The sequence below is a fragment of the Rutidosis leptorrhynchoides genome, chromosome 6, assembly GCF_046630445.1.
Source record: "Rutidosis leptorrhynchoides isolate AG116_Rl617_1_P2 chromosome 6, CSIRO_AGI_Rlap_v1, whole genome shotgun sequence".
NCBI classification, from domain to species: domain Eukaryota; kingdom Viridiplantae; phylum Streptophyta; class Magnoliopsida; order Asterales; family Asteraceae; genus Rutidosis; species Rutidosis leptorrhynchoides.
The window spans coordinates 242,012,760-242,084,848 of NC_092338.1; the positions used below are offsets into that span (position 1 = coordinate 242,012,760).

Genomic DNA, 72,089 nt, shown 5'->3' on the forward strand with positions numbered 1-72,089 from the left:
TAATGCACAGCGGAAGACTTAATTAATACCTGAGAATAAACATGCTTTAAAGTGTCAGCCAAAAGGTTGGTGAGTTCATTAGTTTATCATAATCAACCATTTCCGTAATAGTAATAGACCACAAGATTTCATATACATAAACGTTTTAATAAAAATATTCTAAGTGGTTGAGCACTTGGTAACCATACTTAACATTTAATCAACGTCGCATATTCCCTTTATTATGAAATCTCACTACACTGTACCAAGTGTAGTCACTGAAACGAAGTACCGTGCAACTGTTGAATACTGGTCGTCCAGTCCGGTTGGGGTTGTCAGACCCGATAGATCTATCAACAGGATTTGCGTTTACAATACCGTATGTAAATGGTAGTTACCAAGCTATTAGGGAAAAATATGCAAAGTGGTACAACTCAACGTAGAATATGTTTTTAGTACTTGTGTCCATTTCGTAAAACAGTTATAAAATAGTGCATGTATTCTCAGCCCAAAAATATATATAAAAAGGGAGTAATGAAACTCACAATACTGTATTTCGTAGCAATTATGTATATGACAGCACTGAACAAGTGCAGGGTTTGTCTCGGATTCACGAACCTATATTAAGTATATATATTTATATTTTGGTCAATATCTGTCTAACAATTTTGGTCAAGTCGTAGTGTATCACAATCCTAATGCTCGAGACCGACATGTAAAAGTCAACAAAAGTCAACTTGATCCAAAATGACTTTCAAAATCTATACATGTTTATTATATAACTTATATATAGTCGTTTTATATATTTAAATATATTTATCAGATCTTATTATACTAAATAATACAAGTCATTTATTAATAAATAAAAATTTATATTTAAATTCATATATGATAAAAATATACTTTTATATATCTCAAGTAATAAAATTTATAAAATTCACTTAATATCATAAAAATATAGTGGTATGTATTATTAATGTAATTATATTACGTGCGGTAAAAATATCTTTGTACGCATATTTATTTGATAAAATAATATTGATAATAATAATAATAATGATAAAAATAATAAAATGATAGTTTCAATAAAAATATTAATTTTTAGTAATAATGTAACGACCCGGAAATTTCCGACCAAATTTAAACCCTAATCTCTATATGTTTCCGACACGTTAAGCAAAATCTGTAATGTTGAGTCTAGAAAGTTTGAAATCTATATTTAGATAATCAGTTATCCTTCTACCAGTCTCGACGATTCACGAATAATTGTGTGTAAAAAAAATGTGGATAATATATATATATATATATATATATATATATATATATATATATATATATATATATATATATATATATATATATATATATATATATATATATATATATATATATGTAGATATAAATATAAGCATATATATATATATATCAATTTGAATTAATATAATTATTTAAATTAAATAGAGTAACATACAAAATAAATAAGATGCTATATAAAAATATATATAAACACGATTTTTGTACACAATTGATATCATATGTATGTTGTAATATATACATAAACATGTTAAATAATCAAATATGTTATAGTATAACATAAATAATAATATGTAATATTATTATAGTAAATTTTATTACAAGTTGAAATATAGATGTTATGGTAATATATTATTATTAATACTAATGCTAATATTAATAATTAATTTCAGTATTAGTTAAATTATATAGATATGAAATTTAACGCATTTAAATTATTAACTAGACTAATATTATTAATATCACTTTCATTACTATTATTAGAATAGGTATTTAATATTAATATTAATATCAGTATTATTATTATTGTTATTATTATTATGTATATTATATAATTATGAAATTTGTTATGTAAAATTTGTTATTATTATTATTTATCATTAATAATATTAATATCATTATAATTAGTGTTATTAGTGGTATAAATTGTATTATCATCATTAATGTATTATTAGTAGTATTTTATTAAACAATAACATTATTATTAATAATATAATTATTATCAATTAGTATTATTATTAATATAATTATTAATTAACAAAATATTATATAAAAATAGAAAATCTGATGCGATTCTGTTACAAGATCAAATCGAACTGTTTTTAAATTTTGTTTTGTCTCAAAAGTCATTTAACATCGATATCAAGTGTGCAATCATACATCTGTTATTGTTTTTTTGTATATAGATAGAATATTTTTGGGTATTAGCTGTCAACACACTTTTTCTTAATATAAATCGATTCCGATTGCTAAGCAAAACCTCATCTGACATTACACTATCATAACTTAACACAATTACTTGTTTCCTTTAAAAATCTGTGAAATTAAATCGGGAATTAAAGGAACCGAAGAAACCGTCACTGTTCTGGCACTTTTTGGCTAAAAATCGATTTTTGTATTGAATTTTAAAATCTATTAATGCAGATTCGTTAGCAATTATCCATGAAAACTATCTGCACAATTTTAGGTTCCAACTCAATGTATTGATTGAAAATTTTCGAGTCAAAGATTTGTATTTAAAAATCAATCGATTGATTTTCAATTGAATTTGGATTTCCTATCTCGTTTTAAGTATAACAGATCATCCAGGAAGTTTCTATTAATGATTTAAAGCACATTTCATCTTATGATCATTACCTAAAACGCGACTGAATTAAAAATCAAGTTTTGAGTTTCCCGGGTGTTCTTAATGGGTCTGTTCAATTTTTTTTTATTTCATTTTTCTTCTTCTGTTTTGATTAATCCATTCCATCACATATGGTTTCTGTTTCAAGTGGGAATTTAAAAACGAACCTATAGTTGTTGTTGGATATAAACTGTCCCTAGTCGAATTAATTTTGAAGAAGATGAATAAGAAAATGGAACTGTGATAATATGGATTATAAGTATTTGGGGAGGACTAAAATCAGATAAGCAAGCAACAGAGCCATGGTTAAGGGTGTTAGCGTGAGGACGAGAGGTTGCGGGTTCGAGCCTGGGCAAGGACAATATATTTTTTTTTAAATGCTTGTTAACACTAAGGTAGCTTTTCTAATATCTTTATTATCATTATTAGTTATTAATATTACTAATATTATTATTATGATTAAAATAGGTATTATTATTAAATGTATCTAAAATTGTCATTTTTATTACAAGTATTATTTTAATATTAGTATCATTATTATTATTATTATTATTATTATTATTATTATTATTATTATTATTATTATTATTATTGTTATTATTATTATTAGTGTAAAAAGGTAACACAAATTATTATATTTTTTATTAAATTTAATATTAGTATTATTATCATAAAAGCTATCCTTATTATTATAGGTTATCATTTATATCAATATAATTTAAAAGTATCATTTTTATAAATTTTCTTTTTGTTATTATTACTATTATAATTACAAAATAAAATAACTCTATAATTATTATTATCAATATTATTTTATTAACTAACTACTAGTTATTTAAAACTATATCTACTATATATAATTATATATATAGATATTAATCATTTAAATATATATACAACATAAAAATATATAACATATAATTTAAAATATAAAAACTAATACATTATAATAAAGAAATTTATGTGAATTCATTATGTATATTAATATAAATATATCAATGTTATAGGTTCGTGAATCTGAGGCCAACCTTATAATTGACCAATGGTGTTATATGTATTTTTACTACAAAATACATTAGGTGAGTATATAGTCCCTTTTTGAACTTTAAATATTTTTGGGATGAGAATACATGCACTGTTTTTTTTTTAGATGATTTACGTTACGGACACAAGTAACTGAAAAATATATTCTACGTTGAGTTGTACCACTGGCATATTTCCCTGTAGCTTGGTAACTATTATTTACAGCGGTATTGTAAACGCGAATCCTGTTGATAGATCTATCGGGCCTGACAACCCCAACCGGACTGGACGACCAGTATTCAACGGTTGCACAGTACTTCGTTTCGTGACTACACTTGGTACAGTGTAGTAAGATTTCATAATAAAGGGAATATGCGACGTGATTAAATGTTAAGTATGGTTACCAAGTGCTCAACCACTTAGAATATTTTTATTAAATTGTTTACATATGAAATCTTGTGGTCCATGGTTATAACGCTGCTAGCATCAAACCTATATATCTCACCAACTTTATGTTGACATTTTAAAGCATGTTTATTCTCAGGTACGAATTAAGTCTTCCGCTGTGCATTAGCTCATACTAAAGGCATTACTTGGAGTCGATCATCGCAATGGGACCAACTATTGAAGACTTTGTCCGGGAGGATAAGGACGGGTCCTCACAGGTGGTATCAGAGCGTTGGTCTTAGCGAACCAGGTCTTGCATTAGTGTGTCTGACTAGTAGTTGTTAGAATACATTAATGAGTCTGGACTTTGACCGTGTCTACATGTCAAAAGTTTTGCTTATCATTTCTAGTCGTAAATTATTTGCTTATTATCCTTAGGGAATTGCCTGCTTATCATTCATAAGTCTAGACACGTCTTACTGCATTTAGTGCATCGATAGTGTATAGACAAAATTCATATCTTAGCATATCTGTTACTTTGGACTTTAGTTGACATCTTTTCAAAGATTCTCCGTAAATTACGGGATTTTGAGTATTATAAATACATATGTAAGTTATGTATTGAAGAATATCAAACCCAACTCCTATAATTTATCCCAAACCAAAAATTCATTCCCCGACTATACAAGATGAACTCCACGTCCAGTTCAAATTCCTCCGACTCCGACAGCTACGCTGATATGGAATTTCATTTGGGCTCCGAAGACAGCATCACCGGAATGGATCAACCAATCTCCCATCATCTATTCTGGATGAATTGGGGGTGGGTTCGTAATATACTAAGTCACTGGAGACATGAAGAGGGTGATCCCTTCCATCTACCAAATTGCCCTCTTGGCGATGAACCTGAAGCACTTACCGGCGAACCTGTTCGAGAAACCATTTTCACTCTCATTTCTAGAGTATCTCGTCACGATTATATACTATCCCATATTTCAGATCTTGTTCATTCGCTCACTCCAACCACCAATCATCCCGGTGTACTAGCAGAAGTTAACGAACTTCGCGCTCGAGTGACGGCTTTGGAGAATACGGTGCGAAGGTTACAAACACCAGCAGCAGCACCAGCAGCATAATCCGTACCACCATCATCAACACCGACAGTACCCATATCACCCTCAACCACAACCGCGTCGTAAACTTCAACATCACAATTTGTACCTCGGATATCAACATCACTCACCTCAATATCACTATCTGTACTTCGAGTATGATCTTCGTTTTACATATCATTTTATATCGATTATCTTCGCTTTACTTATCGTTCTATCTCATTTATTTTCGTTCGACATGGCAATTATGTAGTCTCTAATGTTCTAGAGGTCATATAATCAAGTGCCAACAATAAATCAAATGAGTATAATATCTTATTGACTCATTAAATCTATGATTACATCCGAAGAAAATATATATGCAAGTATATTTTCATAAAGATTGTAATTAAAAATTCTTTTGTACAAACTGTTAATGATGAAAATATTTTAACGGGTAGGTAGTACCCGAGGAATATTTAGATCTCACATTAATAAGTTACAGTGTATATTCTTCGAATCTGATTCAACGGTCATTTGCTATCCTACTTACAATCACCGATATACGTATCTGTTCACCCCAGATTTATCATTTCCATTTCAATTTCAAATTTGGATTTTTATCTATCAGAATCCAACAAGTGGCATAAAGAAGAAGAAACATTGGACAAATTAAAAATTGTTAGAAACACACGAATTAACTAATTGAAATCTGTTAAGAATCTACGCTAACTGTTCCAGCTAACTGTTCCTAGCTAACTGATTACATTTTATTTATCGCAATTTAATTATCGCAATTTTATTTATCGTCATTTAATTTCTGTTATTTACTTTACGCATTTAATTTATCGTCATTTAATTTCTGTTATTTATTTTACGCCCTTTAAATATCGGGACACGTATACAAGGTTTTGACATATCATATCGACGCATCTGTATATATTATTTGGAATAACCATAGACACTCTATATGCAGTAATGCGGGAGTTAGCTATACAGGGTTGAGGTTGATTCTCAAATAATATATATACTTTGAGTTGTGATCGACACTGAGACCGGTACACGGGTCACGATACGTATTAATTAATTCGAATATTATATATTAATTTATATATGAATATATTGGATCATTGTACAATCGGACTATTGGACTGCTAACTTTGGACAATTAAAATGAATTAAAATATTGATTATAACATATGAAACTAAACTAATCTTCAAGTTTGCCACTTGATTTCATCCTAAACCTCATTTGTATCTCGACGTTTACAATCCGCGTACAAACCTATCAGGATTCTTGAAAATACCTCAATCGAGAAGTTGAACCGACCGCACTTCATCTACAGAAGAAAAGATCTATACACATGAAAAACTCTTGAACCCAAAGTCATAGTTTAACACGTACCGCGACGAATTCTTTAGCATTTATTAGCAAAAACAACCTTACGATTCCTTTTCAAAGTAGCCAATTTTGTCACAGCTTCAACAGAACAACTTCGACCTTTCATTCGAATAAGTCTTATTATAACTTTGATATATACGATTGGTTTTCCTCATCGTTATCGGGAACCTTTCATACTCCGCCATTTTATCATCAGCATTTAATCATCTAAAAACACAATTCGCCCAAAAACACCTCGGATTGATAATCGACGATTCAGATATGACTGCATTAAATGCAGAGGAAACAGTAAAATTTTAGATGGCTTAAATGGCCAAAAGTTTGATGATAAAGAAGGGAATGTTAGGAACGCTCGATAGAAAATTTAGTGCTGAAAAATGGATTGGGCTAACCGTGAAGGAAACAAAGAACAAATACAAGGAATGAACCTGCCTTCAAATAATGCAAATAATTCAATGTCTGTTGAAACCGTCAGTATGAACCCTACTCCTTATTCTGAACCTTTCCAGATGATATTCTTCATCATCATCTTAATATCTTCTGTTATACAAATTCTCCATATTCGTGGAGATATTTTCACAACTACCCTTATCTGAGATCATGAATCTCTCCGTAATATCTGCGTTATAACATAAAAGAAACTGTGGTAGTTTCTAAATTCTGAAATCTTCAAGTTTAAAATATGAATGTTTTGAAGCAGTGTTGGGAACTGATGCGTGAATTAGTATAATATAATGAAACTTGATCAACTTCATTATATTACAGTAAGTCATGTTAAGTTTCTAATGGAATATGATGATTCACAGTACCGTCATCATGTGCCATGTTACACGGCTCTTACATTCTATCCAATCTCCAAACATATTAGGAACATATCATCTTGATAGTTCTATCTTTTCCAAGATATTCTGGTAATTTGACAAATCAAAATCGTGCCATTACCAATTCTCTCTTAGGACATTAACTACATTCATTTCGAATTTCATACCTACAAATTCCGGACCATTACAAAAGATGCTTAGTTGAAAAGGAGGAAAAGAAAAAGAATGAAGCTCCGAAATAGAAATTGGGGTATAAATCGTAGTAAATGGAAGAGAGTATTAACTGTGGATGATAATGATTATAGAAAACAAAAGCAAGGACATTGAAATATAAGTGAAGATATAAAACCCAATAGCAACCCTGAAACTACAAACCGTGCATATCAATACATATTGCCACGTAAAGGCACGGAAGAATTAATAACACTATAATCCCAAGAAAATAGTAAAAGTAAATAGATTCTTCTAGTGGTAAATGAAAAAGAAGAATGACAGATGTGAAAATTAAGAGTATATCAAGGATCAGAATGGGATGGAGCATTTTAAAGAATACTCTAAGGTATAAATTGAGGAAGAAAGGATAGAAGATGGGAGGTATGGAAGTAAGAAAGGGAAGGAAGTGGATTTATATTGAAATATCCGACAAAGAAATCGAAACAGATTGCTGCATTAAATCAAAGAAGATCCTGATCGCCAAAGAACCAAATCTTATTACGTAAGATTTTCTTTAAATCCCTTAAAACCCGGAATTCAATAGTGACTACGTCATCGGTTGAAACGAATATATTTATTCACTCATTCCCCTTTTTCGTGATAGCTTCACTCGTACGCTTCACATGATCGAATCGTTTTATCTATATCTCACAAAAATGATAAAACTCTATTATTACCTCATATTCGTCATAAAAACATTCCTATTGTTATTTATGACAACCTCTACCAAATTTCGGGGACGAAATTTCTTTAACGGGTGGGTACTGTAACGACCCGGAAATTTCCGACCAAATTTAAACCCTAATCTCTATATGTTTCCGACACGTTAAGCAAAATCTGTAATGTTGAGTCTAGAAAGTTTGAAATCTATATTTAGATAATCAGTTATCCTTCTACCAGTCTCGACGATTCACGAATAATTGTGTGTAAAAAAAATGTGGATAAATATATATATATATATATATATATATATATATATATATATATATGTAGATATAAATATAAGCATATATATATATATATCAATTTGAATTAATATAATTATTTAAATTAAATAGAGTAACATACAAAATAAATAAGATGCTATATAAAAATATATATAAACACGATTTTTGTACACAATTGATATCATATGTATGTTGTAATATATACATAAACATGTTAAATAATCAAATATGTTATAGTATAACATAAATAATAATATGTAATATTATTATAGTAAATTTTATTACAAGTTGAAATATAGATGTTATGGTAATATATTATTATTAATACTAATGCTAATATTAATAATTAATTTCAGTATTAGTTAAATTATATAGATATGAAATTTAACGCATTTAAATTATTAACTAGACTAATATTATTAATATCACTTTCATTACTATTATTAGAATAGGTATTTAATATTAATATCAGTATTATTATTATTGTTATTATTATTATGTATATTATATAATTATGAAATTTGTTATGTAAAATTTGTTATTATTATTATTTATCATTAATAATATTAATATCATTATAATTAGTGTTATTAGTGGTATAAATTGTATTATCATCATTAATGTATTATTAGTAGTATTTTATTAAACAATAACATTATTATTAATAATATAATTATTATCAATTAGTATTATTATTAATATAATTATTAATTAACAAAATATTATATAAAAATAGAAAATCTGATGCGATTCTGTTACAAGATCAAATCGAACTGTTTTTAAATTTTGTTTTGTCTCAAAAGTCATTTAACATCGATATCAAGTGTGCAATCATACATCTGTTATTGTTTTTTTGTATATAGATAGAATATTTTTGGGTATTAGCTGTCAACACACTTTTTCTTAATATAAATCGATTCCGATTGCTAAGCAAAACCTCATCTGACATTACACTATCATAACTTAACACAATTACTTGTTTCCTTTAAAAATCTGTGAAATTAAATCGGGAATTAAAGGAACCGAAGAAACCGTCACTGTTCTGGCACTTTTTGGCTAAAAATCGATTTTTGTATTGAATTTTAAAATCTATTAATGCAGATTCGTTAGCAATTATCCATGAAAACTATCTGCACAATTTTAGGTTCCAACTCAATGTATTGATTGAAAATTTTCGAGTCAAAGATTTGTATTTAAAAATCAATCGATTGATTTTCAATTGAATTTGGATTTCCTATCTCGTTTTAAGTATAACAGATCATCCAGGAAGTTTCTATTAATGATTTAAAGCACATTTCATCTTATGATCATTACCTAAAACGCGACTGAATTAAAAATCAAGTTTTGAGTTTCCCGGGTGTTCTTAATGGGTCTGTTCAATTTTTTTTTATTTCATTTTTCTTCTTCTGTTTTGATTAATCCATTCCATCACATATGGTTTCTGTTTCAAGTGGGAATTTAAAAACGAACCTATAGTTGTTGTTGGATATAAACTGTCCCTAGTCGAATTAATTTTGAAGAAGATGAATAAGAAAATGGAACTGTGATAATATGGATTATAAGTATTTGGGGAGGACTAAAATCAGATAAGCAAGCAACAGAGCCATGGTTAAGGGTGTTAGCGTGAGGACGAGAGGTTGCGGGTTCGAGCCTGGTCAAGGACAATATATTTTTTTTTAAATGCTTGTTAACACTAAGGTAGCTTTTCTAATATCTTTATTATCATTATTAGTTATTAATATTACTAATATTATTATTATGATTAAAATAGGTATTATTATTAAATGTATCTAAAATTGTCATTTTTATTACAAGTATTATTTTAATATTAGTATCATTATTATTATTATTATTATTATTATTATTATTATTATTATTATTATTATTATTATTATTATTATTGTTATTATTATTATTAGTGTAAAAAGGTAACACAAATTATTATATTTTTTATTAAATTTAATATTAGTATTATTATCATAAAAGCTATCCTTATTATTATAGGTTATCATTTATATCAATATAATTTAAAAGTATCATTTTTATAAATTTTCTTTTTGTTATTATTACTATTATAATTACAAAATAAAATAACTCTATAATTATTATTATCAATATTATTTTATTAACTAACTACTAGTTATTTAAAACTATATCTACTATATATAATTATATATATAGATATTAATCATTTAAATATATATACAACATAAAAATATATAACATATAATTTAAAATATAAAAACTAATACATTATAATAAAGAAATTTATGTGAATTCATTATGTATATTAATATAAATATATCAATGTTATAGGTTCGTGAATCTGAGGCCAACCTTATAATTGACCAATGGTGTTATATGTATTTTTACTACAAAATACATTAGGTGAGTATATAGTCCCTTTTTGAACTTTAAATATTTTTGGGATGAGAATACATGCACTGTTTTTTTTTAGATGATTTACGTTACGGACACAAGTAACTGAAAAATATATTCTACGTTGAGTTGTACCACTGGCATATTTCCCTGTAGCTTGGTAACTATTATTTACAGCGGTATTGTAAACGCGAATCCTGTTGATAGATCTATCGGGCCTGACAACCCCAACCGGACTGGACGACCAGTATTCAACGGTTGCACAGTACTTCGTTTCGTGACTACACTTGGTACAGTGTAGTAAGATTTCATAATAAAGGGAATATGCGACGTGATTAAATGTTAAGTATGGTTACCAAGTGCTCAACCACTTAGAATATTTTTATTAAATTGTTTACATATGAAATCTTGTGGTCCATGGTTATAACGCTGCTAGCATCAAACCTATATATCTCACCAACTTTATGTTGATATTTTAAAGCATGTTTATTCTCAGGTACGAATTAAGTCTTCCGCTGTGCATTAGCTCATACTAAAGGCATTACTTGGAGTCGATCATCGCAATGGGACCAACTATTGAAGACTTTGTCCGGGAGGATAAGGACGGGTCCTCACAAATAAAGATAATTTTAGTAATAACATCAACTGATAACAATTATAATAATCGATTTAATAATAATATTAAAATTAATAATAATTCAGTTGACCATATCTTTTAATCCGTTCATCGAACCCACACGATTTCTAAATGAAAAGTTATTAATTTTTCTTTAGCTTTTCAATGACATGCATATCATATACCTTATCTCAGTAGCATATGTATCAAATTCGTGATTTATCATAAACTATTTAACGACGAAACTAAGCATACAAACATGCATAATCATATATACTCGAGCACTAGTCAGGGATACACTATTAATATATAAAAGATAAGATTTGAATGCTCACATATCAATATTGTGATTCAATATTGCAGGAAAGTACGTAGACGCAACGAAAAAGATAAACGTTAGGTTGACCTCACGAGCAATACCCTCGAACAATACCCATAACCTCCATAGCTATAACCCATAATTTTCTTAGCTCTATCCCGTTTGAAAACTTATTTTGAAATCGTCTGAATATAACTCCGTCGTAGTATTTTATGTATACTAATAATATCTTGAAATAATACTAAGTAAATATATATATATGTAATTCGATTGAGAGAGTTTAGAGAAATATATTTTCAAGTTTCTATGAAATAATGAAACCTATTGAATTTTATTTATAATAGATTTTTAAATTATTAAAGTGAATTATTAAAGTATGAATTATTAAAGTGAATTATTAAAGTATGAATTATTAAAGAGAATTATTAAAGTATGAATTATTAAAGTGAATTATTAAAGTATGAATTATTAAAGTGAATTATTAAAGTTAAAGTAAAGTAAAAGTAAAGTAAATGTAAAGTTAAAGTATAGTAAAAGTATAAAACTATGTACGTATAATACGCGTATAAATATATTTAATATTAATTTAAATCGTTATATCATAAAACATTTTAGAAAAGTAGAATTATATATATTCATAATAGATTTCAAGTTTTTAAATTACAGTCTGTTGGTGAAGCATGTGATAAAGTCCAAAAGTTTAATAAACGTATGAAATCATCTTAATGAAAAATGTCGAGTTACTTAACTTGTCGATATCCAACATCTAAGTTATTTACACTCCACGTTCTTACTTACTTTACCATTTTCCAAATATTGTCAAAAATAATAGATTTCTTAAATCACAGTGGACCTCATAACATTGGCCCGTAATCATATCATAATGTATCTAATAATTCAATCATTTGATATTATCTCTTAGTTCTGTTGATAAATATATCGAAACAAATACGTTCGTGTAAAGTATCATATATCTAATACTTTGTTAATTTTTTTCAGTTAATATTATATATTATATATACATATCTATATACACATAATTGTTCGTGAATCGTCGAACACGGTCAAAGGGTAATTGATTACATGAATGTAGTTCCAAACTTTTTGAGATTCAACATTACAAATTCTGCTTATCGTGTCGGAAACATATAAAGGTTAGGTTTTAATTTGGTCGGAAATTTCCGGGTCGTCACAGTACCTACCCGTTAAAGAAATTTCGTCCCGAAATTTGATCGAGGTCGTCATGGCTAACCATAAAAATGTTTTATGACGGATATGTGTTGATAGATAGGATTTTATTACCATAGAGTAATATGGATGAAATGATCCGATTACTCGAAGCGTATGAGTGAAGCTATCACAAAATAGTGGAATGAGGAAAATAAGTTTCGTTCTAATTTTTGACGTTGTCATAGTTGAATTCCGGAATTCAAGGGATTCAAAAAAAAAAATCTTGGAAATCTATAAGATCTGTTTCTTCGAGATTTAAGGAAATTAAGATCTTTTTAAGTAAATGCGATGATCTGTCCCGATTACTGCATCTGATATTTCCCTTATATATTTACCTTTTCCATTCCATTAGTTTTTACCACTTCTATACTCAATTCCAATTTCAAAAGATTGCGAAAATGCTTAATCCAGTTCTAATCCTTGTCCTTATCCTTACTATCGAAACAATCATTCTCCTTTTTCAACTTCCACCGGAGGAATCTGTTTTGTTCTACTTCGCCCTTGGGGTTATAGTGTTTTTAATTCTCCCGTGTCTTTATGTTGCGATAAACATTGATATACACGGTTTGTAATTTATGTGTTGTTATTGGACTTTATATTCTCCCTTACATTTCGGAGTTTCATACTTTTGTTGTCTCTTCCCGACTTTAAGTCAAGCGAATAATGGTCCAGAATTAGTAGGTATGAAGTTTTGGATGAACATAGTTAATGTTCTAAGAAGGAAATCGTAATGGTATGATCTTGATTTGGCAAATTACCAGAATATCTGGAAAGATAGAACTATCAAGAAGATATGTTCTTAATATGTTTGGAGATTTGGTAGAATGTAAGAGTCGTGTAAATGGCACATGATGACGGTATGTTCTGTGAATCATCACGTTCCATTAGAAACTCAGCATGAATTACTGTAATATAATTACGTTGATCAAGTGTCATTATATTATACTAACTCATGCTTCAGTTCCCAACACTACTTCAAAACATTCATATTTGAATTTTTTTCAGAATTTAGAAACCAACACAGTTTCTTTTATGTTGCAGATATTATGGAGAGATAAATGATCTCAGATAAGAATAGTTGTGAAAATATCTCCAGAAATATGGAGAATATGTATAATGAGAGATACGAAGATATCTTATAATATTTAAGATAAGATGATGATGAAGAATAAGGTCCGCAAAGGTTTAGAGTCAGGAGCAAGGTATTCGTTAATGACTTCGTCAGAAACAGAATCATCAAGATTCTTTAAATACAGACTTTGGTCCTTGTATTTGTCCTTGGTCTCCTTCACGGTCTGCTCAATCCATTGTTCAGTACCAACTCTTCTCTTTTTTTGGGCTTTACCAACACATTATTCTTTGTCATCAAACTTTTGACTGTTAAAGTCGTTTACAGTTTCTGCTGCTTCATTAGCATTTCGAGAACTAATTCACAGTTTGAGATGTTTTTCAGAAACTTCACATTCGAAGTGTGTAAGTTTAGGAGATAGACGTTATATGTATATATAACTATTGAAGTAGAAACTCTGCGAGATTTCAAAATACTGATTGCCGATTTTTAGTAATTGGTATGGCAATTCTTGTTACAAGATGCAGATGAGTAAGAGAAGGAGTTTCAATGAATAAGTATAGTGACTTTTCGAAGAGGTTTAAGTCGAAGGTTAATGAAGTTGTTGATAAGTTTACTGCTAATGTGGTGAGATATGAAAGGTTCCCCAGTAACGATGGTGAAAGGGCAGCGTATCTATCGAAGTTATAATAAAATTAGTTTTACTGAAAACTCGAAGTTGACTTGTTGGAGCTGTGACAAAACTGGCTACTTTAAAAAGAATCGTAAGGTTATTTTTGCTAATAAATGCTAAAGAATTCAACGCGGGTACGTGTTAAACTATGACTTTGGGTTCGAGAGTTTTTCAGGTACAAGACTTCGGGTAATGTGTGATTGGATCATCATCTCGATTGTTCCTTATTTGAAGTGTCTTCCGAAATTTTGAAGCGTTTTAAATGAAGCTTGTCATTGTCAATATCCAAAGGATAAATTCGTCATAAATCTCGATTGATTCTCGTATCCTTTTGAGTGTTACAATTAAAAGTGATGTTCTATCACAGTTTTGAAGTCAAAGTATAGCTTTGAAAAAAATGTAAGGATCTAAGAGTGATGGTTTTGCTTATATCTCGAGTTGCATTCTGAGATTTCAAAAATCAGAATAGGTGATTGAATTTGAATGAGTATGGTTGTTTTGATTTCTTATAAAAGAAGGTATACTGTTGTGAAAATAGGGAGTATAGTTGATGATTTACTGAATTAGAATCGAAGAATGTAATATATTAATTGTGCATTTATATATCTCTCGAGTATTACCTACCCGTTAAAAAAAATGTCACAAATAATATTTTGAACAAGAATTTTTCATTACAGTCTTTATGAAAATATATGTATGTACATTTTCTTCAGATGTAATACAGATTTAATGAGTTAATATCATATTAAGATCATTTGATTTTTGGCTTGGATTAGTAAAGAATAATCTCTAAAACATTAGAAATTACATAATCTTCGCGGAGTATTTCGATAATGTAATCAGTACTTCAATAATTATTCTTATAGATATTTCCTTAGTGAATTATGCTGATGCTCATAGAACTCTTGCTAACTTCACAAGATACGAATGTTGTTTTCCAGTAAGTTTCGAGTACATTGAAGATGAAAGTGTAAAATCAAACATGTTATTGAATGATACACTTGGTTTATTATGAAACCGAATTCATTTAATTAAATCAAAGATTGTAGTTATGATGGTTAGGTTGTTAACGAAGGATGTACATCATAGCATATTAGTAATATGAATTTAACTGAGTAGTATCTACCCTTTTTCAATTCATATTCAATAGCTTAGTACGAAAGATTTTTATAGTTTCAGCATCCATATATATAAAATATATATATAATTTCTTCAGAAGAATGAGTTAATACTTCATAACTCGTTGATACAAAATACTCGTTGTTGATCAATGATGACGTCCATGGCAATTCTTGAACTGACGGAACTTGTGATGTTATAGGTGCTGCTAGTGCTGATGATGCTGACAGTACTGACGGTGATGGTGGTGCTGATGATATTGTTGATACTGCCGGTAACTGCTGGTGATGCTGCTGAAGCTTGTGGTATTGAGGCTTGCGATGTGGATGTTACTGGCGGTATTGGTTATGCTGCTGGTGCTGCTGATGGTGTTTGTAATCCTTGCACCATAAGACCTAAAGCCACTACTCGGGCGCGAAGTTCGTTAATTTCTGCTAGTACACCAGGATGATTGGCGGTTGGAACGAGCGGATGAATAAGATTTGCAATACGGGATAGTATATAATCATGACTAGATACTCTAGCAATGAGTGAGAAAATGGTGTCTCGAACAGGTTCGCCGGTAAGTGCTTCAGGTTCATCGCCAAGAGGGCAATGTGGTGGATGGAAGGGATCACCTTCTTTTTGTCTCCAATGGTTGAGTTGACTACGGACCCATCCTAAATTTATCCAAAATAGATGATGGGAAATTGGTTGATCCATTCCGGTGATGCTACTTTCAGAGCTCAGGTAGGTATCCATATCGGAATAGCTGTCGGAATCTGAGGAATTCGAACTGGTTGAGGGATCCATCTCGTAGGATCAGGGAAAGAATTTTTGGTATGAAATAGATTGTAGAATTTAGATTTGGTATTCTTCAATTACATAATTTGCATATGTATATATAATACCAAAATTCCGTAAATTACGGAGAATCTTTGAAAAGATGTCAGTCAAAGTTCACAGTAATAGATGTGCTAAGATAAGAATCCGTCTATACACTATTATGCAATAAATGCAGGAAAACGCGTCTAGACTTAAGATGATAATCAGGTAATTTCCTAAGGATGATAAGTAGATGATTTCCGACTAGAATTGATAAGCAAACTTTTTGACATGCAGACACGGTCGAAGTCCAGACTCACTAATGCATCTTAACAACTATCAGTTAGACACACTAATGCAAGACCTGGTTCGCTAAGACCACCGCTCTGATACCAACTGAAAGGACTCATTCATATACATTATAAACGATTCACAATAGTTGATTACATCGCGAGGTATTTGACCTCTATATGATACGTTTTACAAACATTGCATTCGTTTTTAAAAGACAAACATTCTTTACATCTAAAATTGATGGCATGCATACTATTTCATATTACATCCAACTATAATTGACTTAATATTAATCTTGATGAACTCAACGACTCGAATGCAATGTCTTTCAAAGTATGTCATGAATGACTCCAAGTATAACCTTAAAATGAGCTAATGCACAGCGGAAGACTTTTTTAATACCTGAGAATAAACATGCTTTAAAGTGTCAACCAAAAGGTTGGTGAGTTCATTAGTTTATCATAATCAACCATTTCCGTAATAGTAATAGACCACAAGATTTCATATACATAAACGTTTTAATAAAAATATTCTACGTGGTTGAGCACTTGGTAACCATACTTAACATTTAATCAACGTCGCATATTCCCTTTATTATGAAATCTCACTACACTGTACCAAGTGTAGTCACTGAAACGAAGTACTGTGCAACCGTTGAATACTGGTCGTCCAGTCCGGTTGGGGTTGTCAGGCCCGATAGATCTATCAACAGGATTCGCGTTTACAATACCGCATGTAAATGGTAGTTACCAAGCTATTAGGGAAAAATATGCAAAGTGGTACAACTCAACGTAGAATATGTTTTTAGTACTTGTGTCCATTTCGTAAAACAGTTATAAAACAGTGCATGTATTCTCAGCCCAAAAATATATATAAAAAGGGAGTAATGAAACTCACAATACTGTATTTCGTAGCAATTATGTATATGACGGCACTGAACAAGTGCAGGGTTTGTCTCGGATTCACGAACCTCTATTAAGTATATACATTTATATGTTGGTCAATATCTGTCTAACAATTTTGGTCAAGTCGTAGTGTATCACAATCCTAATGCTCGAGACCGACATGCAAAAGTCAACAAAAGTCAACTTGATCCAAAATGACTTCCAAAATCTATACATGTTTATTATATAACTTATATATAGTCGTTTTATATATTTAAATATATTTATCAGATCTTATTATACTAAATAATACAAGTCATTTATTAATAAATAAAAATTTATATTTAAATTCATATATGATAAAAATATACTTTTATATATCTCAAGTAATAAAATTTATAAAATTCACTTAATATCATAAAAATATAGTGGTATGTATTATTAATGTAATTATATTACGTGCGGTAAAAATATCTTTGTACGCATATTTATTTGATAAAATAATATTGATAATAATAATAATAATAATGATAAAAATAATAAAATGATAGTTTTAATAAAAATATTAATTTTTAGTAATAAAGATAATTTTAGTAATAACATCAACTGATAACAATTATAATAATCGTTTTAATAATAATATTAAAATTAATAATAATTCAGTTGACCATATCTTTTAATCCGTTCATCGAACCCACATGATTTCTAAATGAAAAGTTATTAATTTTTTTTTAGCTTTTCAATGACATGCATATCATATACCTTATCTCAGTAGCATATGTATCAAATTCGTGATTTATCATAAACTATTTAACGACGAAACTAAGCATACAAACATGCATAATCATATATACTCGAGCACTAGTCAGGGATACACTATTAATATATAAAAGATAAGATATGAATGCTCACATATCAATATTGTGATTCAATATTGTAGGAAAGTACGTAGACGCAACGAAAATGATAAACGTTAGTTGACCTCACGAGCAATACCCTCGAACAATACCCATAACCTCCATAGCTATAACCCATAATTTTCTTAGCTCTATCCCGTTTGAAAACTTATTTTGAAATCGTCTGAATATAACTCCGTCGTAGTATTTTATGTATACTAATAATATCTTGAAATAATACTAAGTAAATATATATATGTAATTCGATTGAGAGAGTTTAGAGAAATATATTTTCAAGTTTCTATGAAATAATGAAACCTATTGAATTCTATTTATAATAGATTTTTAAATTATTAAAGTGAATTATTAAAGTATGAATTATTAAAGTGAATTATTAAAGTATGAATTATTAAAGTGAATTATTAAAGTATGAATTATTAAAGTGAATTATTAAAGTATGAATTATTAAAGTGAATTATTAAAGTGAATTATTAAAGTTAAAGTAAAGTAAAAGTAAAGTAAAGGTAAAGTTAAAGTATAGTAAAAGTATAAAACTATGTACGTATAATACGCGTATAAATATATTTAATATTAATTTAAATCGTTATATCATAAAACATTTTAGAAAAGTAGAATTATATATATTCATAATAGATTTCAAGTTTTTAAATTACAGTCTGTTGGTGAAGCATGGAATAAAGTCCAAAGGTTTAATAAACGTATGAAATCATCTTAATGAAAAATGTCGAGTTACTTAACTTGTCGATATCCAACATCTAAGTTATTTACACTCCACGTTCTTACTTACTTTACCATTTTCCGAATATTGTCAAAAAGAATAGATTTCTTAAATCACAGTGGACCTCATAACATTGGCCCGTAATCATATCATAATGTATCTGATAATTCAATCATTTGATATTATCTCTTAGTTCTGTCGATAAATATATCGAAACAAATACGTTCATGTAAAGTATCATATATCTAATACTTTGTTAATTTTTTCAGTTAATATTATATATTATATATACATATCTATATACACATAATTGTTCGTGAATCATCGAATACGGTCAAAGGGTAATTGATTACATGAATGTAGTTCCAAACTTTTTGAGATTCAACATTACAAATTTTGCTTATCGTGTTGGAAACATATAAAGGTTAGGTTTAAATTTGGTCGGAAATTTCCAGGTCGTCACAGATGATCAATGATAACCCAAATTGCATCATAACCTCCCACAGTCTTGGGTAACTTGGTAGTAATACATTCCCATTTCCACTGGGGAATCTCTGGCTGTGTCAGTAGTCCTGACGGTTTTGATGTTCTGATTTTACTTTAGCACACGTTGGGCACTTACCAACATAGGTTTCAATATCAACTTTCATATTAGGCCACCAGTACAGTGCCTTAAGATCTTGATATATCATGTCGGATCCAGGGTGAATAGAATACCCTGTCTTGTGTGCCTCATCTAGCACTAGTTCCCTTAATTCGCTAAATCTCGGTACCCAAATTCTATCTATGAGGTATCGGGTTCCACCTTCTCTGGTGACAAACTTCTTATCTGCTCCTCTAAGTAACTCAGTAGTAACGTTCCATTCTTTTAATGCCTCTAGTTGTGCATCGCGTATCTGAGAAATAAGGTTCATTCGGATAGTTAAGTTCAATGCTGTAACTCGAAGAGGTTTAGCCTTTTCCTTCCTATTCAAGGCATCTGCAACCACATTAGCCTTTCCAGGAAGTTAGAAAATCTCACCGTCGTAGTCATTCAATAGCTCTATCCAACGTCTCTACCTCATGTTGAGCTGTTTCTGGTTGAAAATATGTTGTAAGCTATTGTGATCGGTGAAAACATTAAACTTAGCACCATACAAGTACTGTCTCCACATCTGAAGTGCAAAGATCGCAGCACCATGTTCCAAATCATGTGTCGTGTAATTGTGTTCATGTACCTTCAGTTGTCGTGATCCATAGGCAATCACTTTCTTCCATTGCATCAACACGCAACCAAAACCCTGTCGTAAAGCATCACAGTAAATCACGAAGTCTTCATTCCCTTCGGGTAAAGAAAAAATCGGAGCAGTAGTCAATTTTTGTTTTAACAACTGAAATGCAGCTCATGTTGCTCAGTCCAGTCATATTTTTTACCCTTGTGAGTCATTGTTTTCAACGGTTGGGCAATAGTAGAAAATTTCTCAATGAATCTCCTATAGTAACTGGCGAGACCTAAGAATTGCCGAATCTACGTTGGTGACTTAGGAGTCTCCCACTTCTTAACCGTTCCTATCTTCGCAGGATCAACTTGAATACCATTGAAACCTACGATATGACCCAAAAATTGTGCTTCTTGCAACCCAAATTCACACTTCGAAAACTTCGCGTACAACTGCTCCTTCCTGAGCATCTCAAGTAGTAAACAGAGATGTTGCTCGTGTTCTTCCTCGTTCTTAGAATATACCAGAATATCATCATTAAACACAATAACAAAATTATCTAGATATGGCTTACACATACGATTCATGAGATCCACGAACACTCCTGGTGCGTTCTTCATTCCAAACGGCATTACTATAAACTCATGATGTCTGTAGCGTGTTCAGAATACTGTCTTTGGTATATCAATCTCATTTACTCTCATATGATGATAACCTAACCTCAGATCATCTTAGAGTAACATCCAGTTCCTTGCAACTGATCAAACAGATCAACGATTCTTGGTAACGGGTATCTATTCTTGATAGTCTGCTTATTCAGTTCTCTGTAATCAACAAAGAGTCTCATAGCTCCATCCTTGTTCCTAACAAAGAGCACGGATGCTCTCCATGGTGAAGAACTTGGTCTAATGAATCCCTTGTCTAAAGGCTCTTGTAACTGACTAGATAACTCTTGCAACTTAGAAGGTGCAATCTCTACGGTGCGCGTGCTACAGGCGTCGCTCCTGGCATTAAGTCAATCTGAAATTCTACGTCTCTATGCGGTGGAAGACATGGTAGTTCTCTCGGAAGGACCTTAAGGTAAATTTCTAACGGTTGGGACATCTTCGGGTCTCTTAACTGCTGATTCAACTTTGCTCACATATGTCCGAATTGCGAGACATCCCTATCTCATGTATTTCTGGACCTTCGAGCATTTAATGTATCGCAACGGTGTACTGATCTTCTCTCCGTACACCATTATTGATTCGCCTCCGGTAAAAGGAATTCGAATAGTCTTCTGGCTACAACAACTTCGGTCTTGTCGTCAGATAACCGGTCCATTCCAACCACAAGGTCAAATATAAAAATATGGTAGTCAAAGTAAAATAATTTAACTCCAAACATCACTCAAGTGGATTTCTATTGTAATGGCTCTCCAATTGTCGAAAAAAGTACTGTTCAGTCCGGAAAGTTGTTATGAGCTTAACGGTATGGGACTTAGCTTCTAATTTGCAAAGGTTTAGGAGCAATCGTTGATTAAAGTTTGGCGTGAGTGTCGGGTGTGAGACGTTTACGATGGGATGGTATGATCAACCTTCTTAAAACTTGACCTCCTCAAACTAACATGACATCAATCACGATGCATTTTATAGAGTTCACGTTGTCCAAGCAGATATTGGATTCTAAATGTTGTGATGGAATTCTCTAGTGATAAAGCTTCTATCAGTACCGGTGTTCGTAGGGTATAAAAATTATGATTGTTAATGGTGTATCCTAGGAGATACACGCATAAAAACATCATTTTTATACAGAAGACTCAAAGAGCACAAGAGATAGCTAAAATTGTTGATCTTCAGAATTTATCGCCCAATGTCCAGCAGGCCGCCCATCGTCAAGCGTAAGCCCTACAGGCAGCTTCTTTGCATAAGCCCTTTAACTCAGCGCGTGAACGGCACGCAGCCACGTCAGCACACGCCACCGACATTCCGGATACTTCATGTAACAGAACCATTCAGTGATTGACATGAGTATCCCGTGAATTTCAGACATTCTACGCCTATAAATAGACCCCCTGGGTCACCACATTTCACATCAATCTGATATGAACTTCAGTCAGAGAGAAGTACACTTTCTCTCTCACACAGTTCTTTCTCACTCTAAAACAACATTAGCCGCTTAGCAGCAGTGTGCTAGACGGATCATTACAGATTGATCCACAGATTGATTGAGGCCACCCCACAGATCTTACATCTGTGTTCCGGGTCTACATAGATTATTTCTCGAGGGCAAACAACAATCAACAGTATACGCCACACGCTAAGCAGCTAGTTTTCTGTACTAGTACCTTACAGCAACTATACAGAAAATCGTACTAACAGATGGCACCACCCGTTCTAAAGAACCACTAAACTTTTAAGAGCACCAAAAGGCGTAACTGTCAGATAACACCCATTGAAGCAAACATGATACATTCATGGTAATTCGGACAGCGAAGAAAAGCAGAAACGTTAGAAGATTGGAAACAGGAAATGATTGCTTTTCCTTCCATGTTTAACACAAATCCATCTGACGCTCCTGTAGTGATTGAAGCTCGAATAGAAAATTGTGTTGTTGGAGGAATATATACCGATACCGGAGCTGGAGAAGATATCATGTATGAACATTGTTTTATACAACTACCGAACAGAGATAAGGCTAAGCTAAAGGACACATTTGTTCCCTTAGCAAGCTTTGCTAATGATCCATCATGGTTAGAAGGAAGCGTAGTTTTAGAAGTTGTATTGGGAAAAACGCCATTTAAAAGAACTGCCCATATTGAATTTTTGGTTGTAAAAGCAAATTCGCAGTATAATGTCATTTTAGGACGATCAGCCATGATGGCATTCGGAGCTGTGACGTCAACAGTACACGAAATGATGAAATTCCCCACACCGACTGGCATTGCCACTCTATACGCTGAACGGAGAAGACCAATAGAATGTGTACAAATAAACAGAACAGCTGTTACAAAATCTTAGCCACAAATTTGGATGTTTTTGCATGGCAAGATTCTGATATGACTGGAGTACCACGTCATGTGGCTGAACATAAGCTTGGTGTGAATCCTAATATTCCACCAGTGTGTCAGAAGAAAAGAGGCATGGCTCCAGATCGAACAAAATTTCTCAAAGAAGAAGTTAAAAAATTGGTGGATGCTGGAATATTGAGGGAAGTAAAATACCAAACATGGGTAGCAAACCCGGTTATGGTAAGAAAGCCAGATAATTCATGGAGGATGTGTGTAGACTTCACAGATTTAAATAAAGCATGTCCAAAAGACAATTATCCTTTACCAGAAATTGGTTGGAAAGTGGAGTCTGTAAGTGGGTATTAGTTTAAATCCTTTTTAGATGCATTCAAGGGATATCATCAAATCCCAATGGCAATACGTGATCAAGATAAAACAGCATTCCACACACCAGATGGAATTTTCTGCTATATCATGATGCCTTTCGGATTAAAGAATGCAGGGGCAACTTACCAGCGCGTAATTGATAAAGCATTTAAAGATCAAATAGGTAAAAATGTAGAAGCCTATGTTGATGACATTGTCATCAAGAGCCATAGAGAAGACAGCATGCTCAGAGATACTCTTGAAATGTTTGAATCATTACGAAAGGTCAATATGAAATTGAATCCTAAGAAGTGTAATTTTGGTGTAGAAGAAGGCAAATTCTTAGGTTATATTGTTACAGAGAGAGGAATCAAGGCTAATCCAAAAAAGATTCAAGCAATTGAAAATATGATATCTCCTAAAACAAAGAAAGAAGTTCAAAGCCTGAATGGACGATTAGCAGCTTTAACAAGGTTTCTACCAAGAGCAACAGATCGATCGTTACCATTTATGAAGGTTTTAAAAAGCTGTTTGAACAAAAAAGATTTTAAGTGGACAGAGGAAGCAGAAAAAGCTTTTCAGGATATTAAGCAACTCTTGAAAGAATTACCTACTTTAACTGCACCGATAGAAGGAGAAACGTTAATTTTGTATTTGGCTGCTTCCGCAGAGGCCATCAGTTCGATCTTGATCACAGAACGAAAGGGAATACAAATGCCTATATACTTTGTCAGTAAAGTATTGCAACAGAGTGAAGTTAACTATCCACCAATTGAAAAATTGGTATATGCTTTAACACACACAGCTAGGCGACTCAGGTGATATTTTCAGGCACATTCAATCCTGGTAATGATAGACCAGCTGATATAATATATTTTGAGAAATCCAGAGTCATCAGGACGACTAGCAAAATGGGCAATTGAATTGGGAGAATATGAAATAAATTTTTCACCTCGACATGCAGTCAAAGGTCAAATTTTGGAAGATTTTTTATTAGAAACAACAGAAAAGGTCGATCATCCGCCAAACGTTACAGCTAGTAATCATGTTTGGGAGTTGCATACTGATGGTGCATCAAATGAGGAAGGTGTTGGTGCAGGGTTAGTATTTACCAGTCCAGAAGGTGAGGAGCACACGCATGCATTACGGTTTTGTTTCTATGCATCTAATAATGAAGCAGAATATGAAGCATTGCTTTTCGGCCTCCACATAGCGTCAGAAATGGGAATAAAACATTTGCGTGCATGTGTTGATTCTCAAATTATGGCACAACAGGTTAATAGAGGGTTTGAAGCTAAAGATGTCTATATGAAACAGTATTTGCAATTAGTTGAGAAAATATCAAAACATTTCAATACCTTAGAGGTCGTACAGATACCAAGAAATAAAAACAAGAAGGCTGATGTTTTGAGCAAATTAGCAACATTAACATTTGATCATTTGCACAAGAAAGTTTTGGTGGAGGTCTTAAAATATAAATCGGTTGATGAAAAGATAGTGGTTGCAACAGTTGAAGAAAGGGAATCATGTTGGATAACCCCCTATGTGAAATATTTGCAGGACGGAACACTGCCAACAGATGCCATGGAGGAAAGACGGATAAGAATTAGTGCACCACTTTACGTCCTGGAAAATGGAATACTTTATAGAAAATCCTTCAGTGGACCAAATTTAAGGTGTTTAACACCACAGCAAGCAATTGATGTAGTCTAGGAAATGCATGAGGGATTATGTGCACAGCATTCCGATTATAGAACTATAGTTGGACGGATTATGCGACAAGGGTATTATTGGCAGTCAATTTACAAAGATACAGCAGACGTAATTAAGACATGTGATGCCTGCCAGCGGCATGGAACCGTTCAGCGTTTACCCAAGTATGATTTAATTTCAGTATCATGGCATGGCTATTTTGTAAATGGGCAATTGACATAGTAGGCCGCTTCCCAAGAAGTGTAGGAAATGCAAAAGTTTTGGTTGTTGCAATTGATTTCTTCAGTAAGTGGGTTGAAGAGAAGGTATTAGCAAAAATAACTGGCGAGAATATCAAGAAATTCGTGTGGAACGATATCGTGTGCAGATATGGATTACCGAATGAAATTGTCAGTGACAATGGAAAATAGTTTGCAGATAACCCCTTCAGAAGTTAGTGTGAAGAGCTAAACATCAAATAAACATTTACCTGAGTTGCTCACCCACAGGCCAATGGGCAGGTTGAGGTAACAAACAAAGAAATTCTAGCTGGCATAAAGGCTAGGTTGGGTTTGAGTCAGACTAAGTGGGTAGATGAAGTGCCATATGTATTGTGGGCTCACCGCACAATGCCAAAATGGAGCATGGGTGAAACACCATTCAGTTTGGTATATGGCACTGAGGTAGTGATACCAGCTGAAATCCGTGTACCAACACAAAGGATTTTGGTATTCGATACAGAAAATAATTCATCCATTTTACGTGAAAACTTGAATTTATTGGAAGAAATGCGAATCATGGCCGCCATCCGTCAAGCGGATGCAAAACAAAAAATGGCAAAATATTATAACAAGCGGGTCAGATATGTGCAATTCAAAGAGGGGGATTTGGTGTTACGAGATAATGAGGCGAGTAGGCAAGAAAAACAAGGGAAGTTAGGGCCACGATGGGAAGGCCCATATAAAATTACAAAGGCACATCCTAATGGGTCATATACCCTCTCAGCGCCCTCCGGAGAAGAAATTCCACGAACATGGAATGCAATGAATTTAAAGAAATTTTATGCGTAGTATTGCATGTTCGAATAGCTTGATCAACTATTTAGAGCATGAGATGCAATCATAAATGTAAAAATTTCTTTAAAGAAATAAGAATTTAGAATTATTTCTTATGACATACTATTCATAATATTTATCCGGCCAAGGATTTTATATCAGATGTCACAACACAGTGTGTCATCCCTACCCAAAAAAGAGAAGTTTTTTCCTCGGTGGCAGAAGTTCAATCATTAACAAAAAGGTTGAAATGGCAGTGGATAAACGTAGAAATCCACTGAACATCCAGACAATAGAATGTATCTATGACCGTCATGACGTAAAAATTATACAAACAGTATATGACTAGTCATAATTTTGATTGTTCAAATCAAACATGTAAAGCTTTGACAAAATCATCAGCAAAGTAAAAAACATTTATATATATAATTAATAAATAACACAAGTAATGCAGATCACAATTTCAAATTTAGTACATCGTCTACTGAGGTAGCAGCATTATTACACAAATTCTCTAATTCAGGAAAGGACAGATGTTCTATTTCATCACCCAGCTTTTTCAATTTATCTTCTGCATCTGGCTTCAATTGAGATATAAGGGATTCAGGCGACGTTTTTGGAAAGTCAGGAATATCATTTTTTAACCTCTCAAGAAACCGTATTCGGTCAGCGTCCAGCGCAACAGTTATAAATTCGTTAAACGGCTTAGTTAACTTTTCAGAGGTGAAGGCACTTTTCACAATTTTTGGAATACCTTCCATCAGACGCCTGGTCTCACCCTTGCTTAACTCCAATTGTTCCTTCAACGACGTTTCAGATTTCGTTAAGGACATTTCAGACTGAGTTAAAGTATCAATTTTATGCAAATACCATTTTTCCTTTGTTGCCATTTGAACATAACGCGCCTTTGCAGCATTTTTTGCAGTAACAGCAGCCTCTAATTCAAGTTCGGCAATTTTCAGTGCCTCTGCATCTTTTTCAATTTTTTCAGATTTGTCACGATGTATTTGATCAGAGCACTCCAAACGCTTCAAATTATTGAATTCAGATGCAATATTCCAAATAATGCCTTGTGCTTGACATTTTCGAGCATCACCATCAGATAAACTCTCAAAGAATTTAAAAAGTGAAGGCGACAGCATCGCTTCAAGATACTTCATAAAATCCTCATAATTACAGGAGGACCAGCTAAGAGAGTTGTTAAGCCAGCAGTATCTAAGTTGGAAATGCTTATTTGTGAACTGCTTTCCCCTATTCTGCTACACTGAGCGGGAGGCGGAAGAGCAAGTTTCTTCTGTGCTTCTTCTCTCGCTGTCAGGGCTGAATTAAAATAACAGTTGTTATTCAAGAAGTTTTTCCAATCCAGAAAAGAAGATTCACAATTCAATATTGCATATTTATCAGGATCAACATTATAATAGCCACCATTGCTAGGCATATGGAAAAAGCAATAAAGGTTTTCTTCTGCTATTTATTCAAAAGAGAGGTTACCAGCAGCACGGCGTTTCCTCGAATTTGCTCGATTTAAAGGAGCATCATCCTCAACTTCAAGCTCATTTTCACACAAACTATTTTCGAGCGTCTGATCAGCCAATTTTTCAGATCTAAATTGCAGATCATTAAATCTGGTGTAACGCAGAGCGGCGAGCGGAGTAATCACTAAAAAACATAAGAACACAGTAATTATTATTTATTATACAGATAATAACAATAGATAACCAAATCCTAATCAAATTATACCTTTTTTTTCACCATAATAATGGCACAACAGCGTGTTTCTGCATCCCATTCAGCATTAAGGGAGCATAGAGAGAGCATATGTTCTGGATAATGACGGTTTGGAATCTTCTCTTTTTAATCACATTTAATACTTTTCGTTCTTCAGATGTTAACCTTGGATGAATAACTGTGGGAGGATCAAGCGACGTACACCAATAGCTAGCTTGCAAGCACTGATTGGGGATAACTTCGTTATTAATATAGAAGAATGTACTCTGCCAATTCTCATTTGTCTCACCAGAATTAAGCAAAATGTGACGACCCGGGAATTTCCGACCAAATTTAAAACTTAATCTTTAAATGATTTCGACACGATAAGCAAAGTCTGTAATATTAAGTCTCAAAAACTTTGGAAGGGATTACATTAATTCATTTACCCTTTGACCATTCCCGACGATTCACGAATAATTGTTTGTAACTAAACATGTATATATTTAAATGTAAGGATTATAATTTAAACATTAAAATTAAATATGTAAAATAATTTACAGAATAATAAAGTTGATATTAAAATGAATCTATATATAAAATATATGATTCCTATATATAATTATATAATATGGATATAATGTATAAATATACAGTTATACATAATTAGTAAATATTGTATAAGTAATGAATTGTAAAATAAACATATTAAATATAACTACAAGTTTAAAATATAATGGTAATAATAAATTATATTATTACTAATTTCATAATTATTAATATCATCATTAATAATATTAACAAATGATAAATATTAAAATTCTAATAATTTTAAGGTGGTGATTATCAAAATAAATACTAAAATATAAATTTTTTTCTTAGAATGACTAAGATTATTATTTAGCTGTAATTCAAGTATTATTGGTTATTATGATTAATACTATTATTATTATTAATATTACTACTTTTATAAATATAATTACTATTATTATTAAAGTCATTATTAATATTAATATTAGTATATAAATAATACAATTTATCATTTATATTGTTAATAATATCATCTCTAAGATTGATTCTTATTATTATGATAACTGTTAATGTTATCATTAATCAAGATTATTATTATTTATAAAACTATTATTATTATTATTATTATTAATCTAATTATTAAAACTGATTTTTTTATATAATTTAGAATCAGATAAAATATTTGGGATCGGTTAAGTAGCAATCAAACTGTGTTTAATTGATTTTCTCAATCTCCAATTTTGTACGAACCAGGAAGTTGACACCAACATAATCCAAAATCTGTTACAACTCCACATCTACTTTAATCCTATTATGCACCTTTGTCCTTTCTTCCTTGTTTGAATTCTGTTATCTTTTTATACTCCTGATTGATTAAAACCATCGATATAAATTGATATATAATCGAGCATTACAAGTTGTTAAGGGAAGAATCGATTTCTTATCACCAATATCAAATACAGAAACCAACTCATCATCACCACCCGGAAGCACCTCAATATTACCATCCACGATCATGATATCACCTTCACCATTCTCTTTGTGGATCACTACCAAGATCATCACAAAACCTTTGAAACCTCCACCTGAAAGGACCCGTTCATATACATTATAAACGATTCACAATAGTTGATTACATTGCAAGGTATTTGACCTCTATATTATACATTTTACAAACATTGCATTCGTTTTTAAAAGACAATCTTTCTTTACATCGAAAATTGACAGGCATGCATACCATTTCATAATATCCACTATCCAACTATAAATTGATTTAATAATAATCTTTGATGAACTCAATGACTCGAATGCAACGTTCTTCGAAATATGCTATGAAAGACTCCAAATAATATCTTTAAAATGAGCAAATGCACAGCGGAAGATTTTTTTAACACCTGAGAATAAACATGCTTTAAAGTGTCAACCAAAAGGTTGGTGAGTTCATTAGTTTATCATAATCATTTATTTCCATCATTTTAATAGACCACAAGAATTTCATTTCCAGTTCTCATAAATATACGTCCCATGCATAGAGACAAAAATAATCATTCATATGGTGAACACCTGGTAACCGACATTAACAATATGCATATAAGAATATCCCCTATCATTCCGGGATCCTCCTTCGGACATGATATAAATTTCGAAGTACTAAAGCATCCGGTACTTTGGATGGGGTTTGTTAGGCCCAATAGATCTATCTTTAGGATTCGCGTCAATTAGGGTGTCTGTTCCCTAATTCTTAGATTACCAGACTTTAATAAAAAGGAGCATATTCGATTTAGATAATTCAACCATAGAATGTAGTTTCAATTACTTGTGTCTATTTCGTCAAACATTTATAAAAGCGCATGTATTCTCAGTCCCAAAAATATAAAGGGTAAAAAGGCAAATGAAACTCACCATACTGTATTTCGTAGTAAAAATACATATAACGTCATTGAACAAGTGCAAGGTTGGCCTCGGATTCACGAACCTATATTAATTATATATATTTATATGTTGGTCAATATTTGTATAGCAATTTAGGTCAGGTCATAGTGTAATCCTATCCTATAGCTCGAGTCTGACTCTACAGTATAGTAACATGTTATATTACTCATGCTCAATTAAGATTCTAGTAAAAGGTGACGTGTGAAACAACGTAACACAAATGGTTTCATAATCATAAAATAGTATTTTAGGTTTTTTTTTTTTTTTAGAGAAAATCAACACAAAAAGTTAACTGAAAAGTTAACAGGAAAAGTCAAAGTTCAAAGTCAAAAGTCAAAGGTCAAAGTAAAAATGAGGTCGCATGCAAATATATAATAACTTATACAAAAATGATTTTCGGTCAAACATGACTAAACGGGCCACTTCAGCTATTTTTAGAAAAATTATCGGAACTCCGATTGATAAACGGCCAAAGATAAAAGTTACACATTACCAAAAAGATTAAGCATAAATATTACAGAAGTAAACTAAACCTAGACAACTCGTAGTTGCCAACGCGTTTTCGACGTTTCAAAGTTAATTTTTCAGCTTTAATAAATTTACAAAAGTGACCGAGTAGCCTACTTTGGAGATTTTTAGCAAATTCCTCAAAACTCGTATTGACAAACGGTCAAAGCCTGCAAATTCTCGTTACCACAAAGATATAACATGATTTTTGGCAAGAGTAAACACATATCAGGCCGACCATGACAACTGATACAAAACTGACATTTTTATATAAAAAAGTTTCAGCTCTTTTTAGAATTTTAAAATGTGACCAAACCGTCAACTTTGATGATTTTTAGAAAAATCGTCGAGACTCGAATTGACAAACGACCAGAGTCGTTTGTTAAACCTTACAGCAAAGAATTCAGTGGTATTTTTTTTATATATGAAACAACGCAGATCAGCGAGAATTTCAGTTCCTGTTTCGACATTTCATCAAAATTTGTAAAACTTCTTTTGTCCATAACTTGACAACCGTTCAACGAAACGAGACGTGCTTTATATGAAAATTCATCTACTAGATGAGTAGAATCCAAATAACCATTTTTTATAACCCAGAAAATTAGTTCACTAATTATCATCAACAATTTTAATTACGAAATTAATTATGCAATTTGTTTATTTCATAACTTTCTAACCGTTACTTGGATTCAAGTGATTCTTAAACCAAAATTCAACTATTTTTCGCTAGCTTTCCAATGACATGCATATCTTATACCTTATCTCAATTGTATATGTAACTAATTCAGGAATCAACATAACCTATCTAATGGCAATATCAAAAGTACAAGCATGCATAATCCTATATACTCGAGCACTAGTCAGGGATACACTATTAGTATGTAAAAATTAAATTATGAGTACTCACATATCAATATTGAGATTCAATATTGCAGGAAATGTACGTAAACGCAACGGAGATGATAAACACTATATTGACCTCACGAGCATACCCATGAACCATACTCAATCACCTCCATAGCTATAACCCATAATTTCCTTAATCCTATCCCACTCGAAAAAACAACTTCGAACTCACTCGGACAGCACTCCGTCGTAATATTTTATGTATACTAATAATATCTTGAGATAATACGGAGTAAATATATATATATATATATATATATATATATATATGTAAATCGATTGAGAGAGTTTAGAGAAAACTATTTTCAAGTTTCTATGAAATAATGAAACCTATTGAATTCTATTTATAATAGATTTTTGAATTATTAAAGTATGAATTATTAAAGTGAATTATTAAAGTATGAATTATTAAAGTGAATTATTAAAGTATGAATTATTAAAGTGAATTATTAAAGTATGAATTATTAAAGTGAATTATTAAAGTATGAATTATTAAAGTTAAAGTAAAGTAAAAATAAAGTAAAGGTAAAGTTTAAGTATAGTAAAAGTATAAAACTATGTACGTATAATACGCGTATAAATATATATAATATTAATTTAAATCGTTATATGTATTTAATAAAATAAAATATAAATATCGTTATCTTTATCATACTAGTTAAGTAATGAGTTGTCAAAAGTGGTTCTAGATATTTATAAAAGTTATATACGTTTTAATAATAAAGTTCTTTTTAAACTGAAAACGTTTTTGTACGTTTGAAACTAAATAGATCAATCGAGTCTTTATGAGATTCAATCTTCCACTATCCTTTGTCTAGTTCTCAACGATTGACAATTTATTCATATTTATAAATCACTTTACCATTTTCCGAATATTGTTAAAATGAAAAGATTTCTCAAATCAACGTGGGCCTTTCAACAGAGACTTGTAATCATAATTCAATATATCTGATAATTCAATCATTTGATCTTATCTTCTAATTCCATTGATAAATATTTTGAAACAGATACAATCATATAAAGTATTTAATCTAATATTTTGTTTACGTTTCAAGTTATAATATATATACACATATACATATATAATCATATTCGTTTAATGGTTTGTGAATCGTTGGAACTTGGTCGAGGTTGAATGAATGTATGAACATAGTTTAAAATTCTTGAAATTTAACTTAACAAATATTGCTTATCGTGTCGGAAACATATAAAGATTAAAGTTTAAATTTGGTTGGAAATTTCCGGGTTGTCACAGTACCTACCCGTTAAAGAAATTTCGTCCCGAAATTTGAGTGGAAAGGTCGTGAATGATAATAAGTATGTTTTCATGATGCATACGGGCTGAAAATTAGAGTTTTATCATCAGCGAATACTTTGGATAAATAATCCATTTATATGAAGAGTACGAATGAAGGTAACATAGAAGAGTGAAATGAGTAAGTGTAGATTCATCTTATCATTTGACGTAGATATGATTGATTCCCAGATTTTAAGGGATTTGAAGAAAATCTTCTTAATAAGATTTGACTCTCCGGTAATCAAGGGAATTAGGATCCGCTTTAAATGCGATCGTCCATTTTAATTGTTCTGTCGGAGATTTTCTTATAAATTCACCTCCTTCGTTTCCTTACAACTCACACATCTGTTGATGCATTTTATGCAAGTCCCTAGACATCTACCCACGTCCATTGCAGGTACAACAGTTTACAGGCCACCATGATTGCTCGTTATTATCCTATCCGTGTTTGTATGTGGTTACAGGAACTGCAGGAACGAGATTTAGATGTTTGACTATGTTAGACTTAGTCAGACGTACGAGCGAAGCCTCACTAGTACGGCTGACAGGCTCATACGCATGGTTGATGCTGAGCTAAGTCACAATTACAACCTAAATGATAAGACACGAGTGAGTGATCACCCGTACGGTTGATGAAGCCAACTCGTACGTGTGATGAATGAATCGTATGGGTGTGTCAACAGCAGGGGTATATAAAGTCTTATGTTCTTCATTTTAGGTTAAGCCTCTCATTTGTTACACACACTCAGATCTAGTGAGCTCCTTCGATTCTCTCTCAGTCCAAATTACCCAGGTGGTGAATAATAGCTCTAGGTGTTGATCTAATCACACTTGATTTAGTTGTGGTTTGACTAAATTAATCAAAAAAAACTTAACCTATTCACTAGAGGGTTTGATTCACTTATTCTGCCATTGTGTGAGTTAAATCTGTTGATTTCTAAGTTCCTAGTCATGTTTCATCACCTTCTATTCTTTCCCCCTCAACTCATATTTTAAAGTATTCATCAATATGCTCCATCCAGTTCTGATTCTCGATATACTTCTAACTTTCATATCGGTCATTCTTCTTTTTTTTATCTACCGCCGGAAGAATCTATTTACTTCTACTATACTCTTGGGTTTATAGTGTTCCTAGTTCTCCCGTGTCTTTATATTGCTATATGCATCGATATATATGGTTTATAATTTCTGGTTTGTCGTTGGGCTTTATATGTTCCCTTATATTTCAAAGTCTCTGCTTCTGTCTTCTATAATTATTATCATTCACAGTTAATGCTCTCTTTTATTTGCTGCAATTTATACCCCAATTTCTATTTCGGAGTTTTGTCCTTTCGTTTCTTCTTCTTGCGATTAAGCACCGCTTGTAATGGTCCAGAATTCACAGATATGAATTTCGAAATGAACATTGTTAATGTTCTAGGAAGGAAATCGTGATGGCACGATCTTGACTTGTCAAATTACTAAAATACCTTGGAAAAGGCCGAATCATCAAGAAATATTTTCTTGATATTTTAGAGGTTATATAGAATACAAGAGTCGTATAACATGGCACATGATGATGTTATGATCTGTGAATCATCACGTTCCATTTAGAAACTCAGCATGACTTACTGTAATATAATCACATTGATCAAGTGTCATTATATTATACTAATTCATGCTTCAGTTCCCAACACTACTTCAAAATATTCCTATTTTAAACTTGAATGTTTCAGAATTTAGAAACGCGAAGAGGTAAATGATTTCAAATAAGAAAAATTAAGAAAATATCTTCAGAAATATGGAGGATATTTATAATGAAAGATATGATGATATTTTAGAATTTCTAATATCAGAGGATGATGAAGAATATTGTCCGCAGGGGTTTAGAGTCAGGAGCAAGGTATTCGTTAATGACTTCGGCAGATACTGAATTATTTGGATCCTTTGAAGTCAGGTTCAGTCTTTGTAATTTGTCCACAGCCTCCTTCCTACTTTGCTCAATCCGTTTTCCAGTTCCAAGACTTCTCTTTTTCTGCGCTTTGCCAGCACACCTATTCATTATCATCAAACTTTTACTGTTAAGGTCGTTTATAGTTTTTTTTGCTGCTTCATCAGTATTTTTCCATTTTCGGAGAACCAATTCGTAGTTCGAAGTGTTTTTCAGAATCTTCACATTCAAATTAAGTCCAGAAGATAGACGTTATATATACACATATAACTGTTGGCGTAGACATGCTGCGAGATTTCAAAATACTGATTGCTAATTCCCAATGATTCGTATGGAAATTCTCATTACAAGATGCGAATGAGTAAATGATGGGGTTTCAATGAATAATTATAATGACTTTTTGGAGAGGCTAAAGTCAAAGGGTAATGAAGTTGTTGATACATCTGTTAATAATGTGGTGGAATGTAAAAGGTTCCCTGGTAACGATGGTGTATATCTCAAGGTTATAATAAGGTTAGTCTGACTGAAAAGTCGAAGTTGACTTGCTGGAGCTGTGACAAAACTAGCTACTTTGAATAGGAGTCGCAAAGTTATTTTTGCTAATAAATGCTAAAGAATCTGACGCGGATACGTTGTTTAAACTTTTACTTTGGTTTCAAGAGTTTTTCGGGTACATAACTGTAGGTAACATGTGGTTGGATCATCATCTCGATTGCTCATCATTCGAAGTGTCTTCAGAAATTTTCAAAGGGTTTGAACACAGATTGTAATCATTAACATACATTTGATGTTCTAACACAGTTTTGAAGTCAAAATATAGTTTGTGAAAGATGTAAGGATCTAAGAGTGATGATTTTGGTCATATCTCAAGTTGAATTTTGAGATTTCAAAATCAGAATATGTAATTAAATTTTGAATGAGTATGGTTGTTTTGATTTCTATAAAAGAATGTATATTGTTGTGAAAGTAGGGAGTATAATGGATGATTTGCTGAATCAGATTCGAAGAATGTAATATATTAATTGTGAATTTATATATCTCTCGGGTATTACCTACCCGTTAAAAAAAATTTCACAATTAATATTTTGTACAAAAGAATTTTATTACAGTCTTTATGAAAATATATATATGTATATTTTCTTCAGATGTAACATAGATTTAATGAGTTAATGTTAAATTAAACTCATTTGATTTACGGTTGAAACTAGAATTGAATAATCCCTAAAGGCTTTAAAAAGTACATAACTTTTACGCAGTATTTCTTTAATGACATTGAAATTATGAATCAATACTTCGTTATTTGTTGATGTATGATGTTCGGTTCGTGGAATTCTTGTGAATTTCGCAAAGTACGAATGATGTTATCTGAAAAGTTTCGGGTACATCGATGATGAAAGTGTAAAATCAAATATATACTTGATTTATTATGAATTGGAATTTGTTGAATTGCGACAAAGATTGTAGTTAACGCTGGTTAAGTTGCGGCCGAAGGATGTACATTATTGCATATTTGTAATATGAATTAACCGAGTAGTTAAGATTCACACACAATAGCTTAGCACGGAAAGATTTATTTTTATTTCAAAATATAAAAATATACATATAATTTCTTCAAAGGGAATGAGTTAATTCTTCATAACTCGTTGATACAATATACGGGTTATTGATTCGTAATGATGTCCATAGTGATTCTTGAGCTGACGGAGTTTGTGATGTTATATGTGTTGTTGATTCTGATGTTGATTGTACTGATGATGCTGGTGACGCTGACGGTACTGTTGATGCTGTTGGTAAAACAAGTTTAGCTTGTTAATCACACACCATTTTTGTCAGGGTTTCTACTCTACCTTCTATCATTTTGGTTCGCTTAACTGATTTATGGTTAGGGCTAGATTAGATAATCTCTAAGACTTTAGAGATTACATAATCTGCGCGGAATGTTTCTCCAATAAAGTTATAAATTAATACTTCGTCGGTTATTGTTGTTGCTATTCCTTGGTATCTACAGGGCGTATGACATTGGTGCTCGTGGGACAGAGTGTAAAGTTGAGGTTTACGACGTGGTTGTGGTTGGGGTGGTAATGGTACTATTGGCGTTGATGATGGTGTTACTGGTTATGCTGCTGATGCTGCTGCTGGTGTTTGTAATCTCTTCACCATATTCTCCAAAGCCACTACCCGAGCGCGAAGTTCGTTGACTTCTTCTATTATTCCAGGATGATTGTCGGTCAGAACGAGCGGATAAATAAAATCTAAAATTTGATGTAATATATAATCGTGACGAGATACTCTGGAAATGAGCGAGAAAATGGTGTTTCGAACAGGTTCGCCGGTAAGTGCTTCAGGTTCTTCGCCAAGAGGGCAATGTGGTGGATGGAAAGGATCGCCTTCTTCCTGTTTCCAATGATTGAGGAGGCTACGAACCCATCCCCAATTCATCCAGAATAGGTGATGTCTGATTGATTGATCCATTCCGGTCACACTGCTTTCGGAGCTTGAGTGAGATTCCATTTTGGAATCCGAGTGACTTGAACTGATGACAAATTCCATTTCGTACGATTGGATAAAGGATTTTCTATATATAAAAATGATTTTTCGGCTATCGGGTGGTATTCTATTTACATAGGATATCTATATATAGAGATCAAAACATTTCATAGATTACAGAGGAATTTGCGGGATATGTCAGGCAAAGTTTAAAGTAACAGATATGATAAGATATGATTTAGCAGATACGCTAAGATATGAATTTTGTCTATACACTACTCATGCAATTAATGTAGCAAGACGTGTCTAGACTAATAATGATAAGCAGGTAATTTCCTATGGATGATAAGCAGATGATTTCCGACTAGAAATGATAAGCAAAACTTTTGACATGCAGACACGGTCGAAGTCCAGACTCACTAATGCATCCTAACGACTTATCAGTTAGACACACTAATGCTGACCTGGTTCGCTAAGACCACCGCTCTGATACCAACTGAAAGGACCCGTTCATATACATTATAAACGATTCACAATAGTTGATTACATTGCGAGGTATTTGACCTCTATATTATACATTTTACAAACATTGCATTCGTTTTTAAAAGACAATATTTCTTTACATCGAAAATTGACAGGCATGCATACCATTTCATAATATCCACTATCCAACTATAAATTGATTTAATAATAATCTTTGATGAACACAATGACTCGAATGCAACGTTCTTCGAAATATGCTATGAAAGACTCCAAATAATATCTTTAAAATGAGCAAATGCACAGCGGAAGATTTCTTTAACACCTGAGAATAAACATGCTTTAAAGTGTCAACCAAAAGGTTGGTGAGTTCATTAGTTTATCATAATCATTTATTTCCATCATTTTAATAGACCACAATAATTTCATTTCCAGTTCTCATAAATATACGTCCCATGCATAGAGACAAAAATAATCATTCATATGGTGAACACTTGGTAACCGACATTAACAATATGCATATAAGAATATCCCCTATCATTCCGGGATCCTCCTTCGGACATGATATAAATTTCGAAGTACTAAAGCATCCGGTACTTTGGATGGGGTTTGTTAGGCCCAATAGATCTATCTTTAGGATTCGCGTCAATTAGGGTGTCTGTTCCCTAATTCTTAGATTACCAGACTTTAATAAAAAGGGGCATATTCGATTTCGATAATTCAACCATAGAATGTAGTTTCAATTACTTGTGTCTATTTCGTCAAACATTTATAAAAGCGCATGTATTCTCAGTCCCAAAAATATAAAGGGTAAAAAGGCAAATGAAACTCACCATACTGTATTTCGTAGTAAAAATACATATAACGTCATTGAACAAGTGCAAGGTTGTCCTCGGATTCACGAACCTATATTAATTATATATATTTATATGTTGGTCAATATTTGTATAGCAATTTAGGTCAGGTCATAGTGTAATCCTATCCTATAGCTCGAGTCTGACTCTACAGTATAGTAACATGTTATATTACTCATGCTCAATTAAGATTCTAGTAAAAGGTGACGTGTGAAACAACGTAACACAAATGGTTTCATAATCATAAAATAGTATTTTAGGTTTTTTTTTTTTTTTTTTATAGAGAAAATCAACACAAAAAGTTAACTGAAAAGTTAACAGGAAAAGTCAAAGTTCAAAGTCAAAAGTCAAAGGTCAAAGTAAAAATGAGGTCGCATGCAAATATATAATAACTTATACAAAAATGATTTTCGGTCAAACATGACTAAACGGGCCACTTCAGCTATTTTTAGAAAAATTATCGGAACTCCGATTGATAAACGGCCAAAGATAAAAGTTACACATTACCAAAAAGATTAGGCATAAATATTACAGAAGTAAACTAAACCTAGATAACTCGTAGTTGCCAACGCGTTTTCGGCGTTTCAAAGTTAATTTTTCAGCTTTAATAAATTTACAAAAGTGACCGAGTAGCCTACTTTGGAGATTTTTAGCAAATTCCTCAAAACTCGTATTGACAAACGGTCAAAGCCTGCAAATTCTCGTTACCACAAAGATATAACATGATTTTTGGCAAGAGTAAACACATATCAGGCCGACCATGACAACTGATACAAAACTGACATTTTTATATAAAAAAGTTTCAGCTCTTTTTAGAATTTTAAAATGTGACCAAACCGTCAACTTTGATGATTTTTAGAAAAATCGTCGAGACTCGAATTGACAAACGGCCAGAGTCGTTTGTTAAACCTTACAGCAAAGAATTCAGTGGTATTTTTTTTATATATGAAACAACGCAGATCAGCGAGAATTTCAGTTCCTGTTTCGACATTTCATCAAAATTTGTAAAACTTCTTTTGTCCATAACTTGACAACCGTTCAACGAAACGAGACGTGCTTTATATGAAAATTCATCTACTAGACGAGTAGAATCCAAATAACCATTTTTTATAACCCAGAAAATTAGTTCACTAATTATCATCAGCAATTTTAATTACGAAATTAATTATGCAATTTGTTTATTTCATAACTTTCTAACCGTTACTTGGATTCAAGTGATTCTTAAACCAAAATTCAACTATTTTTCGCTAGCTTTCCAATGACATGCATATCTTATACCTTATCTCAATTGTATATGTAACTAATTCAGGAATCAACATAACCTATCTAATGGCAATATCAAAAGTACAAGCATGCATAATCCTATATACTCGAGCACTAGTCAGGGATACACTATTAGTATGTAAAAATTAAATTATGAGTACTCACATATCAATATTGAGATTCAATATTGCAGGAAATGTACGTAAACGCAACGGAGATGATAAACACTATATTGACCTCACGAGCATACCCATGAACCATACTCAATCACCTCCATAGCTATAACCCATAATTTCCTTAATCCTATCCCACTAGAAAAAACAACTTCGAACTCACTCGGACAGCACTCCGTCGTAATATTTTATGTATACTAATAATATCTTGAGATAATACGGAGTAAATATATATATATATGTAAATCGATTGAGAGAGTTTAGAGAAAACTATTTTCAAGTTTCTATGAAATAATGAAACCTATTGAATTCTATTTATAATAGATTTTTGAATTATTAAAGTATGAATTATTAAAGTGAATTATTAAAGTATGAATTATTAAAGTGAATTATTAAAGTATGAATTATTAAAGTGAATTATTAAAGTATGAATTATTAAAGTGAATTATTAAAGTATGAATTATTAAAGTTAAAGTAAAGTAAAAACAAAGTAAAGGTAAAGTTTAAGTATAGTAAAAGTATAAAACTATGTACGTATAATACGCGTATAAATATATATAATATTAATTTAAATCGTTATATATATTTAATAAAATAAAATATAAATATCGTTATCTTTATCATACTAGTTAAGTAATGAGTTGTCAAAAGTGGTTCTAGATATTTATAAAAGTTATATACGTTTTAATAATAAAGTTCTTTTTAAACTGAAAACATTTTTGTACGTTTGAAACTAAATAGATCAATCGAGTCTTTATGAGATTCAATCTTCCACTATCCTTTGTCTAGTTCTCAATGATTGACAATTTATTCATATTTATAAATCACTTTACCATTTTCCGAATATTGTTAAAATGAAAAGATTTCTCAAATCAACGTGGGCCTTTCAACAGAGACTTGTAATCATAATTCGATATATCTGATAATTCAATCATTTGATCTTATCTTCTAATTCCATTGATAAATATTTTGAAACAGATACAATCATATAAAGTATTTAATCTAATATTTTGTTTACGTTTCAAGTTATAATATATATACACATATACATATATAATCATATTCGTTTAATGGTTCGTGAATCGTTGGAACTTGGTCGAGGTTGAATGAATGTATGAACATTGTTTAAAATTCTTGAAATTTAACTTAACAAATATTGCTTATCGTGTCGGAAACATATAAAGATTAAAGTTTAAATTTGGTTGGAAATTTCCGGGTTGTCACACCACCCTCCACTCTCTCTCCCTCTCATCCTTTCTTCGATGGAATCACCCTACATTACCACACCACCTATCCTCCACCACCACTGGCACTCACCTCCGCTTACTGTCATAGCAACCACCACTTTCATCATCATCCGTCAACCACCCTTTCCACTATTGCAACTTATCTTCTACTGTGATCGTTTTGTTATTGAAAAACCAACCCAAATAGCCACTAATTAATGCTTGTTCTTCCTGTTCTTCGAAACTATCGGAGCTCATGTATATTTTTCCTTCGAAACCTGAGCTAGGTTAATTATTTTATGTGATCATTCATTATGGCCGATCATTGTCGTTTTTGTTTTTGGTTCTGGTTCACGACAACACCAAAACCTTTAAGTTTGCTGCAATTATGCCTTTTGTTCGGTGATCATCTCTTGTATCCTTTCTGGTCGAACAAAGCAGGTAACCCAACAACAAATAAATGAAATATAAATTATGGTAGTGCTTTATCAAATGTGCATAAGGAACCTACTTTATTTTATTGGCCGACACATTGGAATTTCAATGGGATAGTTTATATTAAAAGACCTTCTTTTTTGCTAGTGGGATGTTAAAGATCATTGTAGGGTCACCAAATAGGAAGACAAATTTGATTGATAAAAAAATACAAACAGGATAGGGCCGAAACTTTGATGGATGAGATGGATCGTGGACATGTTTTACAAGTGGGAATATATTAAATGTTGGTTAGGATTTGATAAATAAGACTATGGGACCGATGGGGTATAGAGTGTCAATCAATTTTTTCTTTTAAAACGATTCTAATCATAAGGTACCCAAAAGTTGGATCCTTTATTTGTTAGCAAGTTAGGCAGTAGGACTAGTAACCAAATTTGTTTCCAAATATCATCGAACCAACAATTGGGTTGTCTAGGTGAAATTGATTTCAGCTGATTATAGTGTGTGGTTTTGTTCCTTTTACGAAAACAGAAAAACAGATTGAAACCAAGATCTTGGGCCGGATTCTAATTATTAGTTGGGACGGATTCTAATTATTAGTTGGACCGAATAATTGCTGTGTTAACGGGCCGTAATAAATTTTAATGGGCTCCTTTTATGTATTAAACAGATTCTTGTCTTGGGCTTCTAAACCGTTTTTCTGTTGAGCCAAGATTAGTAAAACTTGGGCCATCCGTTTTAAAGGTTGCAATAGGGACTGTTGGACCACGATTTAATTTAGGCCGAGATTGTAAGATAGTAAGGTTACAAGACGAGTTGATGATTGTAAATAACGATGACAAAATGATAATCGTGAATGAGGTGATTATGATGTTGTGAAGTGATGATATGTAATGAAAAAGTTGATGTCGAAAAGAGTAAGTGAGGTTAAAGTGTAGGATTTAGATGATGATACAATAATCATACTTATTAATATGATTATGATAATACTACGCGATACTTTAGTGATGATGGTATGATAAATATAATGACGATGATCGTATGATATGATATTGACGATGATTGTATGACATGGAATGATGGTGATGAGATAAAAACTAGTATTGATATAGATGATGATTTTAGATGACGGATGATGCTAGATGATTTGATAATGATATATAAATGTTAATTAAGAAGGTAAAATGAAATGGTTCAATGGTTAAGGATGTTATCTGGTTAGCGGGACGTCGCGGGTTCAAACCCGGACTTGGGTATTTTCTTTAAGGACTACATCCTTGAGGTAGTTTACCTATTACTTATTATTATTATTATTATTATTATTATTATTATTATTATTATTATTATTATTATTATTATTATTATTATTATTATTATTATTATTATTATTATTATTATTATTATTATTATTATTGAAATGATTTTTATATAAAAACATTATCATTTTTAATATTATTATTATTAATTTACATTATTATTAAAAACTATCATTATTATTATCATTACTAATTTAATTATCATTATTATTTTAATTATCATTTTTATTATTATTTTTATAATAAATAAATATTATACTTATATTACATATAATTATACACTAAACATATTAACATTATTTTTATAAATATTACAAATAACAAATTATTGATAAAATACTAATTTACATATTAAGATATCTACATGTATAATATACAAATTAAATACATAAACTAAGATATAACATATATAAATTTGTTCCATTTTAAATATATGTGTTAATATACATTAATGATATAGTTTCGTGAATCCAAGGCCAACCCTACATTTATTCAATGACGTCATATGTATTTTTACTACAAAATACATTATTGTGAGTTTCATTTGCTCCCTTTTTAAATGCTTTTGCAATATATATTTTTGGGACTGAGAATACATGCGCTGCTTTTATAACTGTTTTACGAAATAGACACAAGTAATCGAAACTACATTCTATGGTTGAATTATCGAATTGAATATGCCCCTTTTTATTAAGTCTGGTAATCTAAGAATTAGGGAACAGGCACCCTAATTGGCGCGAATCCTAAAGATAGATCTATCGGGCCCAACAAGCCCCATCCAAAGTACCGGATGCTTTAGTACTTCGAAATTTATATCATGTCCGAAGGAGGATCCTGGAATGATGGGGATATTCTTATATGCATATTGTGAATGTCGGTTACCAGGTGTTCAATCCATATGAATGATATTTTGTCTCTATGCATGGGACGTATATTTATGAGAACTGAATATGGAAATCTTGTGGTCTATTAAAAGGATGATAATGGTTATTTAGGTTAAACTAATGAACTCACCAACCTTTTGGTTGACACTTTAAAGCATCTTTATTCTCAGGTACGAAAGAAATCTTTCGCTGTGCATTTGCTCATCTTAGAGATATTACGTGGAGTCATTCATGACATATTTCAAAAGACGTTGCATTCGAGTCATTGAGTTCATCAAGATTATTATTAAGTCAATTATAGTAAGATATATTACGAAATGGTATGCATGTTGTCAACTTTCGATGTAATGAAAGATTGTCTTTTCAAAAACGAATGCAATGTTTGAAAAATGTATCATATAGAGGTCAAGTACCTCGCGATGTAATCAACTGTTGTGAATCGTTTATAATCGATATGGACTTCGTCCGGATGGATTAGAACGGGTCCTTTAAGTTCGTATCAGAGCGGTGGTCTTAGCGAACCAGGTCTTGCATTAGTGTGTCTAACTAGTAGATGTTAGGATGCATTAGTGAGTCTGGACTTCGGCCTAGTAGTTGTTAGGTTATATTAATAAGTCTAGACTTGAACCTGGTCTGCATGTCAAAAGTTTTTGCTTACCACCATTCGTTGAAAATCTCTACTTATCATGGTCAGTCTCGATACTTCTTATTGCAATTATTGCATAAATAGTGTACAGACAAATTCATATCTTAGCATATCTACTAATCCATATCTTAGCGCATCTGTTACTGTAGACTTTATCTGATACATTTCCTTAGTTTCCTCCGTAATCTACGGGATCTTCTGTACTATATTTAGGTATTCTAAGCAATTAGAATATCATCCGATATCCGAAAATAATTCCATATCGAAAAACCCTCTATCTAACCATACAAGATGGAACTCGCAACTAGTTCAAGTCCCTCGGATTCCGATATGGAGTTTCACCTAAGCTCCGGAAGTGGTGTCACCATAATGAATTCACCAATCGACCATCCCCAATTCATCTAATGAGTTCGTAGTTGACTTAACCAATGGCGACTCGAAGAAGGCAATCCTTTTCACCCACCATATTGCCCACTTGGCAATGAACCTAAAGCACTTACCGGCGAACCTGATCTTAATACCATTTTCACTCTCATTTCCAGAGTAGCTCGGCACGATTATATTCTACCCACAATTCTAAACCTTATTCATCCTCTCGTTCTGACCGACAATCATCCCGGTGTAATAGAAAAAGTCAATGAACTTCGCGCTCGAGTAATCAATTTGGAGAATATGGTGCAAAATGTACCAGATTCAGCAACATCACCGGCACCAATTGTATCACCAACATCAATACCAGTACCACCAACAGCAACATCCGCATCACACATTTCGAAATCACAACCTATACCTCGAACATCAACATCATATGCACCATAGATACCAAGGAGTACCAACAATAGTTAACGATGAAGTATTGATCCATAACTTCATTGATATTCTGTGAAGAATATATGGTTCCTAATAGTTTTAAAGATTACTTATTCTAGCTCAAACCGAAAAGCAAATGAGATTAATATCATATTAACTCAGTAAATCCATGATTGCATCTGAAGAAAATATATATGTATATATATTTTCAAAAAGATTGCAATTAAAATTCTTTTGTGCAAACTATTAATGGTGAAAATATTTTAATGGGTAGGTAATACCCGAGGAATATTTGGTTTTCACATTAATAAGTTATACTATACATTCTTCGAATCTGATTCAACAGTCATTCACTATCCTACTCACATCCACAGATATACGAATCCGTTCACCACAGAATAACCATTTTTATTCGATTTCATATTTGGATTTTGACTTATCAGAATCCAAAAAGTGGCGTAATGAAGAAAACATTGGACAATTAAGATGAATTAAAATATTGATTATAACATATGAAACTAAATAATTCTTCAAGTTTGCCACTTGATTTCATCTTAAACCTCATTTGTATCTTAATGATTACAATCTGCGTTCAAACCTTTCATGATTCTTGAAAACACCTCAATCGAGATGATGAACCAACTGCATTTCATATATGGAAGAAAAGATTGATGCATATAGTTATGCACCTAAAACCACTAGGAATTTGAGTAAACGTCTAACACATAGCTGTGCTAATTCCTTTAGTGTTATTATTACCCAAAATAATTTTATAATCCCTTTCAAAGTAGCAAATTTTGTCACAGCTCCAGCAAGTCAACTTCGACTTTTCAGTTATACTAGCCTTGTTATAACCTTGATATATACGTTGTCCTTTCGCCTTGGTTACCGGAAAACCTTTCTTATTCCACCATATTATCATCAGCGTTTAATCATCTAAAAACACAATTCTCCTGAAGCCACCTCGGATTGATAATCGACGATTCAGATATGGATGCATTAAATGCAGAGGAAACAGAAAAATTGAAGGTGGCCTAAATGGCCAAGAGTTTGATGATAAAGAATGGAGTGTTGGGAACGCTCGATAGAAAATTTGGTACTAGAAAATGGATTGAGCTAACCATGAAGGAGACCAATGACAAATACAAGAACCAAACCTTATATTCAAAGAATCCAGGTAATTATTGACCCGATGAAATCTTTAGAGAATATCTTGCTCTGGATTCATGTTAAAATTTTGCGGAAACATCTTTCTTCATCAACCTTCGAACTTAGAAATTCCAAAATATCATCATAAATATCTTCGATATTTCTGAGGATATTTTCATAAATATTCTTGTCCAAAATTATCTACCTCTTCGTGTTTTCTGTATTTCATTATATTGGAAACTTTTGTAAAATCTAAGTATAAATTATGAGTGAATTGTGGAGAAGTGTTGGGAATTGAAGTATGAGTTAGTATAATATAATGGCGCTTGGCCAACGTGATTATATTATAGTAAGTCATGCTGAGTTTCTAATGAAACGTGATGATTCACAGATCATAACGTCATCATGTGCCATATTACATAACTCTTTCATTCTGCTTAACTTCTAAACATATAAAAAAAAAGTATATTCTTGATATTTTCTATTCTCAGTGACTCTAGTAATTTGACAAATCAAATCGTGCTATTACGTTCTTTCTTGTTTAAAACATTAAGTTCATTCGAAACTCCATATTTACGAATTCTGGACCGTTACTCGTTTTACTAGAGATCGAGAGGAAATAAAAAAGGCAAAGAACTCCGAAACATAAGGGAAGATATAAAACTTGACAACAACACAGAAATCACAAACCGTGTACATCAATACGAATAGCAATATAAAGACAAGGGAGTATAAAAAACACTATAATCCCAAGAGCATAGTAGAAGTAAATAGATTCCTCCGGTGGTAGATGAAAAAGGAGAAGGATCAATATGAAAGTCAGGAATATATCCAGAATTCGTACTGGATGAAGCATATTGATTGATGATTTGGAAGAATGAATTAAAGTATAGGAAATGGGAGTGGTGGGAAATAATGGAACAAAAGAAGTTCATTTATAGAGGAGATACCAGACAAAGCAATCGAGACAGATGATCGTATTTTATTAAAGAGATCTTAATTTCCATAAATCCCGAATAATCAGATCTTATAGATTTCCAAGATTTTCTTTTAAATCTCTTGAATTCCGGAATTCAACCCTGACTCTGTCAAAAGTTAAGACGCACCTTATTTTCTAAATTCAACCATGACTACGTCAAAAGATTTGACGAAACACTATTTACTCATCTCATTCTTTTGTGATAACTTCATTCATACTCTTCGAATAATCGAATTGTTTTATATATATTACTCAATAATGAAAACACTCTATTTATCAACTCATATTCGTCATGAAAACATTTTTATGGTTAACCATGACGACCTCACTCAAATTTCGGGACGAAATTTCTTTAACGGGTAGGTACTGTGACGACCCGGGAATTTCCGACCAAATTTAAAACTTAATCTTTAAATGATTTCGACACGATAAGCAAAGTCTGTAATATTAAGTCTCAAAAACTTTGGAAGGGATTACATTAATTCATTTACCCTTTGACCATTCCCGACGATTCACGAACAATTGTTTGTAACTAAACATGTATATATTTAAATGTAAGGATTATAATTTAAACATTAAAATTAAATATGTAAAATAATTTACAGAATAATAAAGTTGATATTAAAATGAATCTATATATAAAATATATGATTTCTATATATAATTATATAATATGGATATAATGTATAAATATACAGTTATACATAATTAGTAAATATTGTATAAGTAATGAATTGTAAAATAAACATATTAAATATAACTACAAGTTTAAAATATAATGGTAATAATAAATTATATTATTACTAATTTCATAATTATTAATATCATCATTAATAATATTAACAAATGATAAATATTAAAATTCTAATAAGTTTAAGGTGGTGATTATCAAAATAAATACTAAAATATAAATTTTTTTTTTAGAATGACTAAGATTATTATTTAGCTGTAATTCAAGTATTATTGGTTATTATGATTAATACTATTATTATTATTATTATTATTATTATTATTATTATTATTATTATTATTATTATTATTATTACTACTTTTATAAATATAATTACTATTATTATTAAAGTCATTATTAATATTAATATTAGTATATAAATAATACAATTTATCATTTATATTGTTAATAATATCATCTCTAAGATTGATTCTTATTATTATGATAACTGTTATGTTATCATTAATCAAGATTATTATTATTTATAAAACTATTATTATTATTATTATTAATCTAATTATTAAAACTGATTTTTTTATATAATTTAGAATCAGATAAAATATTTGGGATCGGTTAAGTAGCAATCAAACTGTGTTTAATTGATTTTCTCAATCTCCAATTTCGTACGAACCAGGAAGTTGACACCAACATAATCCAAAATCTGTTACAACTCCACATCTACTTTAATCCTATTATGCACCTTTGTCCTTTCTTCCTTGTTTGAATTCTATTATCTTTTTATACTCCTGATTGATTAAAACCATCGATATAAATTGATATATAATCGAGCATTACAAGTTGTTAAGGGAAGAATCGATTTCTTATCACCAATATCAAATACAGAAACCAACTCTTCATCACCACCCGGAAGCACCTCAATATTACCATCCACGATCATGATATCACCTTCACCATTCTCTTTGTGGATCACTACCAAGATCATCACAAAACCTATAAAACCGCCACCTTCCACTCTCTCTCCCTCTCATCCTTTCTTCGATGGAATCACCCTACATTACCACACCACCTATCCTCCACCACCACTGGCACTCACCTCCACTTACTGTCATAGCAACCACCACTTTCATCATCATCCGTCAACCACCCTTTCCACCATAGCAACTTATCTTCTACTGTGATCGTTTTGTTATTGAAAAACCAACCCAAACAGCCACTAATTAATGCTTGTTCTTCCTGTTCTTCGAAACTATTGGAGCTCATGTATATTTTTCCTTCGAAACCTGAGCTAGGTTAATTATTTTATGTGATCATTCATTATGGCCGATCATTGTCGTTTCTGTTTTTGGTTCTGGTTCACGACAACACCAAAACCTTTAAGTTTGCTGCAATTATGCCTTTTGTTTGGTGATCATCTCTTATCTCCTTTCTGGTCGAACAAAGCAGGTAACCCAACAACAAATAAATGAAATATAAATTATGGTAGTGCTTTATCAAATGTGCATAAGGAACCTACTTTATTTTATTGGCCGACACATAGGAATTTCAATGGGATTGTTTATATTAAAAGACCTTCTTTTTTGCTAGTGGGATGGTAAAGATCATTGTAGGGTCACCAAATAGAAAGACAAATTTGATTGATAAAAAAATACAAACGGGATTTTTTATTACTATATAGGGCCGAAACTTTGATGGATGAGATGGATCGTGGACATGTTTTACAAGTGGGAATATACTAAATGTTGGTTAGGATTTGATAAATAAGACTATGGGACCGATGGGGTATAGAGTGTCAATCAATTTTTTCTTTTAAAACGATTCTAATCATAAGGTACCCAAAAGTTGGATCCTTTATTTGTTAGCAAGTTAGGCAGTAGGACTAGTTACCAAATTTGTTTAATACCAAATATCATCGAACTAACAATTGGGTTGTTTAGGTGAAATAGATTTCAGCTGATTATAGTGTGTGGTTTTGTTCCTTTTACAAAAACAGAAAAACAGATTGAAACCAAGATCTTGGGCTGGATTCTAATTATTAGTTGGGACGGATTCTAATTATTAGTTGGACCGAATAATTGATGTGTTAATGGGCCGTAATAAATTTTAATGGGCTCCTTTTATGTATTAAACAGATTCTTGTCTTGGGCTTCTAAACCGTTTTTCTGTTGAGCCAAGATTAGTAAAACTTGGGCCATCCGTTTTAAAGGTTGCAATAGGGACTGTTGGGCCACGATTTAATTTAGGCCGTGTTTGTAAGATAGTAAGGTTACAAGACGAGTTGATGATTCTAAATAACGATGACAAAACGATAATCATGAACGAGGTGATTATGATGTTGTGAAGTGATGATATGTAATGAAAAAGTTGATGTCGAAAAGAGTAAGTGAGGTTAAAGTGTAGGATTTAGATGATGATACAATAATCATACTTATTAATATGATTATGATAATACTACGCGATACTTTAGTGATGATGGTACGATTAAGATAATGACGATGATCGTATGATATGATATTGACGATGATTGTATGACATGGAATGATGGTGATGAGATAAAAACTAGTATTGATATAGATGATGATTTTAGATGACAGATGATGCTAGATGATTTGATAATGATATATAAATGTTAATTAAGAAGGTAAAATGAAATGGTTCAATGGTTAAGGATGTTATCGGGTTAGCGGGACGTCGCGGGTTCAAACCCGGACTTGGGCATTTTCTTTAAGGACTACATCCTTGAGGTAGTTTACCTATTACTTATTATTATTATTATTATTATTATTATTATTATTATTATTATTATTATTATTATTATTATTATTATTATTATTATTATTATTATTATTATTATTATTATTATTATTGAAATGATTTTTATATAAAAACATTATCATTTTTAATATTATTATTATTAATTTGCATTATTATTAAAAACTATCATTATTATTATCATTACTAATTTACTTATCATTATTATTTTAATTATCATTTTTATTATTATTTTTATAATAAATAAATATTATACTTATATTACATATAATTATACACTAAACATATTAACATTATTTTTATAAATATTACAAATAACAAATTATTGATAAAATACTAATTTACATATTAAGATATCTACATGTATAATATACAAATTAAATAAATAAACTAAGATATAACATATATAAATTTGTTCGATTTTAAATATATGTGTTAATATACATTAATGATATAGGTTCGTGAATCTAATGCCAACCCTACATTTATTCAATGACATCATATGTATTTTTACTACAAAATACATTATTGTGAGTTTCATTTGCTCCATTTTTAAATGCTTTTGCAATATATATTTTTGGGACTGAGAATACATGCGCTGCTTTTATAACTATTTTACGAAATAGACACAAGTAATCGAAACTACATTCTATGGTTGAATTATCGAATTGAATATGCCCCTTTTTATTAAGTCTGGTAATCTAAGAATTAGGGAACAGACACCCTAATTGGCGCAAATCCTAAAGATAGATCTATCGGACCCAACAAGCCCCATCCAAAGTACCGGATGCTTTAGTACTTCGAAATTTATATCATGTCCGAAGGAGGATCCCGGAATGATGGGGATATTCTTATATGCATATTGTGAATGTCGGTTACCAGGTGTTCAATCCATATGAATGATATTTTGTCTCTATGCATGGGACGTATATTTATGAGAACTGAATATGGAAATCTTGTGGTCTATTAAAAGGATGATAATGGTTATTTATGTTAAACTAATGAACTCACCAACCTTTTGGTTGACACTTTAAAGTATGTTTATTCTCAGGTACGAAAGAAATCTTCCGCTGTGCATTTGCTCATCTTAGAGATATTACTTGGAGTCATTCATGACATATTTCAAAAGACGTTGCATTCGAGTCGTTGAGTTCATTAAGATTATTATTAAGTCAATTATAGTAAGATATATTACGAAATGGTATGCATGTTGTCAACTTTCGATGTAATGAAAGATTGTCTTTTCAAAAACGAATGCAATGTTTGTAAAATATATCATATAGAGGTCAAGTACCTCGCGATGTAATCAACTGTTGTGAATCGTTTATAATCGATATGGACTTCGTCCGGATGGATTAGAACGGGTCCTTTCACAAAAACCCATCCAAAGTAAGACAAAACCATCCTTTATGATAACGTTTTATGGTTGCAAGATTAGAAAAAAGACGAACAGAAGGGGTAATATCTCTAGCCATACAATACATCTCGAACAACATGATCTTATGAATGGACATAGGCTCAAATTGTCCAACGCTAACACCATAAAAGCAGCAAACATCCAGGTAAAATTTTGTAAAAGGAATACGAAGGTGCAAAAAGTACAAAGCACGGCCATAAATAGCAACCTTTTCGATAGGAGGGTGACAGGCATGATCATGTGGGCCTGGAACAACAGCATCGGCACCAAAAAATTTGGGAAAAGCAACTCTAACACGGTCGAAGTAAATTGAAGAAATTCTGCTTGGGACATCTTCATCATTAAAAATAGCCATTGATTGGGAAGTTAAGAAGAGAATTTTATGACAGAAGTTTAAGGTAGATGAAGCAAATAAATTCATATGGAAGTAAATGTGACACAGTAAAAAATTAGGTTTTAAATAGCAAACAGAAGATGAACAGTTGACGGTTAATCGCATGGTTGAAGTGCTCCCACGTGTCAGACGTACAAAAATGCGGGAGAAGTAAATTTAAATGAAAATGAAATTCAAATTTCAAAAAGGTACTATCTGCAGGTCATGATCAAAAAAGTAACTGACATAGCAGAAAAAAGTTCGGCTACAGCAGATTCTTGTTCCCGAGGAAAAGGAATTACTTATTTTTTAGTTTAATGACTTTATTTTTTAAAAAAATAAAGACGTTAAACTGGGGGGACTTAATGGTATATCCTAGGAGATACACGCATAAAAACATCATTTTTATACAGAAAACTCGATCAAAGAGCACAAGAGATAGCTAAAATTGTTGATCTTCGGAATTTACCGCCCAGCGTCCAGCAGGTCGCCCAGTGTCAAGCGTAAGCCCTGCAGGCAGCTTCTATGCATAAGCCCTTTAACTCAACATGTGAACGGCACGCAGCCACGTCAGCACACGCCACTGACATTCCGGATACTTCACGTAACAGAACCATTCAGTGATTGACACGTGTATCCCGTGAATTTCAGACATTCTACGCCTATAAATAGACCCCTTGGGTCACCACATTTCACATCATTCTGATATGAACATCAGTCAGAGAGAAGTACACTTTCTCTCTCACATAGTTCTTTCTCACTCTAAAACAACATTAGCCGCTTAGCAACAGTGCGCTAGACGGATCATTACAGATTGATCCACAGATTGATTGAGGCCACCCTACAGATCTTACATCTGTGTTTTGGGTCTGCAAAGATTATTTCACGAGGGCAAACAACAATCAACAGTATACGCCACACGCTGAGCAGCTAGTTTTCTGTACTAGTACCTTACAGCCGCTATACGGAAAATCGTACTAACAATTGTTGAGTAAGAACGTACTCGTGATGAACTTCATTGAAGTTGAGGTTGAGAGCATGGTGAGTTATCAGGCTTGTCCCGCATCAGTGGTGAAGGAGAACGAAGTACCCTTTATGGGGGAGGGTGTAAATACCGCTTCCGGTAGGTTCGTATTGGAAAGCAAAATCGTGAAACTGCGGGTGGCTGAGTGATAGGTAACTCAGAAGTCAAGTAGGCAATATCTAAAACCGATTGTGCGGACTGTTACAAGGAATATACCCTTTAAAGGTATATCAGCAATGTATTGTGATGCATAGTAGCTAGTAGTAAATCGCAGAGGTGCTGGTAGTGAAGAGTAGTACTCAATAGTGGTAAGTAGCAATGAGTAGCATTAAGTAGTAACTAGTAATGACAAGCTGTGAGAAAGTAGTGATCAGTCGTGTCTACCAGTGAGAGGCGGTGTCGAGTAGTAGTTAGTAACAATAAGTAGTAAGGAGTAGTGGTCAAGTAGTAACAATAAGCAGTGTCTTTGTAGTACCAACTAGTGTTCGGTGGTGACGGACAGTGTCAAGTAGTGACAAGTTGTGATGTGATTACAAGCTTCTCATAGGTTATAATTTTAACGACCTGACAAAATCGTCATTGACGGCGCCGTTAACTTAGGTCCCGTTACGTGGTCGTAGTCCTTATATGAGACGGGTTTGACCAAAATTATGTCGCATTCATTTTAAATGTACAAGACTTACAAAGTTTAGTTTACCAAACGGTTTGACAACAAGTTTAAGTTTACAAAAGTTATAAAGTGTAAATGAAATAACTTGCGACATAATAAGTTAAAAATCACGGTTGCTATAAATAGCGTAAGTATGTATGCTATAAGTTTGAATCCAAAGGTGCTATCACTAGCGTATGCATGTATGCTTGACCCCAAGCAGGTAATCAAAGTGTGCGGAAGCATGTATCAAGTAGCCAAGTATGAACCTGAGAAACATATAGAAAACTGTCAACGAAAAACGTTGGTGAAATCATAGGTGTATTTGTAAACGTTGTTTTGAACCACAAGATTTAGTATTTCCATAACGTTGATTATCTAAATCGTTTGCATTCCAAAAGTATGTTCGCGAGCACCCAATTATCAAGGCTTAACTTTCCATCCATAGAACCCCATCACAATAGTGTTAGAACATACACTGTTTCTCGAAAATATATTTCATCCGTAAACGGTAGCGAACCGTCTGGATGAGGGTTTGTCAAACCCATATGGACATACAACATAAGTTCTCGCTTACACTCGGCAAGTGTAATTAATGATAATCGAATTGAGGATTTTTGTTCAAACTCGTTGTAGAATGTTTGTTTCTTCGTACTTGTGTTCAAAGCATAAAAGTAAGTAGTACAAGATATAACAAAGTATATGTTTCTCAGCCCACGATTTAAAAGTATAAAAGTTATTGAAAAGGTGGGACTATGATCTCACCTCGAGTGCACGAGTAAAAAGGTACTTCACAAAGTAAACATGTGCATGAAAGTTGTTTAGCGTTGAACTAAACAAGTAAGTTGTATCAATTAACCGATTACGACACAAGGTCGGGCGAAATGAGTTCAATTACTCCTATGGCTCGTTACGACTCGATTAATTAGCATGTGAATCAAATTTTCCAAGTTTCATGCAAGATACAATTATAAGAGCAAGTTAGAATGGTTGCATAAGTAATTGGTTAAGTTTGATCAAAAATCAACTTTGGTCGGGTCAAAGTTGAAATGTCTCGTTCATATTGATTATAAACGTTCCATATTAATTGATTTCGTTGCGAGGTTTTGACCTCTATATGAGAAGTTTTTCAAAGACTGCATTCGCTTTTAAAAACAAACCATAACCTTTATTTTATCAACAAGGTTAAAAGAACACCACCTAGATTATCAGAAATGATAATCTAAAAAATATCACACTTACACACTACCAATACATATTGGTTTACAATATTAATATGTAACAACCCAAACCAGTTACCAATCGATAGCGCGAAATAAATATATATTTTTTAAACAGTGGAGTGTGCCACACGCACTACCTTGGGGTGCGCGGCGCGCACAGGCCCCCATCAGCTTCTGTCCAAAATCGTCCAATTTCGATTAAAGATCTCCCACTTCCCGACATATTTAGACGAAACGCTTTTCACAATATGTTCATATAAGTAAAACTAACACATTTCAATCATGATATAAGTTTTATGAAACTGGGCCCACATCGGCCATTTTACGAGTTTGGTTCAAAAGAATACAAGTTCGACCATAAGAGTTTAATTTCGAAACGTCACTACGAGGATGGTGTTTGGGGGTTAAACTACCCAAATCTCGGTCAAACTCTAAAAGCATTTGCATCCCAAAAGCGTCCCCTAACAACCAAACGGGATCTCTAATCCAATCGAATGCCCTTACCCTTATCAACGCCGGAGCCTATAAAAGATAAACAACGAGAGGGTAAGCAAAGCTTAGTGAATGCAATAATTACATACACACATATATAATATACCTACTTGCAATCACTTACACACATACCGCATACGCACTAGCAACACAGTTAGCTTACCATCTTGAGTACAAGGCTAATAGACTTCCATACCCAAAGCAAGCACAACAATAGCATATATATATAACTCGACCAATATAATATGCTTACGCTACAACACATTAACCATGGTTAACCATAACACACACAAGGGAATGGTACTCGCACAATGACCGTTGGTACTCGCACAATGATCGTTAGTATGAACTAACCCCAAGGTGGACGTCCACACTTACCGAACCACCCTTCACGCACACGTAGTCCCCATCGCACAAAAGAGTAGTGAATCCACACGCCCAGATAACACTATAGTGAATCCACACGCCCGGATAACACTAACCACAAGCCCGCAAGCAAATACACTATATACGCACATATATAATTATTTCACTCACCTTAACGCCTTGGTGAGAAATCAAACTCGTAACCTTCAACGCGACGTACCTATTACATTAGGCATACGAATCAATCACACAATCAAGTTCACACACCCTTTTTGGGTCATCCACTAACCCAACTAACACCCATTTCCCAATTAACTAGGTGTGCTAGTAATTAACTAACCAATTTGGACTCATAATCATCAATTAACACCTTGAAACCCTAGGTTAGTTACCTCAACGCGGCCCATTTCAAGATCACATACCCTTTTTGGGTCATCCACTAACCCAACTAACACCCATTTCCCAATTAACTAGGTGTGCTAGTAATTAACTAACCAATTTAGACTCATAATCATCAATTAACACTTTAAAACCCTAGGTTAGTTACCATTGAGTCTTCATGACTCAATCTTACCTAAAAACACCCAAAATCAACAAATGTGGGTTTTATGTTCTTCATTTACCCAAACCCTAACCCTACACAAAATCAAAGTAAGGAAATCAAGAATAAAGATTACCACTACAACCACAACGTAGCTAGTGAGTAGATGAACGACTTTAATACCCGCACTTTGGCCCGAGAACAACTTCTTCCTCTTGGATTTAAGCTTTCTCACACAAGTAATCACACACTCTCTCTAAAATTAAAGTGAAGAAGATAAGGTTGTTGGAAATGGAGTGAATGATACTCCACAAACTGACCTACTGGCCTTTAACTCATCCACAGATGAAATTATCAAAATACCCATCAAAATATCTGAATAAAAGAGCTGAATCCGGCTACAGTAGAGAGTGCGCCACGCGCACTCTTAGGTGTGCGCTGAGCGCACTAAGCCCAGCTCAACTTCTGACTTCTGTTCAACTACACAATCAATCCCACACTTTATGTACTCAATTTACACTGTTGTAAAATGAAGATTAGTGTGACGACCCGGGAATTTCCAACTAAATTTAAACCTAATCTTTATATGATTTCGATACGATAAGCAGTGTCTGTAATGTTGAGTCTCGAAAACTTTGAAATTTATATTCATGAAATCAATTAGACCTTTGACTATTTCCGACGATTCACGAACAATTAATTGTAAATAGATATGTGTGTATATATATATATACATGATAATTGGAATTATAATTTGTAATATTATATGTCGTATTATATATATATATATATATATATATATATATATATATATATATATATATATATATATATATAAGTAATAAATATTAAAGATTCAATATATTGAATAATTGGTAAATAGTAATAAATGGTAATATATTAAATCTAGATAGAAGTTTGAAGATGATTATCATTACTTTCAATATTATTATCAATAGTAATATTAATATTAAAATCAGTATTATTAACATTATTAAAATATGTATTATCATGAGTATTATTAGTAAATATTATTATTATCATCATATTTTGTATTAGTAAACTTATTGAAATTAGCATTTATGTTATCAGTAATATCATTATAATATTATTATCAGTATTTTAAGTGTATTATTATTTTATAAATAAAAAATGTGATTATCATTATTAATATAATTATTATTAATTAGTATTACAATTATTATTATTACTAATATATTTATATTATATAAAAATTATAAAAACAGAAAAGAAAAAGGAAAACATGTGCAAATTAGTACTATTAAATCTGTTAACACCAAAATTAGTATTAGTATTATATACTAATCAGAGATAATTGGAAATCTGTTACATCGACATTTTTTTATTTTTATTTTTTGATTCTTTCAATCAATTGTCCTTCTTGTCTGCTCCATCTGAAATGTTGATCTCACTACAGAACGAAATCGGTTGCAGGTCACTATCCATTTTTAAATTTTTCTTCTTGCTTCATCCTTTATTCGATTCTTCCTGTCTCCAAATTTCGTTTCCAATCAAATTCGGATTTCTAATAAGAACAAAATCAGTTTAGCATCACTTTCAACTTTTGATATTTTACTGTTTTCCTATTACCCGAGATTCCATGTAAATACACTACAAGTTAATTTGAGAAGAAGATATTAAATCGAAGTGTCTGCTTTGTTATACACGTCACTCTAAATCATATATATATATATATATATATATATATATATATATATATATATATATATATATATATATACACACATGCATATTAAAAACATGAAGGGAACAAGACATAACCTTCTTCATATCAAACTCTACTGTCGATCCTCGATTCAAAAGAACACCCTTCAGTCACTACTATTATTACCATGATCTTGTTGGTATTCTCCATCTCACACTCTTCTAAAACAGCACGAAAACCATTTCATGTTTCTAATTTAATCAAACCGAACCCAAACAACCACCGCTGCTACAACCCAAGAATCGCCGCCATACTCCTCAACCTTAACCGCTACTTGTGATCGATCACCATGAACAAACTCACTCATATTTCTTCTTCTCTATCAACCCATGCACAACCACTGTCATCATATATTTTTTTTTCATTTACTTACTCTATCCAAAACCCAAGTCCCATAAACCCATTTATTATACTCAAGTGTTACCACTTTATTAATTGTGTTTGCTGATAATTACATAGTGGACAACCCCACAAATTTGTTAAAGAGAAAAGAAATCAATTTAATTACTTCTTGGGCCATTTTTTTTCCTTTTTCTTTCCAATTAAACCGTGAATTGTGGAACCATTAATTGGATGTCTTGTTTTGTTCTTTTGGTGGGTCAAACACCATGTTAATTAGGATAATCAAGTTTGAGGTTTCATGAAGAAACCGAGACTGTTTATGATGACGAATAGGTTGTGGTATTATGATAATATCATGATAATGATAATGGTGTCGTTATTATGGTGATGAAGATTATGATACCATGAGATAATAAATGAAATGATGAAGATGATGATAACGATGAAACTTGATGATTTTTACTGATTCGAGAATGATAATAGTGGTAAGATGGATCGAGTGTTTCTACTTCCGATTGCTATACTCGAAAACGATAACAATAGAATTTTATTATTTGAATCTGCTACAAATCCCCGAATCTTACTTCCAGTTCTGGTTTAGAACACAAAACAAACCACAACTTGGGCCGAATTTCATTCATCAGGTTCCTTTTTCTTCTTCTTAATCGACACACACACAAATACAATATTTAGGTAACGGTGATGATTAGTTTATGTCAATGGGTAGGTTAGATTGTCGAGAATAAGATGATGAATGCACGAAGAGTGACTGTTGTTTTCCTGAGGATCGATAGTTTGCTATTAACAATTGAACACCACTCTATTTGATCAACACCTGCTACTGTTACTCGAATACCAGACGGTTGCTGCAAAAACTAAACCCTACGACCACAAACGATGTCTATTCCTGTTCCACTATTACTCATCGTATTTTGTTCGAGTTTTAAACTCCAATAACCTGGGTCGATTTGCTTGTGGACTACTAATTGAGCTTCTAGTTGTCTTATTGGACAGTTAGTTATGTTTGTTAGTAGGCCACTGAATTGGACTCACATCTTAATTAGGCTTAGTAAATCGAATGGGCCATTATTTATACATTGAAGTGGGCTGCAGCATAAATACTGATCCATATAGTTTTATTTTTATTTGTGTTGGGCCTGCCTTTAATATTGGGCTGTGCTGTTGGGCTAACACATTTAGAGCCTTATAAATTTTCTATTCGGGGTACTATGATTCGATAACCTTCACCACATTCAACCGATCTCGTTCTCGTTCAACTTATCCGAAGGTATAAACAAAACCATGTGTATATGTATACTCGTTTATATATTTAGGTACAAAATTTAATCCTTGATAATAAAAGATGATTTAGGTATCAAATATGTAAATTTGATATGACTATGATAAATATATTATTATCATTATTATTATAACTAAAATCGTTATATTAAATATTAATAATATTATTAGTATTATCATTTAGATTATTATTAGTATTATCATTAAAGTTATCATTATTACTAAAATTATCATTTAAGATTATTATTATTATTGTTATCAATATTAAAATTATTATTATCATTATTATTATTATTATTTTCTATTAACAATATTATTATTAAAAATTAAATATAAAAGATATATATAATTTAAGATATAATATATAAATTTGTTCGATTACAACTATGTATATTAATAAATATACAAATGATATAGGTTCGCGAATCCGAGGCCAACCCTATTTTTTTGTTCAATGCCGTTATATGTATTTTTACTACAAAATACATTATGGTGAGTTCATTTGCTCCCTTTTACTCTTTAAATTTATCGTACAAATAAAATTCATCATTTTGATAGACCACAAGATTTTCATTTCTCATAAATATACGTCCCATGCATAGAGACAAAAATATCATTCATATGGATTGAACACCTGGTAACCGACCTTAACAATATGCATATAAGAATATCCCCATCATTCCGGGATCAACCTTCGGACATGATATAAATTTCGAAGTACTAAAGCATCCGATACTTTGGATGGGGCTTGTTGGGCCCGATAGATCTATCTTTAGAGTTCGCGTCAATTAAGGTGTCTGTTCCCTAATTCTTAGATTACCAGACTTAATAAAAAGGGGCATATTTGATTTCGATCATTCAACCATATAATGTAGTTTCGATTACTTGTGTCTATTTCATAAAACAGTTATAAAAATAGCGCATGTATTCTCAGTCCCAAAAATATATATTGCAAAAGCATTTAAAAAGGGATTAATGAAACTCACGCATATAAATATTGTAAAACAGTTAATAAAGCATTTGCATGTATTCTCAGCCCAAAAATGTAATGACTAAAAAGGAAGCAAATGAAACTCACCTAATGTATTTTGTAGTAAAAATACATATGACGACATTTAACAAGTGTAGGGTTGGCCTCGGATTCACGAACCTATGTCATTCATATATATATTAAAACTTATAATCAAAATCGAACATATTTATATATTATTATTAATGTTGTAATTTATATATTTAATATTTTATAAGTTTTATTATCATTTTACATATCTTTATTTCGTATATTAATATAATTAGGTTATACGTATTAAATATACTTATATATACAAATATCATGTATTTGTTAAATTTAAAGATAATACCAAATTAATGATAATAAATAATTAGATTTAATAATGATGTTGAAAGTAATAATTTTGGATAAAAACATTTGTCACTTTATTTGTAGTAATAATAGTAGTGATAATAATAATGTTTAATGAAGTAATAATAATAATAAGAATTTAAATGTAAACATAATCCTAATAATCATGATAATAACACTAATAATAATTCTAATGATACTTGTATTACTAATAATATTATTAATAATAACAAAAATGATTATTTTTATAAAATTTGATATTTTTAATACTAATGATATTAATAATGCTAGTTAGATAATAATAATAATAATAATAATGATAATGATAACAAAACTACCTTTTAAATCAAGCTTTAAAAATAAAAATGCCATTGCACGGGTTTGAACCCTTGACCTTCCGTTACTGCAGCAATTCACTTAACCATCCCAGCTATCACGTTTTTCTGTTATCGATCCAGATTAACCATTATATAACCCGTTTATATAACAGTCCCTTTTTCTATTCTTATAATCATCATATACCTTACGTTCACTCATGGTTTTATATCTTCTCCATTCACCATCTTGGGTTCCAGCCCAACAAACAACAAGTCTCGGTCCATAGCAAATAGAAGTATGGTTTGGTAGTAGGGTTTAAGGGCCTACAGCAGCCCACACATTTACTCAAAATCGATCGGTATATACTCATCTTTTGCAATGAATTAGGTCGACAGGAATTAAAGGGGGTGGGGTTCGGTTTCAACTGAAACGTAAGTAACAGCAACTCCACTCATTATTCTTAATCATTATCTCTTCTTTTATCATAATCGCTCTATTTAAATCATCATCATCATCATCTTTATCTATTGTATATTTGTAATTTCGCTGTACAGCAGTCATAACAGCAGCATGAACAGGCCACAGGAATCTTTTGTAAGCGAAAAAAAAAAGGATCGAGATAGTGATATTGGTGTTTGGTTAACTAAGAAGATAAAAGAAGCAGGAAGAAAGAAACGAATATTGCAGCAGCCGATGTTAACTATTGCAGCCAATGGGATTGTGATGGGTTTGTGGTTCGTAATTTAGCAATCAGAAAAACAGAAGTATAGCAGCACTATTTAACAAAGAGGATGATGATGGTTTGGGTTGTATAATGAAAATAACGAGCGACAGTGTTTATGATTATGGTGAGGTGGTCTTCGATCACAGTTAAGAGAGGGAAAGGTGAACGTGAGAGAGAAAGAGAGAGAAGAGTAAGGAGAAAGGTGTTGGTGTTCCATTGTTCGTCTGTAACGGAAACATAAAAAGGAAGTGCAGTTGCAGCAGTTTGTTTGGTGGTTAAATGGGTTGAAGAAGTAGAAATGGATCCAGGTTTTTTTTTGTGGTTTGCTTTGGTGGTTTTACGAATTAGAACAGGAGAGAAAGATAGAGAGAAAGTGAAAGAAGGAGGTGATTATGGAGGTGGTGGCCGCCAGTTTATGGTGAGTTTGAAAGGGTGTTGATGGGTGATGATTATGTTAAACATTGTGTAGCAATCGAACCCGATATTCGACAATGGTTGTGTTGGGTTCACATGACGAGAGGCGGTGGAAGTGTTGATGGTTTCAACAAGAACCGGTTGTGGGTTTTCAAATGAGTTAAGTGTAGCAAGAGAAATGTGCAGCAACTCTCATGCCATATCTGTTAGTAATCCTAGATGAATTTATCAATTGTTGTTTTCCAAATTGATATCTGTTTTTCTTCGAATTGCATTCTGCAGAGGGGTATGTAGTGGTTAACTATTATAGTTACAGCTAAATGACAACTATCATTTGTATTGTAGTTGAATGAATCTACACAAAATATTCTTTCAGTACAATGGAAAAGATAAAAAAATTAAAAGTGAAATCCACTTCTAACAGATTTTGTTTGTTTCATAAAGGATCAGATTGACTTGTTAATTCCAGCAGACAATTTACTCCGTTAAAACAACGACATACAACAGAATTACATATTTATCTCATATTTATTTAGGTATATATTATTTTTATATACCTTTATATATTTATATATGTATTTATATATAAATCTGTATTTTGCATATGTATATATATATCTATGTATATATATATATATATATATATATATATATATATATATATATATATATATATATATATATATATATATATATAATGAATCATTATCATAACATTAATTATATGAATTTTGATATCTAATATTTATGAACAAATAATAATAATAATAGAAAATAATATTAATAATAATACTAATATTATTATCCATATTAATAAGTGTACTAATAATGATAACAATACTATATTTAATAATAATGATGATAATAATACTATTATTAATGATACCAATAAAATTAGTTATATAAATATTAATATTATTAATGATAGTAATAATATTAATAATAATAATAATATAATGACTTAAACATATCCAATTCTCATATATACAATTATATCTCATATTAGATTTAATAATAATTATGAAACTAATAATAATAAGAATGATAAAAATAATAATGATAATAACAATAATATTAATAATACTTTCACATATCCAATTTTTAAATTATATATATATATATATATATATATATATATATATATATATATATATATATATATATATATATATATATATATATATATATATATATATATATATATATATATCATTATATAATATGTGTTTGAACACTAATTATAAGGTATGTATATATATGAAAATTTACTTGTTTTATATTGATAAGTATATATATCATTACTTAAAATATTATGTTACCTCATCATGGAATTAAATATTATCATTTCCATCATGCAATATCTATATCATTTACACCTATGTAAATATATATATTTAATTACCTATTTAATTACAAACAACTTGTTCGTGAATCGTTGGGAGTAGTCAAAGGTAACTGATTACATGAATATAGATTTCAAAACTTTCGAGACTCAACATTACAGATTTTGCTTATCGTGTCGGAAACATATAAAGATTAAAGTTTAAATTTGATCGGAAATTCCTGGGTCATCACAGTACCTACCCGTTAAAGAAATTTCGTCCCGAAATTTGAGTGAGGTCGTCATGGCTAACAATAAAAATGTTTTCATGACGATTTTGAGTTGGTAATTAGAGTTTTTTATATCATTGAGTAATATGAATAAAATAATTTGATTATTCGAAGAGTACGAATAAAGCTATTACCAAAGAGTGAAATAGGAAAGTAAAGATTCATCATAACTTTTGACAGAGTCAGGGTTGAATTCCGGAATTCAAGGGATTTTAAGAAAATTTTTGAAATCTAAAATATTTGATTCTTTGGCAAATAAGGGAATTAAGATCTCTATAATTAAATACGGTGATCTGCCTCGATTACTCTGTCTGATACTTTCATTATAAATTTACGTTTTCCGTTCCATTAGTTTCCACCACTTCTATACCTTCTTTCTCAGTTCATATATCCAAAAGATTATAATAATGCTTAATCCGGTTCTAATCCTTGTTCTTATTCTGACTATCGCAATGATCGTTCTTCTTTTCCAACTCCCACTGGAAGAATCTGTTTATTTCTACTATGCTCTAGGGATTATTGTATTTATAATCCTCCCGTGTCTTTATATTGCTATACGCACTGATATCCACAGTTTGTAATTTCGGTGTTGTTGTTGGCTTTATATTTTCCCTTATATATCGGAGCTTCATGCTCTTGTTTTCTCTTCCTGACTTTGAATCAAGCGAATAATGGTCCAGAATTCATAGGTATAGAGTTTCGAATGATTACAATGTTCTAAGCAGGGTGGAACGTGGTAGCACTATTTGATTTTCAAATTTATCAAAATTACATAAGATAGAACTATCAAGAATATATTCTTCTTGATATGTTCGGAGGTTATGTAGAATGAAAGAGTTATGTAACATGACACATGATGACGTTATGATCTGTGAATCATCATGTTTCATTTAGAACTCGGCGTGACTTACTGTAATATAATCACGTTGATCAAGTGTCATTATATTATACTAACTCGTGCATCAGTTCCCAACATTACTTCAATAACATTCATATTTTAAGCTCGAAAGTTTACAGAATATAGAAACTGACAGTTTCTATATGATGTAATACTGATAGCACGAAGAGATTAATGATTTCAGATAAGAATAGTTATAAAAATATCTCCAGAAATATGGAGGATATTTATAATAAAAGATACGATGATATCTTGGAATTTCTAATATCGAAGGATGGTGAAGAAAATTTGTCCGCCAGAGTTTGGAGTCAAAAGCAAGGTATTCGCTAAAGATTTTATCAGAAACAGAATCATCAGGATTCTTAATGTACAAGTTTAGTCCTTGTGTTTTGTTCAGAGACTCCTTCGTAGTTTCCTCAATCAGTTTTTTTTTTCAGTTCCAACTTTCTTGAGATTTTCCAACATACTATTCTGTATCATCAAACTTCTGACGATTAAGGTCATTTACAGTTGCCCACGGTTTCTGCTGCTTCATTCAGCTTTTTCAACATTCAGAGTATTGATTTGTAGACTGAGTGCTTTTCAAAATTTTAGAATGGAAGATCATAGTTCTAAGGGATAAATGTTATATGGATACATATAACTGTTGATATGGAATTGTTGCGAGACTCAAAATACAGATTTGCTGATTCCCGGTAATTGGTATGGCAATTCTTGTTAAAAGATGCGGATGTGTACATGATGAGACTTCAATAGGTAAATATAGTGATTTGTCGGAGAGATTTAAACCAAGGAGCGATGAGGTTGCTGATACATCTGCTGGTAATATGGTGGAGTTTAATAAAAAATTCCCCGGTAACAATAAAAGAGCATGCATATAAATCAAGGTGATAATAAGGTTGTTTCGAACGAAAAGTCGAATTTGACTTGCTGGAGCTGTGACAAAATTTGCTACTTTAAAAGGAATTACCAAGTTATTTTTGGTAATAATAATACTAAAGGAATTAGCACAGATACGTGTTAAACGTTTACTCAAGTTCCAAGAGTTTTCAAGTGCATAACTATATGCATCAATCCCTTCTTTCGTAGATGAAGTGCGGTTGGTTCATCCTCTCGATTGAGGTGTTTTCAAGAATTATGAAAGGTTTGAACGCAGTTTGTAATCATCAAGATACGAATGAGGTTTAAGATGAAATCAAGCGGCAAACTTGAAGAATTGTTTAGTTTCATATGTTATAATCAATATTTTAATTCATTTTAATTGTCCAATGTCGGCAGTCCACAATTGATAGTCTACAGTTAACACTGCAATCATTCTTATATAGTTTAATATATAATATTTGAATTAATTAATACGTATCGTGACCCGTGTACATGTCTCAGACTCGATCACAACTCAAATCATATATATTATTGTAGAATCAACCTCAACCCTGTATAGAGAACTCGTTCATTACTGCATATAGAGTGTCTATGGTTATTCCAAATAATATATATAAATGCTTCGATATGATATGTCAAAACCTTGTATACGTGTCCCGATATTTAGAGTGCGTAAAATAAATAACAGAAATTAAATAACGATAAATAAAGTGCGTAAAGTAAATAACAGAAATTAAATGACGATAAATAAAATTGCGAGAATGTAAATTACGATAATTAAATTGCGATAAATAAAATGTAATCAGTTAGCGAGGAACAATTAGCTAGGAACAGTTAGCGTGGATTCTTAACAAAATTTCTCATAGTTAATTTGTTTGTTTCTAACCAATTTTATTTTGTCTAGTGTTTTCTTCTTTATGCCACTTGTTGTATTCTGATAGATAAAAATCCAAATATGAAATTGAATGAAAATGGTTATTAGGCGGTGAACGGATACGTATACCTGTGGATGTAAGTAGGATAGTAAATGACTGTTGAATCAGATTCGAAGAACGTACAATGTAATTTATTAATGTGAAATCTTAAATATCCCTCGGGTATTACCTACCCGTTAAAATGTTTTCACCATTAATAGTTTGTACAAAAGAATTTTTAATTACAATCTTTATGAAAACAAATATACATATATATTTTCTTCAGATGTAATCATGGATTTAATGAGTTAACTTAATATTAAACTCATTTAGTTTTCGGTTGGAACTAGAATAAATAATCTCTAAAACTTTAGAGATTACATATTCGTCATGTCGAACAAAGATAAATGAGGTAGAACGATACGTCGAACGAAGATCATACTCGAAGTACAGATGGTGATATTGAGGCATGGATTGTTGATGGTACTGGTGCTGTTATTGATGGTACTGTTGGTGCCGGTGATGTTGCTGAAGCTGATAGATTTTGCACCATATTCTCCAAATTGATTACTAGAGCGCGAAGTTCGCTAACTTCTTCTATTATTCCGGGATGATTGTTGGTCGGAACGAGCGGATGAATAAGGTTTAGAATTGTGGATAGAATATAATCGTGTCGAACTACTCTGGAAATGAGGCTGAAAATGGTGTTTCGGATAGATTCGCCGGTAGATGCTTCAGGTTCTTCGCCAGGAGGGCAATTTGGTGGATGGAAAGGGTCGCCTTCTTCGCGTCTCCATTGTTTAAGTCGACTACGAACTCATCAGATGAATTGAGGATGGCTGATTGGTTGATTCATTCTGGTTATACTGCTTTCGGAGTTCGAGTGGAAATCCATATCGAAATAGCTGTCAGAATAACTATCGAAATAACTATCGGGATCTAAGGACTCGAACTGGTTGAGGGATTCAATCTCGTACAATCAGATGAAGGATTTTCGATAAGAAATAGATTATAGGATGTAGATTAGTACCCTGCAATACATAATTTACATATGCATATATAATACTAAAATCCCACAAGTTACGGAGGAATCTACGGAATCTGTCAGGCAAAGTCTACAGTAACATATATGCTAAGATATGAATTAGCAGATACGCTAAGATACAAATTTTGTCTATACACTATTCATAAAATCATTGCAGTAAGATGTGTCTAGACTAAGAATAATAAGCAGGTAATTTCCTAAGGATGATAAACAGATGATTTCCGACAAAAATGATAAGCAAAACTTTTGACATGCAGACACGGTCGAAGTCCAGACTTACTAATGCATCCTAACGACTATCAGTTAGACATACTAATGCAAGACCTGGTTCACTAAGACCACCGCTCTGATACCAACTGAAAGGACCCGTCCTAATCCATCCGGACGAAGTCACCAACATCTGGTTCCATTGCGATGATCGACTCCAATTATCATCTCTAAAATGAACAAATGCACAGCGGAAGATTTCTTTCATACCTGAGAATAAACATGCTTTCAAGTGTCAACCAAAAGGTTGGTGAGTTCATAAATTTATCGTAACAATAAAATTCATCATTTTGATAGACCACAAGATTTTCATTTCTCATAAATATACGTCCCATGCATAGAGACAAAAATATCATTCATATGGATTGAACACTTGGTAACCGACCTTAACAATATGCATATAAGAATATCCCCATCATTCCGGGATCCTCCTTCGAACATGATATAAATTTTGAAGTACTAAAGCATCCGATACTTTGGATGGGGCTTGTTGGGCCAGATAGATCTATCTTTAGAGTTCGCGTCAATTAGGGTGTCTGTTCCCTAATTCTTAGATTACCAGACTTAATAAAAAGGGGCATATTCGATTTCAATCATTCAACCATATAATGTAGTTTCGATTACTTGTGTCTATTTCGTAAAACAGTTATAAAAACAGCACATGTATTCTCAGTTCCAAAAATATATATTGCAAAAGCATTTAAAAAGGGATTAATGAAACTCACGCATATAAATATTGTAAAACAGTTAATAAAGCATTTGCATGTATTCTCAGCCCAAAAATGTAATGAGTAAAAAGGGAGCAAATGAAACTCACCTAATGTATTTTGTAGTAAAAATACATATGACGACATTTAACAAGTGTAGGGTTGGCCTCGGATTCACGAACCTATATCATTCATAGATATATTAAAACTTATAATCGAAATCGAACATATTTATATATTATTATTAATGTTGTAATTTATATATTTAATATTTTATAAGTTTTATTATCATTTTACATATCTTTATTTCGTATATTAATATAATTAGGTTATACGTATTAAATATACTTATATATACAAATATCATGTATTTGTTAAATTTAAAGATAATACCAAATTAATGATAATAAATAATTAGATTTAATAATGATGTTGAAAGTAATAATTTTGGATAAAAACATTTGTCACTTTATTTGTAGTAATAATAGTAGTGATAATAATAATGTTTAATGAAGTAATAATAATAATAAGAATTTAAATGTAAACATAATCCTAAAAATCATGATAATAACACTAATAATAATTCTAATGATACTTGTATTACTAATAATATTATTAATAATAACAAAAATGATAATTTTTATAAAATTTGATAATTTTAATACTAATGATATTAATAATGCTAGTTAGATAATAATAATAATAATAATGATAATGATAACAAAACTACCTTTTAAATCAAGCTTTAAAAATAAAAATGCCATTGCACGGGTTTGAACCCTTGACCTTCCGTTACTGCAGCAATTCACTTAACCATCCCAGCTATCACGGTTTTCTGTTATGGATCCAGATTAACCATTATATAACCTGTTTATATAACAGTCCCATTTTCTATTCTTATAATCATCATATACCTTACGTTCACTCATGGTTTTGTATCTTCTCCATTCACCATCTTGGGTTCCAGCCCAACAAACAACAAGTCTCGGTCCATAGCAAATAGAAGTATGGTTTGGTAGTAGGGTTTAAGGGCCAACAGCAGCCCACACATTTACTCAAAATCGATCGGTATATACTCATCTTTTGTAATGAATTAGGTCGACAGGAATTAAAGGAGGTGGGGTTCGGTTTCAACTGAAACGTAAGTAACAGCAACTCCACTCATTATTCTTAATCATTATCTCTTCTTTTATCATAATCGCTCTATTTAAATCATCATCATCATCATCTTTATCTATTGTATATTTGTAATTTCGCTGTACAGCAGTCATAACAGCAGCATGAACAGGCCACAGGAATCTTTTGTAACCGAAAAAAAAAGGATCGAGATAGTGATATTGGTGTTTGGTTAACTAAGAAGATAAAAGAAGCAGGAAGAAAGAAACGAATATTGCAGCAGCCGATGTTAACTATTGCAGCCAATGGGATTGTGATGGGTTTGTGGTTCGTGATTTAGCAATCAGAAAAACAGAAGTATAGCAGCACTATTTAACGAAGAGGATGATGATGGTTTGGGTTGTATAATGAAAATAACGAGTGACAGTGTTTATGATTATGGTGAGGTGGTCTTCGATCACAGTTAAGAGAGGGAAAGGTGAACGTGAGAGAGAAAGAGAGAGAAGAGTAAGGAGAAAGGTGTTGGTGTTCCATTGT

At 31.7% G+C, this 72,089-nt stretch overlaps 3 protein-coding genes across 3 annotated transcripts; all 3 read left to right on the plus strand.

Annotated features, from left to right (window-relative positions):
- Positions 1-23,253: 23,253 nt before the first annotated feature.
- On the plus strand, positions 23,254-24,098 carry LOC139854437 (uncharacterized). Its single transcript, XM_071843741.1, has 2 exons — positions 23,254-23,628; positions 23,721-24,098. The coding sequence occupies exons 1-2, from the start codon at positions 23,254-23,256 to the stop codon at positions 24,096-24,098; spliced, it is 753 nt and encodes a 250-aa protein (XP_071699842.1).
- Positions 24,099-24,143: 45 nt separating this feature from the next.
- On the plus strand, positions 24,144-25,811 carry LOC139854438 (uncharacterized). Its single transcript, XM_071843742.1, has 2 exons — positions 24,144-24,881; positions 24,990-25,811. The coding sequence occupies exons 1-2, from the start codon at positions 24,144-24,146 to the stop codon at positions 25,809-25,811; spliced, it is 1,560 nt and encodes a 519-aa protein (XP_071699843.1).
- Positions 25,812-25,996: 185 nt separating this feature from the next.
- Positions 25,997-27,255, plus strand: LOC139854439 (uncharacterized). Its single transcript, XM_071843743.1, has 3 exons — positions 25,997-26,200; positions 26,300-26,764; positions 27,184-27,255. The coding sequence occupies exons 1-3, from the start codon at positions 25,997-25,999 to the stop codon at positions 27,253-27,255; spliced, it is 741 nt and encodes a 246-aa protein (XP_071699844.1).
- Positions 27,256-72,089: the final 44,834 nt, after the last annotated feature.

Bases quoted from the DNA above. Each gene is read 5' to 3' on its own strand.
- LOC139854437 (XM_071843741.1), top strand. From the start codon at position 23,254: ATGATTGCTTTTCCTTCCATGTTTAACACAAATCCATCTGACGCTCCT. The intron at 23,629-23,720 runs GTACACGAAATG...ACAAATAAACAG, and splicing joins TCGGAGCTGTGACGTCAACA to AACAGCTGTTACAAAATCTT.
- LOC139854438 (XM_071843742.1), top strand. From the start codon at position 24,144: ATGGCAATACGTGATCAAGATAAAACAGCATTCCACACACCAGATGGA. The intron at 24,882-24,989 runs GTATATGCTTTA...AGAAATCCAGAG, and splicing joins ATCCACCAATTGAAAAATTG to TCATCAGGACGACTAGCAAA.
- LOC139854439 (XM_071843743.1), top strand. From the start codon at position 25,997: ATGGCATGGCTATTTTGTAAATGGGCAATTGACATAGTAGGCCGCTTC. The intron at 26,201-26,299 runs GTCAGTGACAAT...GCTCACCCACAG, and splicing joins ATGGATTACCGAATGAAATT to GCCAATGGGCAGGTTGAGGT. The intron at 26,765-27,183 runs GCACATCCTAAT...TTATACAAACAG, and splicing joins GCCCATATAAAATTACAAAG to TATATGACTAGTCATAATTT.